The sequence below is a fragment of the Ichthyophthirius multifiliis genome, assembly GCF_000220395.1.
Source record: "Ichthyophthirius multifiliis unplaced genomic scaffold scaff_1120509251340, whole genome shotgun sequence".
NCBI classification, from domain to species: Eukaryota; Ciliophora; class Oligohymenophorea; order Hymenostomatida; genus Ichthyophthirius; species Ichthyophthirius multifiliis.
This window is the reverse complement of record NW_004085969.1, coordinates 1-51,588: the sequence shown is the minus strand read 5'-3', so window position 1 is coordinate 51,588 and position 51,588 is coordinate 1. Positions and strand designations below refer to the sequence as shown.

Below are 51,588 nucleotides of genomic sequence, written 5' to 3'. Positions count from 1 at the left end.
AATTTTTAATTAAAATATATTTCCTTTTTTGAAAATTTATATTTATTTTTATTAAGTTTAGATTTTATTTTATTTTTTAAAAAATATAGTTTATAAAAATATTAAACTTAATTTGTTTCGCTTTCATTTATAGTTTAAGTTTATATTATCTTTTTTTATTAATATTCATTTATTTTAAAAAAAATATTATTAGTTTATATTAACTAATAATTTAATAAAATCCTATTTTACTATTTAATAACTAATTAAATTAATTTAACATTCTCAAAAAGATATTATTATATTCTTAATTATAAATACATATAAATTTTACTATTTTAATTTTTTAAATCAGCTTAATAATTATATTATTTATATTCTATAAAAGTAATACTAAAATTTTAAATTGGATTAAATAAATAATATTGTGAAATAAACTTAGCAACCATTTATTAAAAAATAATATTTAAATGCTATAAAAATCATTATATTAAAAATTAAGAAAATTTATAAAAATTCATATTAGAAATATCTTAAACTTTTTATTGGAATTAATACTTCTTATATATTAAAATTTTATTTAATAAAAATGAGTATAAAATTTGTTAATTTTCTATTTAACTTATAATTTTTAATTATTTTATGCCATTTATTGCTTTAATAATATCAAAAATTATATTTCATTTATTTAAACTGATTTATATTTTTAAAAAATAAAATATAATTATTAATTTTTAATGTGTTTTTATTTCTGAATTTATTATAATTAAATATAAAATACTAAATAAATATAATATTGATATTAGTTTTAGATATTTTTAAATATTTTTTATTTTCTTGCAAACTAATATAGATTTTCTATTTAAATAATAAATTTTTTGATTGCTATAATGTATTAAGATTGCTTTATATTGTGTAATATTTAAAGTTTAAGTATCCTTGTAGTTTTTATAAGAAAAAATAATAAATTCTAATCTTAAAAAGCAGTATTAAAAAATTCCATATTATTTCTTTGGATTTTATTTCTTTTTTAAATATATAATTTTATATTAAATAAATTTAAATTAATACATAGTAATAAGTCTTTATAAATAAATGAGTCAAAAATTATTAAAGGCTCATACAATTTACATTCTAATTTAAAATATTTTACATTTTTTATATATTTAACATTTAAAAATAAAATAAATATAAATAATTATATTTTATAAAGCATTGTTCTATATTTAAATATATATATAAAATAATAAATATAAATAATTAAGAATAAAAAAAGAAATTATGTGAAATGTTGTTTACAAAATAGAAAGTAATTGAAATATAAATAAATAAAATAATAAGAATAAATGAATTTAAAAAAAAAAAATAAAGAAGAAATTATTTTTTAAATATAAAAAAAAATAAAAAATGTAAATTATTTAATTAAAATATATCTATGTTCAGAGTATTATTCGATAAAAAAGAAAAGGAAATATATTTAATTATATATTTTAAAAAAATAAATTATTTAAAATTCAATCATAGTAATTATTATTGAAAAAAATAATATATAAATATATTTTTTTTTTTATTTAGTAAATAAATGAATATATTTTAAAAATCATATTTATTTATAAAATATTTATATATATATTTAAATTTAAAAATATATATAAAAAAAAAATATTATATATATAATATATAATATATAATATTTATTATTTATTTAAATTTATTTTTTATTCAAAAAATTATTTTATATTTCTAAATTTTATAATCATATAATTTTATCTTATTTTTTATATATTTAATTATTTATCTTTTTTTATATAAAAATTAAATATTATACACACAATTAATTGAAATAATATTATAAAACAATCATTTTTTTTATTTTAAATAATTTATATAAAATATATTTTTTTTCATTTATTATCAACAAAAGACCATCCATTTATGTATAATTATTAATCAAAATTAGATTTTATATTAAAATGATTTTAATCAAAATTAATATTTATCTTTATTTTTCTTTCATGAATAATATGTTTTAATTTTCTTTTTTTTTTTTTTTAATATTATATATTTATTTTTTTCAATTTAAAAATATAAACCTTTATTCAACATCTTTCCAATTAATTTTTTTAAAAAAAGGATGAGCTTTAATTTCTTCAGCATCTCCTTTTCCAGAACCAAGTCTTTTAATAGGATTTCTTTACAAAAGCTTTTTTATTAAATAAAAATAATTATATATATAAATAAACATTTACTGATTTAAGTAATGATCTTGATTCCATTGATAAAAAATCAGGTAATTTAAGTTAAGCATTTTGAATATTATAAAATAATTCATCTCTTTAAAAATATAAAAATAAATATAAAATAATAAAAAAAAAACTATTATACTTATTATGAGAATAATAAGGTGGTATTCCCACAAGTAACTCATAAATAACAACTCCAAGTAAATACCAATCCACAGCTTTTCCATGTCCACATTTTTTGAGCATTTCAGGTGCTAAATAAGCAATTGATCCGCAAAAAGATTTTGCTCCAGTAGCGTTTTCTAGAACACCTTTTAATATAAAATAAATTAAAAACAATATAGGAAATATATATATAAATATATAAATATATAAATATATATATATATATATATATATATATATATTTATTTATATATATTTAAAAAATATTTGAATTATTCCAATTAATAAAATTTTCTTTATAAAAAATAACCTTCTTTAGAAAGACCAAAATCAGTCAAAAGAGCATGTCCTTAATGATCAAGTACTATATTATCAGGTTTAAGGTCTCTAAAAATAATATCTTTTGAATGTAAATGTTCCAAAGCTAATACTATTTCGGCAGAATAATTAAGAACTTGTTATTCGCTTAATTATTTTTCTTTCTAAAGAAGTTCACCTAAATCACCTCCTGGGCAATAATTTAGGATTAAAAAAAGCTTATCTGTATTTTAAAATGCATAAACTAGTTTTACTATGAAAGGATGCTTTATTGAAGATAGTATATTTCGTTCGGTTAATGCATATTTGGTTAAATTATTATTTAATATTTTAGATTTTTATAATACTTTCATGGCATATAATTACATATTATCTCTTTTTTCTACTAAAAAAACTTCACCAAAGCTTCCTTTTCCTATCATTCCAAATATATTAAATGTGTTTATATCAATTTTTTCTTCGGAGAAATTAGAATGAGTAGATATAGACTAAATTTTTTAATTATATAGAATATATATATATATATATATATATATATATATTTATATTTATATTTATATTTATATTACACTTATTTTTTTTTATAAATTTTATATATTCCCTTTTTGAAAAATCTAGTTTAACTTCTTTTATGTTTCTATTATTTTAACTTTTTATTAATTTTCACTTTGGAAGTTCATATATGAAAAAAAATCCTATTTTATATTTTTATTTTCACATAAATCTAATGCTTTTTTTCCCTCATTGTTTACTAAATTATAATTTAAACTAGCTTTTTTTAAAAATATTTGTATTAGTTTTTGATTTCCAGCTATACAAGAGTAATGAAAGGCTGTATTTTATTAAAAATCTTATATGTTTATATCTGCTCCTGCTGTTATTAATATTTGAACTATATCTATGTTTTATTTAATAGTACTTAACATTAAAGGAGTTTAGTTTTGTAAAGATAAAGAGTCTATAATTGCTTCATGAAATAAAAGATGTGAAATTAAGTTTAAATTGTTATTATAAGCTGAATAATGTAAAGCCGTCCAACCATTAAGACTATCTTTGGTGTTTATTTCGGCTTTTTAATCAGCAAGCTTTTTATCTAATAATTATAAACATTTTTCAATATTATTTTGCTTTGAATTTTCGAGAAATTATTAGTTTATTTATCTCTTTTTTTACCACCAATCTACCCAAGCGGTTGTTGTGTATTTTTTTTCTTCTTCTTTTTTTCTTTATATTAACGGATATCGGATATTTATCCTTAATTTTTTATTTTTTTATTCAAATAAATAATTAATACCTGTGTCTTTGTTTTTGATTTAAAACTTAATGTCTGAGTTATAAATTTGAAATGTTTTGTTTAAATTTTAAACTTGTTTTTCTGGATTTATTTAGATTGGTTTACTTGGAAATATTGGAATTTATTGGTTTTTTATTTATGATCCTTCATCTAATATGGAACCGTAAAATGATTCAATTATAGAGTTTTTATCTTTTTTTTTTTTTTTTTAATTTTTTTTTTTTTTTTAACATTTTTATTCGAGAATATTTTGCATTTTTTTTTTTTTTTATTTTTTTTTTTTATAAAAAAATAATAAGTTGATTGAATGATAAAATTGAATCAATATAACAATAAAATATTTAATATATTTTTTGTTTTTTAGTTTGTAACGAATGATTATAAATATTATTTTAAATAATTATAATATAAGAAAAAAAATTATATAAAGTTTTTTAATTAATCCATTTATTTTTGAAATATAATTTTATTATGTTTATAAAAATAAGCGAAAAGCTAATTTGTTTTGTTTTGTTTTTTTTTTTAATTAAGAATTTTATAATAAATAGTAATATTATAGAAAAAAAATTGAAATAATAATAATAATTTTAATTTAAAATAAAAAAATAGACAATTTTAATTAATAAAATAAAATTTCAATATATTTATAAAAAATATTATATATATATATAAATAAAAAAATAAAAATAAAACTTAAAAAAAGAAAAAAACGAGAAAATCTTGTATTTATTTATAATACACACAAAATATTTATTATTATAAAATAAACAGAATTGCTCAAAGAAATATATATAAAATTAATTAAAATTAACAAAAACACAAACTAATTATTATCTTATATTTCGCAATAAAATAATCAATTTTAAAAAATTTATATAAATATTTTTTATAATAATTTAAAATACATGAATAAAAAAATGATATCAATAAACTTTTTAAAATTATAAACTTAATAATAATATTATTTATACTAAAGGGCTGAGAAAGAAAAATTAAAAGTAATAAAATATTATTAATTGAACTTATATAAATATATACTAATACTATAAAGTTAATTAAAAGCTTAAGGATTAAATAAATTTATAAAAACGAGAAATTAAAAATTGAAAAAAATGAAAATTAAAGAAAATAGAAATAATTAAAAACATTTATATTAATGTTATGAAAATAATTATAAGAATATATAAAATACTTAAATTAATAAATATATAAAATACAAAATGCTATAATGTAAAATAATAAACTTAAATTAAAAAATAAAAAAAAATAGTTTATTTAAAAATCACCAAATTATAATTGAAATAAAAATATTTCAATCAAAAAAATAGGCAACTAATAAATTATAATGAAAAAAAATAAAATTAAAAGAAAATTAGTTATATAAAATTATTATATTTATATTATATATATATATATATTTTTTATATATATATATATATATATATATATATATATATATATATATATATTTTTAATTTTTATTTTAAAATTAATTTTTTTTACTCGTATATTAATATTAATATTTTTATTTATATATATTCTTATTTTATTTAAATATATTAATTTTATATATTTATTATAATTTGTACTTATTTATTTATTTTTATTTTTTTAAATGAATTAAAATAAATTCACATTTATAACAAGTATATAAATTTATAATCTGATAATAAAACAAAATGAAATATACATCTAAATCCTAATTTATATAAATAATATAAATTTTTAATTTTTATAAAATTAACAAAAAATTTTTTTAATCTCTATATATTGTAAAAAAGTATTACATAATATTATATTATATTTTCTAATACTATTTATAATTTTATTTTAATACAAAATTTATAATACTTTTTTCTCTGCAAATGTTAAATTATTAGTATTTTATTCATTATTTAAATTAAATATAAAGAGAATAAGATTATCAAATATCTTTTTTGATTTTATTAAAAATCTAAGAAAATAAAAAAGATATATAAAATTTATTATAAAATTATATTTTAATTTTAAAAAATAAACAATTCTTTAATTTTAATGCATTCAGAAGATATTTTTTTTTTTAATATAGTATATAATATGTTTTTATTTTAATATTTATATTTATTTATAAATTAGTTATTTTTATTTGAAATTATAAAAAATTAGTTTATAATAAATATATATATAAAATTATTTAAAATAATAAATAAATGTTATTAATAAAATAAAAATTAATAAATTGTATATATTAAAAAAAAAATCATTTTTTTTCTTTAAATTTATCCATAATTTCTTTCTCTTTATTCCTATTATCATTAACAATTTTTACACTTTTATTTTTTATTTCCAAAAAATCCGGCTACTCCTTTTTTTCCAATAAAACTTAAACAAAAAATTCTCCTAAAATCTCTCTATCTCTAATAACGAATTCTTAATCAAATTTTTTATCTTCAATACAGTCGAAATACCAAGTAAAAGCCGCCAAAGCTTCTGCTCGTGCATATTATTTGAGTGGATGTTCATTATAATCTTAAATTTAAGCTATAAATGAAATAACATTATTACTAACAGTCTAATATGTATTTTATGCCCATTTTAAAAATAATTTGAATTTTCCATCTTTTTCTTCTTATTATTTTTCTTTTTGACTTTATTCTTTAAGGAAATTAGTTATGATTTCTTATTTACTTAATGCTGTTTTTCGAGATACATACATTGTAAAGGCATCAAAAAGTGTAGTATTTGGAAAAACATCGAAAATAACTTTAGCTTTTGTATCATTAATTTTTTAAGTTCTTAAAGAATCCAATGATTTTGTCGCTTGGGATAATATTTTTCCAGCAAAAGGGACAAAAGATAATAAAGACGAAGCTACTGAAGCTGCTGTAGTGGTATTTACTTGAATATTATAGAATTCTTTCTATTTAGAAACTACTGCTATTTATAGTATAGTATTTAACTATTCAATTATTGCATTATAGTATTCTTTTAGGTTTTCATCACGCATTATTATGGCTATTTCGTCCATTTCTTCTCTTTGTCTTTATTGATAAAATTCTGATTTAGCTAATCTTTCGTCTGTTTATTTGGCTCTTTATTACATTTATAGGTTATAGTTTTGCATATTTAGGATTATTTCTTCATATTTTTACATTTTGGATTATATAATTTCCATTTCAAGTTATCTCTTCTCATCGTCTTATTTATTTTCACGGGTTAAGTCCATCATATTGAGAAGTTTTGTTAAAGAATCTACATCGTTTTCTTGTTCGCTTTCGAGAACTTTAAGAATTCCTTATTTAGATTCTAATGATAAATTTTAAGGTATTTTCTTTTACATTTTAGATACTCTTTAAAAACTAGTTATTGCACTCATTGAATTAGCCATCTTTTTTTAATTATATATATATTTATATATTTATTGTCACCTATTTAGAATTCAATTATAGTTCTTCTAGAACCTTTTAAGCTTATTCAAATTTTTCTTAAGCTTCTGTAGGTTAATTAAGTTTAGTTTTCAAAACACCAAAATTACATAATAATTAATGATTATTTTTATCTAAATTACATGCAATCTAGAAATGATTAACTGCATTTTAGAAATCTCCTAATTACGTGAAACAATAACCTAAATCATTATGTACTTTAGCATTGTATACATCATCTTCATTTTCAGTACTTAGACTAGTGTAAAATTTTTCTATAGCTTCTTAGTATTTTTTCTTATCGACTAAAATACAGCCTAGTTAGAAATGTGCGGCTTTTAGAGAAGGGTCTTATTCTAAAGCTTGTAAATATTCGGTTACCGCCTTTTCCATTTCGCCTTTTTAATAAAGGGCCATTCCTTTGTTAAAATAGACTATAGCAAGTTCCTCAAAAACATCCTTATTTTCGCTTTTTAAAACTTATTCATAAAACTAAATGGATTTGTCGAAATTACCTGAATGTAATTCACAGTTTCCTATTGAGAATTTAATCTTTAAATAACTTTAGACTGCATTAGTATTATTTTTCAATAAACTTAAGGCTCTTTCATACTCTTCTTTTGCGTCTTCGTATTGGCCGTTTAGTTCGAACATTTTCGCGTAGTTAAATAAATAATTAGGGTCTCTGTTTAATTCTAAAGCACGCTTATAGTATTCTTTTGCTCCATCGTATTTTCCTAATTTTAAATAACAGTTTCCTATATTAAATAAGATTGCGTCGTCTTATTAATCTGCTTTTAAATAATAGTCTAGAGCCTATTTTGCGTTAGTGGAAATGAAGCCAAGTCTAAATAGAGCTTCTTGCTTTATTTTCTGGTTTGTGGAAGTTTAAGAAACATCCAATAGAAGTTCTTTTGCTTCATTTCTTTTATTTTATTTTATATAAATTAATGCCCTTTCGATTTTTATACGACCTAAATTTTCTATACATTCCCGTTTTGCTTTATCTAACAAATTATGGGCTTCATCATAGTTCTTTTTTTCTGAATATGCACGGGCTAAACCTATATAAGTGTTAGAAAGATCCATTTTTTCATAAGCTTTTAAATCTTATGAAGGCGGATATAATGATATACAAAGCTCGTATACAGGAATTGCTTTAGCATAGCTTCCTTATTCGGAAAGTGTATGGGCTTTTTCACGAACTAAATCGTATTGTTCACCGTCTTGCTTGTCAATTAGGTCTTGGTATATTTATAAGGCTTCATCAAATTTATTTTATAAACGGAGTTCGCGGGCGTACAAATAATTTTCTTCTTGCTATTTTTTATTTATTATAATTTTTTAATTTTGTTATTTTTAATTTTTTTGAAACAGTTAGTTTTTTGTTAACTTTTTAATATATAATTTTTTATTTAAGTGTTTTTTTTTTTTTTTTTTTTTTTTTTAATTCGTTTATATATTTTATTTATTTTTTAAAAAGATTTTTAAGTAAAATAGATTTTAATAAAATTACATTATTTATTATCTATAATTAATTTTTATAAAAAAAAATAATATAAAATAATAAATAAAAAAAAAATACAAAATATATTATAAATTAAATATATAAATAATTAATTAAATAAAATAAAAAATATTTATAACTAATACATAAATATATATATATATATATATTCATATATATTTTTTATTTAAGATTTTTTTTATTTTTATATTTATTAATTTATAATTTTTATGAATTTACAAAAAATATTATATAAATTCGAAATCTCAATATAAATATTATAATAACAATTAATTTATATCTATGTAAATATTTAAATCTTTTAATTTTTTTTTTTTTTTAATTTATTATAAAAAATTTATATTTTAAATAAGATATTATATGTGTTTATTTATTTTTAGTATTTTTTTTTTAAATTAATATTCATATATAAGTTTATAGATTTATTTCAAATTAATTAATCTATTATATATTCCTTATTTAGCTTTTGCTAAATTTATTTGAATATTTAGTATATTTATATCCTATCCTCCTACTATTTTTTGTATATAAATAAATTTAAATGAGATATAAAATTAGAAACGATTTAAATTTAATTAAATAAAAAAATATTTAATTAAAATTACTCTATGTAAAAAATTCGAAATAATTAAGGATTAATCTAATAATTAAAAGATATAGAAAAATGAATTTTTTATTTTTTGTTAAAAAAAAAAAGTATATATTTTTATATTTTTATTCATTATTTTATATCAAACATTAAATAAATTATTTTTTCTATTATTTTTCATTTTTATTTTTAAAATTATTTTCTTAACTCTTTGTCCTAACGATCTATTTTTTCAACTTCAATTTTTAATCTAATAATATATTAGTATGAATAAACATATAATAATTCTTTTACTTTTCTGCTAATTCATATTATCCTTATTCGATTAAATTTCTGTCTTTTCTTATTTAAGCATCAGAAAATAATTCGAATCCATTATATTACCATTAATCTTCCTATTCATCTATTTTCCATAATATTTAATTGTCAAATTAAATATATTCAAGCCAATTTCCATAACCTTCAGAAATAGTTGCTTTCATTACCTCTTAATATTCACCCATTTATTATTATTTATATATTTACACATCGAAATCATCTGGTCTTTTTTTTTACCTGCAGTCCTACTTTTTTCCCATAAATAAATTTCCTATTCTACCTATTCCATTTTAAATCATTTATACTCCTCCTTAGATCTGTTATTATTTTGTTTTATTTTTTTAAATAAAGAATAAATACATATTGAATAGTTTTTTTAATAAATATATATACTTCATATCCAAATTATATTTCTGCATATAATTTTGTTTTCTTATTTATTACTTTGAATGTATCATATAAATATAAAACTCTCTCACCCATTAATATTCCTTCTATTACACTTTTTTATTTATAAATTTAAATATACATTTAATAAATCAAACATTTTGGGATATTCACATTCATATTAATTTCCATTCCCAAAGTCAATTATTTTCTTACCTTATGTTTCTCCGTATAAAGTATTAAGAGATTTAGATAAAGTTACTTTTGTCTAAATAATTTTTATTTAGTTATTTTATATACTTAATATCTATTATATATTACCTAATGTGAACCATATATTTTATATTCATTATTTGGGCCTATTATTTAATAAACAGCTACTGGGGGAGAACTAGATATGCATTCTGCATAGTAATTAGAGCCATTTGGCTTAGATAGCTAAATATATTTATGTATACATAAAAAAAAAATGAAATAATTTATACATGGCATGTTTCTCCTGTTACATTATCTAAAGGAGCTTTTGTATATAACATTGTAGATGCAACATGTTAACTTGCAATCTTTGAAATAATAAATAATTTTAATTATTACTAATAATTGTTTTATTTCTTTACTATGTGTGTAACTACTTATTGCATTTACAAAAGCGGATTGTCTGAATTTTATGCGGCAATTTATAAATGTTTCTAGAAATAGAAATCACTAATAATAATATATATATATATAAATAATATTTATTAACTCTATCTTTATAATTTTTTTTTTTTTTTTAATAATTTATAATATTTTTATCACTTTGATAGAATTTCCATATATGTTAAATGTTTTGATAAAGCTACTGGCTTTGAAATTCCCATTAAGTCTTTTAGCTCTCCTTTCAATAACTTTTAACCCATTTATTTTATAACACTATTGACTATATCTCTTGCTTTTGTGTCTTTTACATAACTCATGTGAAATCCTCCTATTTCATTTTGTTATTTTTTAATAAATTAGCATTAATGATTTTTTTATATTTTAATAATTTTTTTTTAAAAAAAGACTATCTATTGCTTTTTTAAAAATAATACCTTTTGCGTATGCATTTTTATGTCTAGGATATTACTTGTTTATATCAAACTTTTCCATAAAGTATTTAATTTTATTTTTTAAAATAGTTTTACAAAAATAAAAATATATTGTTAAAATTTTTAATTATAAATATTATACAAATAATATTTTATATTTAGTAAATTTAAGAAACAAATTTTGAATAATATTATTTAAAGTTTATTTTAAAAAGATTGTATTTGATATATCTTTTTGACACAAAATATATTATTTAGTTTATTAAAATAATATATGCTTAAAAATATTGTATTATTAAAAAGTAAAACTTGATTGGGTTTTTTAATAGTTTATAAATAAAAAAATAGATTAATTTTTTTATTTTTAACTATTAAAAAAGGAGAAAAAGCTCTACTTTTTCATAATACAATAGCAATAAAATATATATATGCTTGCTTAAATATTAATTACATTTTTATTTATGTATTTTTGTTATTAAAATTTATATTTCTTTATATATATGTTATTAATAATTCTTTATTTAATAAATTAAATATATATTTAATAAATTTGTATCTATAAAAATCATTAATTTTATATTTTTATTTGAAAATATGTAATAAATATATTTATCATTTATTTTTATTTGATGATATTAATATTTAAATTATTAAATTATTTTTTAATCTTTTTATTCTTCTTAAAATTATAAATTATTTTAATTAAATAATTATTTATAAATTAGATAATTGAAAATTAAACAGAAGGCATATTCATTTTAATAAGGAATATAAAAAAGCATTGAGATGTTTCCTATTTTAATTATATTTGAGTTTATAATATATTTAAGATACATTTAAAAAGTTTAAATTATAGTAATAAAAAAAAAAACATAATAATTATTATTATTTAAATTTTTTTTCATAAAAAAATATAATAGCTTGAAATGAACGTATATAATTAGGAGATAAAGTCAAAATATTGGTTAATTATTAATTTTTTTTATTATCAAAATTTCTTTATTTTTTATATTACTTGATTGTTTATAAAAGCGTTAAATCTTTTTAAATTAAAATTTTACTTTTTTTTATCATTTATTTATAAGATATTATTTATTATTATTTTACTAATGTATTATATCTTCTTGATTATTATTTGAGATATTCAAAATAAATCAATTTATTTTAGTTTATTATAAATATTATGTTTATCTATTTTTTCAATTTTTTATTTATAAATTAGCATATATAACTAAAACTATATTTTATATTCTCTTTTTTTGTTTATGAATTAATTTTTATTTTATACTTTTAGATGTACATGATATATTTTTTTATGAGTTATAAAGGAAAATTTTTTTTTCTGAGTTTTAAGTAATAATATATTTTTAATTATAAATATGAGTTAAAAATATTTAAGAAAAATAATAAATAAATTAAATAAATTAAATATATTTATTAATATGATTTGATAATTAAATATTTATAAATATATATATATATATAAATAATAATTTTACTTATTTTATATTTTTAATGTTATATACAATAAAATATAAGTTTTTATAATTCTTTATTAAAATAAAGATTTCTTTATATTTTTCGAAATTATTTTGTTAATTTATTTTTTTATTTTTCAAAAAAGTTAATATTTCTTTCAAATTAAAAAACTTATTAAATGTTTATTCGTATAATCAAATTTATAAATAAATTCATTTAAAATTTCTAATATATTACTATTAAATTCTATTATTAATATTTTAATTCTAATTTCAAAATTTAATAAATAATTAGTTATTTAAATTTTTTTAAATAAGGTTTAATATTTAAATTAAAATTTTACTTTAATTTTTTTAGAAAATTTATATAATATATATTATAAAAAATAGTAATTATTAAAACTTTTTTTTTAAAAATATATTAAAATCAAAAATATATATAATTTAACTTTATAAACTTTTTAACTATATATAAATATATTTCTCAAATTCATATTAATAAACAAACTAATAATCCTAAAACAGTGAAAATTAAATTAAATCCGAAAGAAGATTTTTCATTATCACTTTAAGCACTTACAGTATTTTTTGATTACAATACTTATGTTCTGAACATTGAAGTAATAAGTTCAGTATTAGTACTTTCTACCAATCCTCTTAATCTAGAATCTGGATTAAGAGATATTTTCAATTAAACTTCAACTCTTGCATTTATTTGGGGTTAGAATAATAAAATATTAACATCTACTGATCCAGGTTGCTATCTAATAGTCCAGTATTATGAATTTTTTTCATAATTATAAATACCTCTATCATCAACGAATTTAACTGAAACAACAGTTAAGAATTTTTTATAAGTATTATCTACAAATTAAATTCTTACATACATATGATCACCAACAATATAGGAAGGTATAATATTTTCAGGTAGGAAATCTACGCAACTTTAATCTTTACAAACAGAACCTTTAACATCTAAATCAGCAACAATAATACATTATTATCCTTTATCGCAACCTTCAGTGATTTATTTGGAGACATCTAAATGGAATACTTCTACTTAATCTCTATTTGTAAATACTCTCATTTCAAATTTATGTTATCTAATAGTAGCATTAGAATTAGAAAATTCGATAGCAAAACAAAGTCTTTAATAAATAGTTCTAGTATCAATTTTATATTCAGCATTAAGATCATATAAATCTATGAGAGGAATTTTTATTTTAGTTTAAGTAGAGTTAATAATGGATAAATACTTAAGATCTAAAGGCTTGTAATTTAAGCAATCAGTAGCGATAAAAACTTATGTTTTTAATTCTTTTTAACAGTCAGCACTTAATTCGACTGAAAGTCTTCTGAAATCATAATGAATTGCATCAACTACAAAAGTGTTATTTTATTCGTCTTTTTATAATGAACAGTTAGATACAACAACCATGTTTACGATTTAATTGAATAATTACCAATCACAAACTGGGATTGGTACAGATTATGGAACTGATTTACATTACCATGAGGAATCAGGTTTTAATACAAATTAGGGTGTTTGGCATGCACAGTAATCTTATTATATCATTACAGCCATTGAAGGTTCTCTACATCTAGTACATATGGCACAACTTGCACATTCTTTACTGATTTTATCACAGTGACAACTTGGGTGACATTTAGAGGGTTAGCAAGATTTTCTATCATCTGTTAAGGAATTACCAGGTGGACAATCAACACAAATATTTGAATTAGGTAAGCATTTTTCACATGTTTTACTACAAAGAGTAGGTACATCAGATTTGTCACACGATTCAATTAATCCAGTGAATTCGTTAATTTTTGTAATAGTATCTTGTGGACAGATACATATTGATTTACCTAGAGCATCTTAACCTAAAACGGCACCTACACTAGCACAATCTTAAATATTGGTTTCACATCCAGTTCCATCAGAATTTAATGATTGATCAGGAGGACAATTGCAAGAAGTAGAACCAGGATTAATTTAGAAAGGGTATTTACAAATACATTTCAAGGAATCAGTGGGGTCATTCATTTGTCTTTGGGTACAATTTCTATAGCATTTCATTTCTATTTTATTAAGAGTAGAATCTTCAGGGCATTTGCATTAAGTATCGTCATTAGGATTTGGTATAAGATTATTTAGACATTTTACACAAAAATCATCATTATCTCTGCATGACAAACAACTTTCGTTGCATTTAGGAATTGGTCTACAGACAAGTGTACTAGTAACTCCTTTACGAACTGGTACAAAGTCAGAAATGCAAAAGCATTACCTACCTAAAAGTTATGTATTTGCTCCTGGGCAATTACATCTTCCATTTACTAATTAAGTGTTGTTAGGGCATGAACATAATCCAGTTAAAGTATTTAAAATTTGACCACCAAGGCAAATACATTATTTAGGATTACTTGGGTTTACTATTTATCCTTCAGCACATTAATTACAATTATCTCCGTTTTCATTTAATACTAATCCGGAAGGGCATTTACATATAGTATCATCTTCTGGATCAAATTCAAGATTTCCTTTACATTTGTTACATTTATCATCATCTTTAACACAAGAGAAACAACTTTCATTACACTTAGGAATTGGTCTACAGACTAGTGTTTTAGTAGCTCCTTTACGAACAGGTGCATACTATTATTTGCAGACACATACTTTGTTCTAGAGAAGAGTATTAGCTCCTGGGCATCCGCATATACCATTTACTAATTAGGTATTGTTTGGGCAAACACATTTTCCAGTGTTAGAATCTAAAACTAAATCATTTGAACATATGCATTATTTAGGATTGCTTGGGTTTACTATTTATCCTTCAGCACATTAATTACAATTATCTCCGTTTTCATTTAATACTAATCCGGAAGGGCATTTACATATAGTATCATCTTCTGGATCAAATTCAAGATTTCCTTTACATTTGTTACATTTATCATCATCTTTAACACAAGAGAAACAACTTTCATTACACTTAGGAATTGGTCTACAGACTAGTGTTTTAGTAGCTCCTTTACGAACAGGTACATACTATTATTTGCAGACACATACTTTGTTCTAGAGAAGAGTATTAGCTCCTGGGCATCCGCATATACCATTTACTAATTAGGTATTGTTTGGGCAAACACATTTTCCAGTGTTAGAATCTAAAACTAAATCATTTGGACATATGCATTATTTAGGATTGCTTGGGTTTACTATTTATCCTTCAGCACATTAATTACAATTATCTCCGTTTTCATTTAATACTAATCCGGAAGGGCATTTACATATAGTATCATCTTCTGGATCAAATTCAAGATTTCCTTTACATTTGTTACATTTATCATCATCTTTAACACAAGAGAAACAACTTTCATTACACTTAGGAATTGGTCTACAGACTAGTGTTTTAGTAGCTCCTTTACGAACAGGTACATACTATTATTTGCAGACACATACTTTGTTCTAGAGAAGAGTATTAGCTCCTGGGCATCCGCATATACCATTTACTAATTAGGTATTGTTTGGGCAAACACATTTTCCAGTGTTAGAATCTAAAACTAAATCATTTGGACATATGCATTTTTTAGGATTGCTTGGGTTTACTATTTATCCTTCAGCACATTAATTACAATTATCTCCTTTTTCATTTAATACTAATCCGGAAGGGCATTTACATATAGTATCATCTTCTGAATCAAATTCAAGATTTCCTTTACATTTGTTACATTTATCATCATCTTTAACACAAGAGAAACAACTTTCATTACACTTAGGAATTGGTCTACAGTTTAATATAGTTAAATCACCTTTACGCACTGGTACAAATCCACTCTAGCAAACACAAATTTTTCCTTACATTATAGTATTATTACCTGTGCATCCGCATTAATTAGAACCTATTAACCAGGATAATCCTTGAGGACATATACATTTATTTCTTTCAGTATTCCATATAGAATTAGCATTACATCCTACACAAGTTCTTAAATCGTTTGGTAAAATAATATAATTTTCAGGGCATTTACTACACTAAATTAATTTACCATTTTCATCAAAATTTTAAGCGTAATCTCCTTATGGACAGATACATTCTTATTTTTTAGGATTTCTAATTAAACCGTCAGGACATTCACATTAATCTGCTACAGATAATGAAGCGATCAAGTTTGAAGGACAACTTAAACATTTTTTAGTTAGTGATTAATATTACATATCACTAGGACAGACACAGTCTTTTCTATTTATTAAAATTAAATTATTTTAGCATCCTATACATTTAGTTTAAGTATCGTTAGATGCTGTATTTTTAGGACATTAAGAGCAAGAAATTAATATATTGTTTGTTTTTTGCAAAATAAATTCCCCTGTTAATGAACATACGCATGAATTTTAATCATTATTTAAGACTAAGTTTAAGTCTTTGGAGCATCCACATTTGGTTTTATCTATGAGTTTAGTATTTCCTGGACAAATACATGAAGCAGTTACAGTGTCGGGAATTTGATTTCCAGGGCATTTTTCAGGATAACAGTTCAATTTAAAAGTATTATCTAATGAAGGGTTAGGAACCCATCCAGAACTACATACACATTTTGATTTATCATTATTTAATTCAGTGTGACTTCCTAAGCAATCACATTAGTTTTTACTTGATGACCATTATGTATTATTAGGACAAGCACATGATCCATCAGTTTATCTTGTTTAGCCACCTAGGCAAGGAACTTAATCATAAGTACATGTTATGTCTAAATTTTTAATACCCCAAAATGCTTCATCTCCTAAACTTTTTGCTTTAAATTTACCTTAGAATTAGAGATAATAAGTTGATTTTTTTGGAATATATGTGAAGGGTTTTATAAAAATTTTAAAAGCAGTTAAAGTTCTGAAATATACACTGTCATAGCATTTTCTTGCAGGTGTAACAAGTGCACCTGTAATTGGATCTTTTTATACAGCATTTTTACTTACGTAACTTGCACAATCAAACGAATTAACTTTTTTAATAAATTAATATAAGTATAAATATTTATATATATATATATATATATATTACTTTATTAAAGACCAGAATCTTCATCAAGGTATATATAGAATACATCATTAGTTCTATATCCTTAAAGATATAAATCAAACTAAACAGTACATTTTGAAGGTAAATTATTTCTACTTGAGGTGATTTTTCTTCTTATAATTGTATCTGTGTCAAATCTTTATTAAAGACCAAAAATGTATTCATAATTATCTCTAGTTTTCCATTCATTCTCGTCAAAATCTTCTTAATCTAAATTCATATTATTAGATTATACATAAATTTCCTCTTTACTGCATTAAGAGTAAAATGGAACTTTTGTAACTTCATCATCAAAATCGTTATTATTAATTTTATAATATTAAGGAACATTAAGTTTATTTTTGATTTCCCATGCGTCATTGACTTAACTAATGTTATTTGTTGTGAAATCTTAACATTCTTTTACATCATCAGTAAATGCAAATTATAATAAGGTAATTAAAAATAATGTTTTTATCATATTTTTGTTTATCATTATATTTTATTTTTATTTTTTTATTTTTTGTTTTTTATTTATTGTTTTTATTTATGAATATTATTATAAAAAAAAATATTTGCATATATAATTAAGGTTAACAATTATTATTCCATTAATAAATTAAAATAGCAAAAATATACAAAAAGTTAATTTATAATATAAATATATTTTTACGTTTATTTAGTTTATATAATTATTTCTATTTTATTAAAATATTTTTAATAAATTTTAAATTTATTTTAATTTTTTTTTATTTATTAAAAATAATTATTTTTCTAAAAATTAATTAAAAACAAAATTTAAATTAAGATAATTGTTTAAAATTTTTTAAAATAAATGATTTAATCTATACATTGATTCTTAAACAATGTTTTTGCTTTTTAGAAATTTAAAATAAGATTTTAAATCTAAATAAAAATTATATAATTTATTTATTATGTCTGAAAAAACTTAATAAATTAGATTTTATTCTAAAAAAACGTATTTTTACAAAATATTAAATAATTATTAATTAAATATCAAAAATTATAAAAAAAAAAAAAAACTAAAAAATATAATAATTATAAAATTATTTGCGTTTTTAAATATAATAATAAAATATAATATTAAATATATATATTTATATAATTAATAATTTATAAAATATAATAAATAAAAAAAAAATTAAAAACTAATTATATATAAAAAAAAAAATATATAATTTATATTTATTATTATTTATAATGTATTAATATAATTTTTTATTTATATAATATATTCCTTATTATTTTACAAAAACAATAAAAATTAATTTTTATTATTTTAAATATAAAATTGTAATAAAGTATAAAAATCTTATAAAAACAAAAGGCTAAATATTTTTTTTTTATTAAATTATTTATATAAAATATTTATTGATAAAAATAAGTGAATTAATATAAAATTATATAAATTATAAATTAATATAAATTTAAAATAAATCATTTTATATATTATATAATTAATTGTTTAAAATATTTATTAATTTTTTTTTTTTTTTTTTATATTAATAATAATAATAATAATCAAAAATAATAATAAAAATAAATTATATTTTTTTTTGTATAAAAACTTATTTTTTATGTAATTTATTTTTTAATTGATTAATTACTCAAGATAATAATATAGCAAAATATTAAATTATATTTTTTAATATTTATTTCTTATTTTACATAATAAAGAAATAACATATACATAGTTATTAAATGACATTAATCTTTTAATATTTTTATTTATTATCATTTTGTATAATTAATTGTTATTATGATTAATTAGAGTATTAAGGCAATTTAGCAATACTTAATGATTTTAATTTCGATAAAAATGTTCTATAAAGCGAAAAACCTTGGATTATAAATATTTTTAGAAGATGTGACAATTGTAAGAAGCTTTAAAGCGAATGGGATATCATTTAAAAAAATATAGATATTAATTAAATAAATATCGGATAATTTGATTCGGCAATAAATAAAAATATTCCATAATAATTTGGTTTTACAAAATATCCTAATATAATTTATTTTAGATAAAATTCTAAAAGCTATTAATAAGGTAAATTTTTAATAAAAAAATTAAGGAACTAATTATAATTATATAATTAAAAAAGGAGTTATTTATTAAGGAGAAAAAACATCGAAAAGTATACAAGATTGGGTCCTAAATTAAATAAAAAATGAATTATGAATATAATTAAATTATAAGAAAAATAATAGAAAATATTTTTATTACATATAAACAAAAAAAAATATCTTTAATTTTTATTACGATAAATTTCAAAATAAATATTTAAAAAAATTAAACTTATTAATATTATTATTTTTAATTTTATATTAATTTAGAAATTGTTTATATTTTTTTTTATTATAAATCAAAAAATATAATAAAATTTTTCATTATTTAAAAGTATATCATAACATAAAATGAAATTTAGATAAAACATTAAATAAAAAATATTTTATTTTTATATTTAAATTTTTTACATAAATATAAAAGTTGTTAACCTGATTTTATTAATATTAATATTAATATTAAATTATATATATATATTATATATATATATTTATATATATATATATTTGTTTTCATTTTTATATTGTATTATAAATTATAATAGTATTGTATAATTAATAAATTAAAAACTTTTTGAATATTAACTATTTGTATATTTTTTTTTTTTCGAATTAGTTAAACGGAAACATATAAATAGTGAATATAGAAAATAATGAAAAATGAGTGCTCATAAATGAAATTAGGAAGAATAGATTAAATTATAACTTTATAGTAATCTAAGATATTAATTATAATTAAGGAAAATAAATAAAATAAAAATATTCAATGTGTAATTTTCTTGTTTATAATCGTTTATTTTATAATATGTTGAACAGGTTAAAAATTATAAGATCAAACTATATTTAATGTAAATTATTTAGTAAATTTTTATTAGTTTTCTTAATTAAAGAAGATAAAATAAAAATAGTTTATAATTATTTTATATAATATTTTCATTTTGTTATAAAAATTATTAAATATCAATCATAAAATTATAAATAAATCTAAATTTTATAAATATTTTAAAATATATGTGATTAACATACCTTCCAAACTCTTTTTATTCACTATATATTTCAATTGTTAATAAAAACAAGTAATAAATATTATTTTTAACAAAATAACATAATGAATTTAATATAAATTAATAAAAAATGAATTAAATTTTAAAAATAAAGATATTTTCTTATTATAAAAAAGAAAAAATATAATTATAAACTTTCAAAAAAACCAAAAAAATAATAATATGAATAAAAAATATAAATAAGGAAAAATTAAAATAAAATATTTTTTGTTTGATAAATGTTTATTTATATTTTAAAATATTAATTTTTAAAGATATATATTTTTTAATTTTTACAATTAATAACAAAACTTTAAAAAATTATGTGTGATTGATGTGAAATTGTTAATACAAAAATATATTAAAAATAAATTAATAGATATTTTTTATAAAGATATTTAAAAAAAAAATTAATTAAAATGTTTAGAACCTAAAAAGAAATATTTTTATTTTTTAAGGTTTTATTGAAAAAAAATTATAAAAACTATAATAAAATATTTCAAATAAAGTTCAAATAAATTATTAAATTAATAATAAATTTATTAATATAAAATTTAAGATTTTTTTATTTAATAAAAATAAATTTATTTAAATTATAAAACAAAAAAATATTTTCAATAAATAAATTAATAAAAGATTGAATTATATTTATTTTATTTCAGATATTGATAAATTGATTTAGTCGTATTTAAAAATAATATACGTATTTAATTTTTTTATTTTTATTATTATATATATAGATATTTTTTTTTATTTTTATTTTTATTTGTAATATGTTCTTTTTAATTATTTATCACGTTTTATTTTATATTATATATAATTATATGTTATGTTTATATTATTAAATCATGGTTTATTATTTTTAATATTTTATATTATAAATATGTGTTTGTAAATTAAGAAAATCAATATTTTATATTTTTTCTAATTATCTCACATTAATAACAAATTAAGAATAATTAGAAAAATACTATTTATTATTTAAATTAATAATAAAAAAATGTATTAAAGCCAAAAAATTTATTTATGCAAAATAAAATCATTAAAATTTTTAAATCGTATAGATTTAACTTATATAATTTTTTTTATCATAGATGGTTTTTAAATAAAATAAATCTAAATTAATTTATAAGAATTTTAATAAGACAATGTTTTGTCCAAAAACTAATTAAAATGTATTAAAGAATAATAATTTTTTGGAATTAATTTATTTTTAGTAATAGTTTATATTGATTTAATTTTAAATATATTGAGATTAGTATTCTTTTTTTAAAAAAATAGTAAATTTTGCAAAGAAATAATATATAGTTAGCAATTTTAAAGTTTTTTAAATATTATAGATAATTTTATACATTTTTATCAACTTCTGTAAAGCAATATTTGCTTCATATTTTTTTGTATATTAACAATTTTTAGTAAAAATATTCTTTTTGTAAAAGATGCAAATATAAAATAAGTTTTTTTATAAATTTCAACAATTTTTTTCTGTTTATTATTTTACATAGTGATTGATGAATGGTAATATTTAAATGTTTGCATTTTAATTTTGGAGACTGTTTGTATTATATATTCAATAAAGAAATTATTAAAAAAAAAATAAGAAAAAAACTTTAAAATAAAAATACATAAAACAATAATTACCTAAGAAAAAATCTAAAAAGAAGTTTAATTCGAAAATACAGCCTAATAAATCATTAAAGATTTTGAAAAATTTATTAATATTACAAACTAGAAAGTGGATTTATAAAACATAAATAATAAAAAAAAATATAGATAAAGAAACATAAAATCAAATACAGAAGGAAAATTAAAAAAATCAATATCAGACAGTGATATTTATTTTAGAAAGAAATTCCTTTCCTATTAATAAAGTATGCACTAGAAGTTATTTAATATAAACACTTTTACAGAATAAGAGCACGAAAATATACATGACATAAATAATGTTTGTACGATTTTATTCGAAATAATTAATGAAGGAATAATTATTTTTAACTTCGAAACTCAAAATTTCTAATTAAATCGTGCTTTGAAGAATTTTTTTAAAGCCCAAAATGATTAGGACTGTTTAAATAAGATTTTATCTTTAAAAAATGCTTTAAAATAATTAAATAAAAAATAAATGCCTTAATCAAATGATTCCTATAAAGAAATGCCCACTCGAAGTGATAGTAATATGTTCTGTTTGAGTAATATTCAAAACGATAGTTTTCAGAGTCGAAAAGACACTAATGGAAAATTTAAAAGCTCTACTTTTTAAAGAACAAAAACTGACTAAGTAAACTGTGTTATTAACATAGAGGAGAATAAAAAAAAAAAAATTAACAAGGCAAAGTCTTTAATAAGTATTAAAAATAAAACTAATATATAATAAGATAATAACGAAACTTTAAATGAGAAAAAAAAAATGAAAATGACCTTTAATTTATCTAAATGTGATGATGTTGAAAAATAATTCGAAGAAATACATAAATAAATTAAAAATATTTAATTAGATTAGTCTAATTAGAAAATAGGATTATAAGGCATTTAATATAAAATGCTATGTAAATTACCTAAAGATACAGTCAATAATAATGAAAAAAAAATTGTTGAAATCGCCTTTATACCTTTCGTTTCAAAGAACTAAACTTATCTTACTTTGATTGTAAAAGACGTTACTCATTTTAATTATATAAAAATGCTTAAACATAATAATAATAATTAATCGAAAATGTTAAATTATGTAGTACATGATATTAGATCTCCACTAAATAGTACTATAAATTATCTTTATTTGGCAAAAGAATTGGTCAATTAGAAAATACTTGAGTAGTTTATTCAACCGGCTTTAAATAGTGCTTAAATGTTGAATATTTTAGTATAGGATTTATTAGATTTGGCATAAATGAATTCGGGGAAATTTAAAATTAATATATAGAAGTTTTTAGTCAAAGATTTAATATAGGATATAATTTAAGCAATGGAAATTTAAATCTAAGCAAAGTTTTAGAATATGGTTTAGCTAAAATTTGAGATTGATTTACAAATTCCGAAATTAATTTATTCTGATTATTTCAGGGTTAAATAAATTCTGATTAATTTGATAGGAAATTCAATCAAATTTACTTAAAAAGGATTTATTATTTTAGAAATGAAACTATACTCAAAAAATCTAATAAAAATATCTGTAAAAGACACTGGAATAGGAATAAATGAAAAAGATTAAAAAAGACTTTTTTAAGAATTTTCTAAAATAGAAAATATATAAACAGAATAATTAAACCCGAAAGGTATTGGATTAGGTCTTGTAATTAGTAATATGCTTGCAGCTAGTCTTTCTGGAATTAATAAAGGAATATAAGTAGTTTCAGAAGAAGGAAAAGGAAGCGAATTTTTTTTTTTTTTGTAAAACTAAATAATTTTTAGTGAAGACTAAAAACATTTTAAATAAATAGAATTTTCTAAATTGACATAAAAAAAATATTTTTTAAAAAAATAAACATAGTATGTTATAGAAAAATAATAATAAATAGAGAATGCCAATATACCTATAACTTCATTTGATGAAGCTTCATTCTTTAATTATAATAATAATAATAATAATAATAATAATAATAATAATAATAATAATAATAATAATGCTATTAATTATCTAAATAATTATAACGCTTTATCTGATAAAATTCTTATGAATTAAGAAAATAGTATACATATATTAATTGCTGATGACGATTATGGGTCAGTAAATTCTCTTGCTTTACTTTTTAAATGTAAATTTGGTATACTTGTAGATTAAGTTTTTAACGGATAAGAATGCATTATGAAATTGGTTGATAAAGTAATTTTAAAATAATAAATATATTAGTTTGTTTTAATTGATCTTAATATGCCTGATTATGATGGGTTTTAAACTTTAGAAAGTGCTTAAAAGATTGTTCAAAATTGTTAAAACAAACCTAGTTTCGTAGCCTGTTCAGGTGAAAGCGATGAATGTACTAAATAATAATGTTTAAAAGCTGGTTTTTGTTATTATTTAGAAAAACCTGTTAATTTTTAATAATTAACTAAATTAATATAAAAAATATGAAAAATATATTATATATAAAAAAATAATTTTTTCTAGTTATTGTTATAATTTATAATTATTACATAATTAATGAATATAGTTTAAAGTAAATATATTAATATAAAATAAATTATTGATATATATATATATATATTTATATTTTTTTTTCTAATAAATAATAAAAATTCTATATTACATATTTTTTTATTTTATTTTTTTCATAATTTTCTAGCTCCTTCCCATTTAGGAGGTGGTTGAAAATTAAAATCTGAAATATATTAATATAAATACAGTGAAGGGTAATCTATATAATTAAATTCTTAGAAAAAATTTATAGTTTAAAGGAAAAAATACTTCGCCTCAATCCATTTTCCTTAAAAATATAATTAAATAGCCTAATTCCATAAAGAATAAAAATAAGGATTTTATATAAATAAAAGTCTTATTTTTTATATATTTTTATCTTTTAGAAAGATATCTAAAGATGAAACTTTCCTTTATTAAATATTTTCTTTGAATTGTTTCCGTTGTATTTTGTGCAAAACCTTACTTTTTTTTATTAAACTAGAACTTAAATGTGATTTATCGAATTTATCAAATCCATAGTAATTATATAAGTACAAATCTATGGTATATATATTCACTTTATATTTATTTAAATATATTCTGTCCACTATCCTCATCATTTTTTGGCATTCTTTTGAAAGATGTGTATACATATTTGCACTAAGTAATATCTAAGTCCCATATTAAGAATTATATTAAGCCAAATTTTTAGAAATATTGACTGTTTTTCCTAAATAAAGTGCATCTATTTTATAATTAGAGCCTATAGTACATTAAATAGCCCATCCAACATGTAACCCGTAATAAATTTAGAGTTTAAACTTATTATAATGCTACCTTATTTTCTTGGAATCTTTAATAGCCATCAAAGTCTTGATTACAGAATAAATTGGAAGTTCATAAAGGCTTTAATTTAATTAATTTTTAGAGGAGATTTTCCATACTAAAAGAAAAGAATTCCCTAAATTTTAATTAGATTCCCCGGATAAAGAATCAGTGACTGTATGTACAATTTAGGCTATATTATTTATAAAAAAAAGGACATCTTATTGTAAAATATTGATTATTTTTTCGAAATTATAGATTTAGCATTAAACGAATACTCCAATGAATTTTTTTCCGGGAAAAAAAAGATTAATATCACCTGTTTTTGATATATTTTTTGATATTATATTAGAGCCAGTTTCACCAAAACTCATTACAAGTAATTTTCCTATTTTTATTATTAGATTTTCTAAAATTGCTGTTTCAAATTTTTAAATTTCCTGGCTTTTTTTATAATCGCTTTTATCTTTTTTATTCTTTAATTGTTCCAATATTAAAGTTTCTGTTTCTTCTATTTCTATCGCCTATAGGGGATTTTGGGAAATTCGGTATAATTTTTTCATAATATTAGAAATCGGTTATAATACGTATTTTTCTACATCAACTGAAAAAGAATTAGCTGCATAACCTAAAATTAAAGATACAAAAATAGTCCTAACAATTCCTAAAATAGCATTTAGCTCACTGTCAATTGTTTTATCAATTATTATAAAACCGGCTAGAATACCTTAATTGTCGTAAAATGTATAGTAGTAAATGTCTTCGTGACGGAATTTCTCAAGTTCTTAATCAGTTTCAGCTTCATTAGAATTTATAGGATATTTTTTACAACATTAATCTTATATTCCCTTTATTATTTTAAATATATTTTAGTCTTGTTATTTTTTATATTTATATTTACTTAAATTTCTAAAAAAATTATTGGATAACGAGTACTTTAGTGAAATGAAATATATTTATCGAATAAAATTTTAGTTTTATCTATTTAACTTTTTTAATAAAAATCATAAATACAAGCTAATGAATTATCGTAGCTAGTAATTTCTTCTTTATATGTTTCAATTGAAAAAATGGGAACAGTCATAATTATTGAAAGTACTAATAAAATAACTCTTTTGTAAGTCAATTCTTAAAGTTTGATCCCTATTTTTGATTATGCAGAGACTGTAAGTTTTTCAGTAATTTATTTTTATGTTTCATCTTAATTGTCATATTGTAAATTATTGCTTCTTAAATCATCAGTTACTTAATTATTTTTATAATTAAATAAATCTTTAGAATCTTATTTATTTATTTGGACTTTTCTATTTCCATGTTATTCTTATATTTTATTATTTATATTAAATTCATTATTATCAATATTTTTTATTTCATTATTATTGTTTTCATTTTTTTAAAACTTATTTGAATTAATTTTATTCTTTTCACTATTCTCATTTTTATTTTCATTATAATTATTCTTTTCGCTTTTATTATTTTCATTTATTTCACTATAATCATTTCTTTCATTATTATCATTTTCTTTATATTAAATAGTTTATTTATTATGAATTTCTTCCGTATTTAATGACTGCAGTTTAAGTGAAATATAATTCATATTTTTTTATTTACATACATAGGAATTTTGGAAATATATATATCTAAAATTAGTATCGATTTTTTCCATTTATTTTTTCTATTTTATAAGTTTTTAAATCCTATTTTTTAATATTAATTTATGCACCTTCGCTTAAAATTATGTTTTAGGTTTTTAAAGTTTAATTATTTATTAATTCTTTCCAATATTCTATTATTCTTCCTCCAGTTTTTTTAAATTCTAGCTTTAAATTTATAATGCCTATTATGCGTGTTTATATAATTTAACTAACCGAACTAAACGGACTATTCTAACTATCCTTCCCGCTTTAGTACCTACCCTTGATGCTTTTCCAGCTTTAGAAAGTTAGCTAGAAGATGATGTTGAAGTAGCACTATGATTATCGAAGAAATACTCGACTACCCATCCAATATCTAATAAAAGAGAAATTGTAGCTACAGTATCTAAATAAAAGAAAAAACTATTAAAATAATTTTTTTAACAGATTGATGCTAATATTATTTCAGTACTAAAAATTATAATGGATATTATATATAGTATCCAAAAAATTTCATCTTTTTCTTTATCAGTTATAAAAACTCGAATGTCATCACCAAATAAGGCATATATAGTAAATGTAGTAACTAATATTAATACATAAAATGATTCTAATATTTCATCCATTTTATGTTTAATTTTTTAAATTAAATAGTCTTTTTTTTAATTTTTTAGATTTGAAAATGCACTTAAGTTTTAACTAGGAAGTTATACAATTTTTTTTTTTTGGGTAAATAAATTTGAAATTTATTTACGAAAATTATTTATATTTTAGGCAGAATATGTTTACATTTTATTATATATATATATTTATATATATATATATATATATATATATATATATATATATTTATTTTAATTTTACTTACTTATTTTTATTATTTTTTATTTATTAGTTTTTTTTTATTTTTATTTAATTTTAAAGGCTTATTTTTTCATAATATTAGTTTTTTTAAAAAAAATATATATAAAAATAAAAAACTAGTATTAAAGTATTTTTAAAATTTTTTTATTTATTATTTTTTCTAAGTATTTTATTATTTTAACTGATTATTTTTTAATTATATTAATAAATTACTAAGAGTTATTTTCAATACCCTTAACTTATGATTTTAAATTTAATATGTTATTTTTATATTATATAAAAAAATTATAAATTTATTAAATATAAAATAAAATATATAAAATAAATATAAAAATATTTATATATTTTACTTTAATTTTATTTTATATATTTAATTTTTAAAACTTAATATAATTTATAAAATTATTTTATAATTTATTTAAAAGCGAACATTAATATTTATTAAAAATATTTTATAATATAATTTTATTGTCTACTTTCATAAAAATATATATTTTGAAAATAGCAAAAATATTAATCTTTTATTTTATAAATTTTTATAAATTTTGGATTAAATAAAATATATTCTATTTAAAATAAAAATACTTAAAATATTTATTTTTTATTTAGTATATGCTTTAATACTTTTTTTTCTCTATAACAAAAAACAAAACAAAATTCAATTATTAATAAATAAATTATTATCATATAAACTTTTTCTATAAACTATATTTTAAAACTTAACTTTATTTATATTTCGAGTGATTAATATTTGATAATCAAATATATTAACTTTATTTTTTTAATTAATAAAATAAATTAATACAAGTAATTATATATATTTTTGTTATAAATTTAAATAATAAAAATATTTATTGTTTTATTTTATTTAAAGAAAATATTTATTTATTTTATACTCATATTTATTTTATCATATTATTTAAATATTTAAATTTTCAAACTATGATTTTTTATATTTTATTTTTTTATAAATAAAATTTATTTCTTTTAATATAATTAAGGAAAAAAAAAAAAATCCAATAAATATAAATTTATTAAATTAAATATAAAAATTAAGAATCAAATTTATTTTTATTAAAATAAATATTTAAAAATAAAATAAATAAGTTAACATTACATAAAAAATTCAAAACAAAAACAAAAATTTCTTAAAAAAAAATAAATAAAAATAATAAAAAATGTCAAAATTACCTTCATATTAATCTAAAAAAGCTGCTTATAATTCTGTTTTCGGTGGATTTTTAATCCATATAATGATTGGGACTTTTTACTTATGGGGCAACATAAATACTTATATAACAAGTTACTTACGTTAATACAATCCTGACCTAACAATCGACACTTTGAATTCTAATTTTCCTTTTATGGGTTTAACATTAACTATATTTACCCCTTTTGGTTTATCCATAAGTTTTAAATTTGGTATCAAAAAAACATTATGGATTTGTACATTTTTATTTAGTTTTTCTGCTTTTTTATCTTCTTTTTAATAAAATTATATTAATTTTATAATTTCCTATGGAATTTTGTCCGGTGTATTTGCTGGTACTATTTATATGATCCCTTACTATATTGCTTATTCACATTTTCCTAAAAATAAGGGACTTGCAAGTGGCAGTATAAGTGCCGGATTTGGCCTTTCGACATTTATTTTTAGCTGGATAGTCTATTTTATTGTAAATCCAGATAATTAATAACCTATATACAATAATGAAACCAAAGAGAGTTATTTTTAAGAAGAAGTAGCTTCTAATGTACCTTTTTTGATGCGATTTTTGTCTCTTATTTTGTTAATAATAGGCTCTATTGGATGTTTTTTGATTGAAATTCCTGAAGAAAACGAGGGTGAAATTGACGAACTTTTAGACGAAAATGATTAAATGGAATCCTTAGTTGTCGAAGAATGTAAAGATATAAAAATGGGTTTAAAACCAAAACTTATTTATTATACATTGGGTTTAATGGTTTTTTATGCAGCCTAGGGTTAATTAACAATTGATAATTTTAAACCCATAGGTTAATAAATGGGTGGTTTTTCGGATATTTATTTAACTTTGGTTGGTAGTATAGCTAGTCTTTTTAATGGATTTGTGAGGATTGTTTGGGGGAAATTTTTGGATGTATATGGTTTTAAAAAGCTTGCGATTTTCAACTTAATTCTGGAGTTTATTTTTATGTTTTTTTTGATCTTCTTTTGTAGTTCAGAGATAGTTTTTATAATCTGTATATTAGGAATAATGGGCTGTTTTGGAGGCTGGAGTGCCAAAATGCCGGCTTTATTGGCTTAAATATACGGAAAATAAATCGGATCAAGTTTTTACGGAATTACAATTTAAGGGTAAATGATTGCATGTTGGTTTTAATTTTTTATTGTGAAATATTTTAGAATTGAATTCGGATGGGAATTTATTTTTTGTATATATTTAGGTATTATTTTATGTGGAATTTGGCTTACTTAGTAAGTTGATTTTAATGTTAATTGGAAATAGTATTATGAGGAAAAAGCTAAGAGTTTATATAGTATTAGAAGTATGCATTCGGCATCTAATTATAGTGATAAATAGAAGGCTTTAAGATAAATTAACGCAAATTTTGCGGAATCAGATAGGATTATGTGATTATTATTAAATGAATTATTATTTATTAATATATAATTTTTATATTTTATTTTTTTTGGAAATTATAGAAAAAATAAAATAAAAAAATTGTTATTAATAAATTTTTTTATATATCTTTTTATTTAATTTTAATAATTCTTTTTATTAAAAGAAAGTTAAAAATTTAATTATATTTTTCTTTTTTTATTTATTATTTATAAATATATATAATATAATTTTTATAATAAAAATTATTAATTCTTAACAAAAGAAAACGGCTAGTTTTATTAAAATATATCGTTATCTATAAACAAAAAACATCAAAATTATTTATTATCAATAAAAAAATATACATATAATAAAAAAATATAAAATGCTTAAAATATTAACATTGATAATAATTTTTTAATCATATATATTAAACATATAAATAAAAAAAGATTTCTAATAACTAATATAAGAATAAAGGCAAAAAATCAAAAATCAAAATTATGAAAACATTCAATTATAAAAAATTAATTAAATCAAAAAAAAAAAAATTCATATATTATAATAAACACAAATGAACAGTTTATTAGAAAATATAAATATATTGAACACAAATTTAAAAAATATAGACTTAGATAATCCGTTTGAGTAGATAAATAACAAGAAAAAAAAAAATTAAGTAAATATAGAAGATTCTTCAGATTAATAATTATAAAAAAAATAATAAATAAAAGAAATAATAAAAAATTAATAAAAATAATAAAATAAAAATAATAATAATAATAATAATAATAATAATAATAATAATAATAGTTAAGAATATATTAATAATTATCCTTACTATTAAGAAACTGATGATATAATTTTAGAAAATTAAAAAAATGAGAATTCTGTATAAGACATAATTAGTGTAATTCCATTTAATGATGATATAAATTTATAAAATTGTAATTCATAAAAAGAAGATTTTAATTTAGAAATAATGAACTGTTAAAATGACGAAGATAAAAATAATATAAGAATCGAATAAATAAATGACAAACCAATAATTAAATAAAATAAATACTTAGTGGCTTTATATTATGCTTTATTTTTGATTTTTGTTATATTTTTATTATTATTTTTATCTAAAATAAGTGATAAATGCATTATTTTTTAGAGAAATATTATATAAAGGCTATAAAGATTATTATTGTAGATGTTATAATTTTAATTACATTAAATATTTTAGTCTAGATATTATTTTATAATAAGTATTTAGATATTATTTAATCTAATTTTTTAACGTTTTCGCTTTTACAATTACTTTTGATATATTTGTATTTTTTTGGATTTTTTATGTCATTTTTATAGCTTTATTTTTGTAATAATTTACTAATGAATATAAAAAATATGAATTAAACTGGAGCAAAAGATACGAAATTTTAAACTAATTAAAAAAAGGGAATTTCTAAGATGAAAAAGAGCACTCTTTTCTCCTAAAAACCGTCTAATATTTTACCATAAAGGAAGATTTTATAATCCCAGTGTCCCATTTGCCTTATCTAGAGCCTATTATGTTACGAAATGATTTTAATTTTGAAGAATATATAGGTAGATGTCAGGCTAAATGTCTTATACAGTTATTTAGTATAAATTAAGGGAGTTTTTTAGGTGTATTAGTTTTCCTATTGGTATTTTATTTAATAAATTTAATCAATATATGGTATATAAAAATGATTTTATTCTTTTTGATTAGTTTAGGAAATTTTATTTTAAGCTTAATATTAAATATATAGTAATTAAGAATAATCGAGAATTTGATATTGAACTTAAACAGTACATAAGAATTAGAGGATTTGCATTTTTTGGGAAAAAAAAGCTTGATTTTTGTAAAAAAGTAATGTATCCTGAATATTTATTAAATATACATAAATACTAAAAAAAATATATAAGTAGACAAGAAAATATGTTTATTTTTAACGCAGTTTAATTTACAATAAGATTAATTCATTTATTGATTTTAAATTAATTTATTTGGATTATTGTTTTTGTGTTTATTTTTAGAATTTAGATTAAAAATAATATTTTTTGTTAGATTTTTTTCTCTTTGGAAGTTTTTTTGATATTTTTTTAATGTTTTATTATTTTACCCTTTTTTCTAAAAAAATATGCGATAAATTCCAATATTTAATAGTTAAAAAATGTCGAAATTATCGAAAAAATCATTTCAAATTAAAAAATTAAATTACGATTTCTTTCAGTAAATTTTACCGGTTTTTAAAGCATTTTGCTAGAATTAATTTCTTTTAGAAAAAAATAGTATTATTAAATATAGAGAATTTATAGTTTCTTAATTAAAGGAAATTTTCATTAAATAATAATCAGATATTATATGTTTGGCACATAAATTAGGATATAATGAAATTGAAGATGATGAACTTTATTATTTAGAATATGCTTGTACGGAATTATTAGATAAAAATATGAAAAGTCATATAAAAAATGAAGAGGAAAATTAAATAAATGTTTAAAATAATAATATAATTTAGAGTAAATAATTATTATTATTATTATTTTTATAAAAAAAAAAGAAAATAAGAAAAAGGATGATGAAAATGAAATCGAAAATAAAAATGATTAGGAAAAAATAAAAAATTTATAAAATTTTATTAATTATGAAAATTTACTTAATGCATGTTAGATTTTTAGTGAAGAGGTTAAATTAGATTCATATTATTATTCAAAAATCATTTTATAAAATATTTTCTCTTCTTAAAATTATATAAGCGTAAGCGAGTTCATTTCAACAATAAAATATATTTAAAAAAGTCTAAATAAAAAAGATCTTGATATTATTTTTAATGAGATAGAAAATATTTCTAATAAAAATTAAGAAGTAAGCATTAATTAAATATCATCTTATATAAGAGATTCTATAGAAGGACTTCCAAGATGATATATTTATATAAAATTTAAATATAAAAAATATATATTAATATATATATATTTATAAATATTAATATATTTATTTATAATTTTTCTTTTTTTATTTTTTTATCTGTATTTTTTTTATAAAATTTTTATATTTTTTTTATTTTTTATTAAAATACAAATTTTAAAAAACTACTTCATATAATGTTTTTTTTTTATTTTAAATTATTTAATGTTATTTTTTTTAAATAAACATAGTTATAAACTATTAATACAAATCAAATATTTATTTAATTAGTAATTTTTTTATTTTTTTATCATTAATCTTAAAATATTTAATTATATACATTTAATAAAGTATTTAAATCAATTTTACTCATATATTTTGATCTATTTTTTTTTTTTTTTTTTTTTTTTTTAATAAAATAAATCTATTTTTTACTTTTCAAAAATAAAAGCACTTTCTTTAATATCTCCGTATTATTTTTACCATTAAAAATATTATTTCCACATATCAATATCTTCAGAATACCATTAAGCTAATAAAATCCAATTTTTTTTAATTTCTTATTATTTATTTAACTATTTTATTGTTTATGTTTTTAAATAAAGACATAAAAATATATATATATATATATATATATATTATTATTACTTTTTATAATTCCTTTATATATAAAATATGTATATTTAAAGGACATTATTACTTTAATTTAATAGACTTTTCAATAAAATACAATTATTATTTTTAGCTTGAATTTTCTTTTAAAAACTCAAAAAACTAAGTGAGAATTTTTTCTAAGACATTTTTATTTAAAAGTAGAAATTAGTTTATTAAATTAAAAAATTTATTTTATTTTTATTCATCAAAGTTATTTTTTATTTAAATATTTAAATATTTTTCTAATAAAGTAAATTTAGCTTCTGCATTTAAGTTTTTTTATTTATTTAATTTTTCAGTTATTAATTCTATAGCTTTTTCTTAATTTTATAACAAAACAATTATATCAATTCTTTAATTAAATAATTAAATTTCATTTTAAATATCTTTTTAATTCTATTCGAAACTATAAAGTTAATTACTTATTTATTATAATACTTATTTAGTACAATCTATATTAAATAATTTAATATATTTAATCAAAATTTAAACATATTCATAACTTTCCAATAAAGATTCTTAAAAAAAATATTCGTTTATTAATTAAGAATTCTTTATTTATTGTTTTACTTCTTTAGATATTAAATTTTCTTATTATAATAGATAATTTAACAAAAATAAACTTAATTATTATTAATTAAAATGTTTTTAATTTTTAACATTTTATAAAAGTATTTCGAAATTGGAAACTTATGCAAAAGATTATTTAGCATTAAAATTGTTTTCTAATAAAATATATTGACCAATATAATTAATTTTATTATGATTATTATTTTCATTTTAAATAAAATTAAAAATATCTTATTTTATTCTTTTTTTTAATCCAATTAAATAATCAGAATCAATTTAATATAAAATATCTGAAAGTTAAAACGCAAATTCACAAATTTAAAAATTCTCACAAGCGATTTCATATAGAGTAGTTAATAATTATAAATCTTAAAAATATAATTATAAAAATATATAAATGTATATATATATATATATATATATATTATTTAAATTTATATGTATTTATATTTATATATATAATTGTATATATTTATAAATGTATATTTATTACTTTATTCCATATCTTCTGGATTCATATTTTCTAATTCTTACATTAATTTTTTTTCTTCTATTTCTTCATCAAATCCTATAAAATCTGATTCTTCAATTATTTTAGAATCTTTAGGAGTTTTATGTTTTTCTTTTAAAATTATTTATCTACTAATTACTTTTTTTATAAAAGTTATTTCATATTAGAAATATTCTAACCAAAACATAATGTTTTTATTATTTATTTTTAATGCTTTATAAAAAATTTTTCTTCCTTTAAATGGATTTCCATTTATTTCACTTTCATAATATACTGCTAATAACCATAAATCAAGAGAAAAAGGATTATACCTTAATGCAGTAGAAACTGCTTTAAAATAAGCTTTTTTAGATTAAATAAAATAACAAAAAGACAAATATTATTTCCACAAATCAATTCTATATTTATATTTATAAGTAGTTTTGTCCCATAATTAAATTATTCTTTTGACAACTATAAAAATATTATGTATATATATAATATATATATTTATTTAAATATATATATTTAGTTTTATTTTTATTATTACTTGAAAAATCTTTAGGTTATTATTTTTTTATTTTTAATTATATGAATTTTTTTTTCTAATTCTTTCTAAATCATATTCATATTCTATTACTTTAAGGAAATCTTTTATTTATATATTTCTTCTTTCTAATTAATATTCATTGTTTTCCCTATCTTTCATTATTTATCCAATTTATTCCTTTGTAAAGATATTCCTTTTTACAAAATTAAGCATTTCGGGTAACATAGATTCTAAATTAATTCTTATTTTGTCAGCCATTTTTAAATTTTATGTATTATAAGATAATGTATTTATAAATAAAAAATAATATTTAATTTAATAAAATTTTTTAATAATATAAAAATTAAAAATATAAGTCATTTCATTTTTAACCTTAATATATTTAATATATTTTTGTTCTATAAAAAAAAAAAAATAGAAATTAAAATAATAAAAATAATATATTTAAAAAAAAAAATATAAATATATAAAAATATAAATATTTATATATATATATATGTATATATATATATATACCTTAATATATATTTATTTATTATTAAAAACTTAATCTATTTATTTAATATATAATCAATAAAAATGATAATTTTAATTTTTTTTTTTTAAAAAAAATTAATTTTTATAAAAATAAAAATATATTTATATATAATATTAACCTTAAAATAAATTATTATTAAATTAATTTTAAACATTTAATCAAATATCATCACTATTATTATCACTACTTTCACTATCTTTATTATTATAATCTCTTCTTAATAATTATCTTCTTTCCTAAATCATTTTCGACAAATAATTAGATAAGTTTTCTTCTTATTATTAATTCATTTTTGGAATATCAAATTTAGTTTATTTATTATTAGAAACATTAGTTTTTTTTAAATTAAATTATCCATTTTTAATTTAATTAAACATTTCCTCCCTATTGTCTTATTTTTTATTTTTATCTAATTTTTCTTCCACTATCTTATTACTTAAAACTGGCGCATTGGGTATATTTAAAGTAGGTGCTTTAGGAATATTTAAAATAGAAGTTTAATTAACTGATTTTTTTTTTTCGAATTGAATAAGATTTTCTTAGAAACTTATTACACTTTAAAAAATAATATTAGAAATTTCCTTATTATCCAAATCTTTTGCAGTTATTCCTGCTTTTTCGAAAATCCTTTAAATTTCTGGTGACATTTATGAATATATAAATTCTTTCTTTTCCATATCAAAAACAAATGAAGATTCATGGTTTAAATTTTTCGGACGAGAAATTTCGGAATTTTTTTCATCATTATTAATTATATTACTAAAAATCTTTTTTAATTTTACTCTTATACCTTTCTATTTCTTTTATTTTTTTAATAATCATTCTATATACTATAGGTTATCAATTTTTAACTAAATTATAATCCTTCATCTTAACTAGCGAATAATATGCCAATAAATCCACTATAGTACTCAAAATAATAAAATACAGGAGTCTCTGGTGACCAATATTTATGAAAATCTATATATAATTCACAATCAAATAATAATTCGAATGTTTCAATATCGAATAATTTCAAAAATGGAGTACCTTGCATTTCACGGTCCCATATTAAACATAATATTCCTTACAAATTCGAATTTAACCATTATTATTCAGAGCTCGCAGTATATATACAGGCTAATGTTGATATTATTATTGATTATTTATTACCGATAATTTCTGTTAGTACTTTCTATATATCATCTGATATATAATTCATTTTTTAAAATATATTATTATTATTATAGACTATTTAAAATAAAAGGTTATTTTTATTCAATTAAAAATAGAATAATATATGTATATATATATAAATATATATATATATATATTTATATATATATTTATATATATACTTTATTTTTTTTTTATTTTAAATAATTCTTATATTAAATGTCTAATATCATTAATAATTTTTTTTTTTTAAATATAAATTTAGTTTATTAATTTTAAATGCAAATTTTGATTGTCTAATTTAAAATTTAATCTAAGTAATATTCATTCTTCAATATTATTGATAAATTTTTTATTTATATTTAATATTTTATTTGTAAAATTAATTTTTTATTATTATATAAATGTTTAATAATTTCTATATTTTTTGAATTTTAGTTATAAATAATTTATTTATTTTTTTTTCTTGAAAATTTGTATGTTAAAATCTTGTTAATACTATAATAAAATGAATAATTAATTTAACTTAATAAATATATGAAAATATACATCATGATAAATATATATTGTATGTATATTAAAATATGTATATATATTATTTATTTTTAGATACTAATTATTTATTAATATATAAATTATATATTTTATTATATCTTTAAATATTTATTTAATTTATTTTTTAAGAAAAAATTATGCGAAAATTATTTAATATTAAATTGTAATATTTGTTTTATTTAGAAATTTTTAATTTTAAAGCAAAAAAAACTTAAATTATAAAAAATTTTATATTAAATTTTGTAAATAAATATTTCCATATTTTTTTTGTTTTTTAATTTTTAGTTCAGATTGTATTTTATTTAGTGAAAATGGTAAAAGTATTCTTTGATTTTAAAAATCAAAGTCTTTAAATAATAATTGATATACAAAATTCATAAATTAATTCTAATTAAAATATAAATAATGCTTATAGAATATATTTATTTAAAAGTTTATGATAAGAAATAAGATGTAAAAATTAAAAATATCAAAGAATTTTTTTTTTTTTTCATAATATTATAAACATAATTAATAATTTATTAATATTAATTTTATAAAAAGTAAAAAAATATATGTTTTAGTTTAAATTTATTAAATTAAGAAATTAAAAAAATGTTAAGAAAATTATTATTTAATTTTAAAATTTTTGAAAAATGAAATACATAAAATTTTTGCACTTTAATAAATTTTTATTTATAAAATAAAAAAAAGTTTAAAGTTTAAAAAAATATTTTATCAATAAAAAATATAAAATATATATAAATTTATCTATATATAGTTTTTTATTATTATATACAAATACTATATTGATTATATCATTTTATTTAGTTTTCTTCTTGCATATAAATTTTATATAAAAATATTGAATTTATATAATTTTTTAATATATAATAGATAATTTTTATAAAAAAATTGATAAAAAAAAGTGACTTTTAAAGGTTTAAATATTTAATATAATTTAAAGATGAATTAAATATTTAAAAAAATTAATATTTAATAATGTTTTTTAAATTAAAATTACTAAATACAATATATAATATTTATTTTATAATAATTATAATATAAATAATTTTCTAATTTATTAATAAAAAATATAAAATTAATTATATATATATAAGAATATAAATTAATATATATTAAATATATATTTCTTTTGACAAAATTAAATAATTATGTTTTAGACAAATAATTATATAAAATTATATTATATTAAATTTAAAAAAAAATTAACTTAAAAAATAAAAAAATTATAAATTAAAAAATTAATAAAAATATAATTTTACTTTTTTAAAAAAAAAAAAAAAAAATTAAAAAAAATATTTTATTTTATTTTCTCAAAAAACCATTTTTTATTATTCAATTTTAATTCCAGCATTCCTTAATGATTTAATGACTATATTTTCATATTCTTCTAATGAAATTCTACCATCAGTATTTGAATCGGCCATTAAAAGCCAAACTCTTAAATCTTCTTAAGTAGGTTAATAATTTGTAAGTTTCATTTCATTATAAGTATCTTTAATTAATAAAATAATTTCATTTTATTCTAAAAAACCACCTTTATCAATATCATATTTATTAAATAATCTTCTTGCCTTTATTTTATTTTTATTTTTTTTAAAACAAAAAACAAAAAAAGATGTAAAAATTATTATTTACCACATCTAATTTTTATTAAACTTCTTAAGTGTATTTATTTTTAGCATTTTTTTTACTTTTTCTTCTTAATCATGTTCTATTCCACATAAATATTTAAGACAAAGATTTTCAATATCCTAATATGTTACTCTTCCGTCATTATTAGTATCTAAAACCGATTTATAAGTTTCTATATGGTTATTTTATCCATAATAATCTATATGAAAAGATTAATAAGCATCCTTAACCATAGGATCTAAGTCCTATAATTCTAAATACCCTTTTTTTCCTTTATCGTAATTTTCAAAAATTCTTCTGGCAACAAATTTAGCATTTTCGATTTCAGAATTTATAACTTTATTTTATTAAAATGATTATTTTTTACTTTTTAATCTTCTTCTTCTTCATTATTTTCTATTTTTTAACTTAAAGATATTAATTATTGAGAATATACTTAATTTACAATTTAGGATTGTTTATTTTTAAATACTTAAGAATTATAATTATTTCCTGAACGTTTGACTACTTCTTGACTACTGGGAAAACTTTAAAGTATTATATTTTCGCTTTAGAACATTTTATGTTAATTTTCTTATTCTATAAATTATGATTATATTAGTTTTGGTTATAATTATGATAGATTTTGCTAAGAAAAATATGATGATGAGTACATTATTTTTTATATTTGCTACTTTTTTCTTTTTTATATTAAAAGCGTTTTTTTTTATTAAAATAACAAATTTTTTTTTCTATTTATTTAAATTTTTGTTTTTTTTATTAAATTAAAAATTTTAATTTTAATTTTTATTTGAATTGGATTATATTATAATATTATATTGTTTATTATAAAAAATATTATAATATAATAATTTATTTTATATATATATTAAAGATTTATCATTTTATTTTATGATTATTAGTAAATAAAAGCTCGAAATAATAAAATTTCAATTTGTAATAAAATTAGATCAAAGTTATCTATATAATAATATTACTAATCGATATAAATATTTATTTAACTATATAAAAAAATAATTTATTTTGTGAAAATATCTAACTATTTATTATTCTAACAAATATAACCTAAAAATATATATAAAATTAATTTAAGAAAAAAAAAAAAAAAAAACATAAATATTGAACAAAAAAAAAAATACTTATCCAATAATTAATTATTAAAAAACACGATAAATATATATTTAATATAAAAATATAATAATTATTTAATAGAGTTAATAATTTTTAGTATAATATTTATTTATTTTTCTTATAAATAAAAAAAATAATTCTTAAATATTTCAAAAAAACTAAAATTATTTTTAGAAAAAACCAAAATCAAAAATTGATATTTTCTTTAAAAAAAAAAAAAAAAACATTTAATAAAAAGTCCATTGAAATAAATAAGTGTTATAAGTATTAACTTTCAATAATATTCAAATATATATATTTCAAATATACTAAAAAAGTAAATATCTATATAATATATATAATATTTTTGTGACAATAAAATAAACATTCAAAGAATTTAAATATATATTTAAAAATAGCCTATAATAAAAAATACTATTAGTCTTAATTTACATATTTATATGCTTTTAAATAAAATTAAAAAAAACATTTACATTAGAATCTTAAATTAAAAATTTTGAAACTATAGTATGTAAACAATTTAAATGGAGAATTAATATTAAAATACTAAACTTGAATTATAATTATCATATTTAATGGCTAGATATCATTTATATTTTATATTTATAATTTTAATTTAATCTATAATAAATTTTAAATGCGATAGCAATAGTTTATAAAAAAATACAATTTCAGTTTAAGAAAAAAAGCAGGGATATTATTATTGATTTTTAGAATAAATATACATAATAAATCTAATATGAATGATAAAAATATTACTTATAAACATTAATTAAATAACATAATGATACTATTTTAAATATTAATTTCAAATAAATTAGTAATCTTTTATATATATAAAAGTCATTCTTTAAATCAAATATATTACAATCTGAAAACATAGGAAACTATTAATTTTATTTTATATAAAAAAATAAGATATTTAAATGAAATTAATTATATTATTAAAATTATATAAAATACTAATATGCTTTTTAAAAAAAACACATTTATATTTATAAAAATAAAAATAATAAAAAAAAAATATATAAAATCATATAGCACAGAAATTTAATTAGTTTACAAGAAAAATAATATAAAAAATAATAATTATATTATAAAAATAAATTCAATATAAAATTTAACTATTAAAATTTTTAAAAAATAAAAATTTAAAGATTAAATTTTAAATATAAAATTATTTAATAATTAATATATGAATATAACTTTAAATTGAAATTATCTTTAAAAATATAAAAATAATTTGATTTTTAATATATATTTAATTACGTGTTAAATTTAATTATACAAAAATTTTTAAAAAAATTTTAATTTAAAATAAAATAAAAATATAAAACATTAAAAAATAAAAATAATATTATTAATTATTTGTATATATATATATATATATATATATATATATATATATATATATAATTATATAAATATAGATATATGTAAATATATTTATTATTGTATATTATATATAGGTTTTTTTATATAAAAATATTTTATTTCAATTATTAAATTTTATAATATTTATTTTTTTATTTTTATAAATAATCATTTATAAATTATATTTTTGATATTATTATATTATAAAATTAAAAATACTTAATAATTAATAAAATATTATAATAATATAAGTTTTTGTTTTTTATTTAAATTTAATATATATATGTAATAAATAATAATTTTTTATTAAAATTGATATATTATTTGTATTATTTTTATAGTAAAATAAATTAAAAACATTATAAATTTTTTTTTTATTTATATAAAAAATATTTCGTTAAATATAATATATTATTTATATATTTAATTACTAATATACTAAATAAATTAATTTCGATTATATTTTTTAAATAAAATAATAAAAAAATTAAATGTTTTTTAATATTAATTATTTATTTAAATTTAATGTTAATATTATTTATTTTTAAAGATAAAATATATATATATTATAATTATATAAATATAATAATATATAATTAATTTATATAATAAAATATTAAATTATTTATTATATATATAAAAAACAAATTACGTATTGAAATTTTAGTTATTTTTAGTTGAAAAAATATATAACTTATATTTTTTATTTAATGTATTCAATAGAAATTATTAGAAAAACTTAAAAATTTTTAAATATTTGATGATAATTTATTAATAAACTGATTAAAATTTATAAAGTATAAATTTGTATTATATATGTAATATGAGAATTTTTTTTAATTAAATAAATAATAAAAAAAATTTAATTAAAAAAAAAATAAAAAAATATTAAATTAATTTAATATGATAAATAATAAGACTAATATATAAATTGTATCCGATATAGATGTAATGGATAATATCCTCGAGAGAAAAATTGGTTTCGGAAAATACTAAAAATATGTCTTGAGTATAATGGGTTTACAAGATTTTAATGATGGAATTGAATTATTATTAATATCAATAACATTACCAATAATAAAATTAGATTTTAATACTATGTATTAAGAAGAAATAATATCAAATAAAGAAATTTAGTTATTAGGTTCTTTATATTTTTTTGGGATGTTTATGGGAGCATTATTAACTGGAACATTATCCGATAAATATGGAAGGAGGAATGTAATTTTATATTCTTCATTAATTTATGGAATTACAGCTATTATTTTTTTATTTGCATATAATTTATATTAGCTTTTTATTTTAAGATTTTTATATGGTTTTGTTTATGGGATTACACTTCCGCTCTCCACAACTTTATTCACGGAAATTTCTCCTTTAAAATATAGAGGAAAAGGAACTATTATTATTAATTTTTGTATTGCTTTAGGTTAATTTTGGGGAATTTTAATGTGTATATTAGTTCTATAGGATATGTAGCATGGTAATTGGCGACTTTTGCTATCTTTGAGTAGTATTCCTGCATTTGTATTATTTTATGGAACATATAATAATGTTTTAGAGTCTCCTCGGTATTTAGTTTCTTAAAATAGAATTGACGAAGCTGTAGAAATAATGAATTAAATGATTATTATAAATAAAGGGGATGGAGGGGAGATAATAACAGAAGACGAAAAAAAATAACTAGACTAATGGAGAATATAAAAATTCGGTTAAGAAATCAAACAAAAGAATATTTATTAAAAATAAACTGAGTTATTTAATCCAGAATATTTTCTGATTACTGTCAGTTTGGCTATTTAATGGTTTTTTATACATTTTAATAGTATTGGGTAGTTGTTTTATTTCCCTTTAGTTAGTTAAATTAAATAAAAAAAAGTTTTTTGAATATGTTTTTAATGGTATCTGGAGAAATTCCATCTTTTTTAGTAGCTATATATGTAATTGATAAACCTTTTTTTGGAAGGAAAAATACTTTGATATTTTTCTTTTTATTAACTGGAGTTATTAATTTGGCACTTTTAGAAGATAATAATGTGGGGATACTTCAGGGCTTTGCCAGGTTTTGTTATAGGATTATTCATTCAATGTTATATACGTATACTAATGAAATATATAATACAAAAATGAGATGTACGGCTATTGGATTACATAGTGCGGCTGGTAGGTTGGCAGCTATTGTCATGCCTTTTGTTATTATGTAAGTTTATTCTTATAATTATGTTTATCCGCTTTTGATTTTTAGCTTTTTCTCGTTTATTAGTGCTTTTGCGGCTTTTAAGATGCCTTTTGATACTGTTAAATTAAGATTGGATTACGAGGATTTGGTAAAATATGATGACAATAATAATAATAATATTTAAATGTAAAAAGTTCTTCTTTGACTTATTTTTTTTTTTTAATCTGAAATAAAAATTTCTTAAGTTTTTAGTTTTATTTAATTAATTATTTATCGTTTTAATTAAATTTATTATATATAAATTATGAAAAAAATAAAATATATAATTGGTTTGTAAATTTATTTATAAATAAGTTTTTTGAAATTATTAAAATATAAATAAAAATTTAAATTAATTTATAATATTTTAATAATTTTATAATTAAATTAAATCAATATTCATTATGTTTTTTTCTTTATGGACATTTTTTAATTATATAAATGTTTGTTATATAAATAATTTCAAATAATATTTTTAAAATAATTAAAAAATGTATGTCTAAATAAAATTAATTTATTATATTAACATATATTAATTATTTAATTAATTTTATATGTATTATTTAATATACTTATTAATATTTTATTTAATATTTATTTTTAATTTATATTATTAAAATAAATATTAAATATAAAATCATTATAATTAATTAATTAAAAATTAATAATTTATTATTAAACAATTTTATTCATTTAAAAAGTTAACATATTAAAAAAATATTAATACATAAGATTAAATGTATATAATCTAATAATTAAAATTATTTTTTTTTTACATATAAATATATTAATAAAATTAATTTAATTAAAATTATTATATTTTAATATATTTATAATAAATTAAAATTTTTTATGATTAAATTATTTTTATATTTTAAAATAAAATTAAAATATAATAAATATAATAAATATATAAAATAAATATAATAGAAAACTTTATTTAGTTTATTTTAACTAATAATTAATATAAATACATAAATAATATGAAAATTAATTTTGATAAATTAAATATATAATTTAATATATTATAATTTATATAGATTTTATAATTATTGTTATAATTTGAATGTTTAATTCAGATATTTTAATTGTGAAAATAATAATAATAATATAAATATATATATATATATATATATATATATATATATATATTTATATGAATATTTTTTTTATATTATATAATATTCATATAATTTATTAGATATTTTCATTTATTTAAATTATTTTAATAAATAAATAAAAAATTTTTATTATTTAATAAAATAATTATATATAAATTTATATAAAAATTCATTCAATTTTAGATTATTGTAAATATAAATATTAATAAAAATTTATTTATTTTTTAAAAATATATAAGAATTAATAATATAAATAATAATTAAATTTTTTATTTTCTTTTCATTTTTTATATTACAATAACCTTTTTAAATATTTAAATACAATTCCTAATACTTTCTTACGTATTTGTAAATTTAAAGCTAAATAAAACTTAAAAATAATAGAATTTTTTAATATCTTTTTATTGTTTTATGACAAAAATAGCTTGTAATTCTTTTTAATCTTTTCTTTTTTAATAGTAAAAAATATTTAGATCTAATATTTATTAAGCTAATTCATCATAGCTTATTAGGGATAATAATTTTAAAGAACTATACTACATTAATACATATAAATTTTTAAATTATTTTAATAGATATCAAATGAGATGTAAAAAGCAATTTATTTAATATTTTAGAATATTTAAATAAAATTATATATAAAAAAATATATTAAGAATACACTTATTTTATAAATATTAATAATATTTTTTTTTTTAAAAAAAAATTGTTTATAGCCTTAAAACTTATTTACATCACAAAAAAATAAAATAAATATTTAAAAAATAAAAATACAACAAATAAATTATAATATTTAAAAATATAAATTTATATAAATTTATATTAATATTTTTATATAATTTAAAAATTCTTTAATATTAAATCTATATTAATAAATATTTATTATATAAAAAATAATTATTATATTTTTTTTTTTTTTTTTTCATTATATATCGATATTGTCATTTAATTTATTTTATTTTTGAATGTGTATTATATATCATTTTTTCGTAATATTTAATAATAAATTTCAAGTATTAATTAACAATTTTCCTTAAGTTTATTATAATTTTAAAAATAAATTAAAATATATAGATATAATAAACTAAAAAAAATAAAATTATTATATAATATTTATAAATAAAAATAATAATTTAATTATATTTAAATATTAATAAAATTTATATACATAAGAATAATTTATATATATATAATTGTAAAAAAAATTAAATAATGAATAATTTTTATATAAGATATTTTATATTTCTATTTTTTAATTTCTTTTAAAATCTACACTAAAATAATATATAATCTAAATATTATGATTTTTTTTATTTTAAAAAGTTTAAACTAGTTTTTATTTAATTTAAAAAAATTATTATTTTAACTTTTTTTTTTATAATTTATTTAAATTACAGTTTTAATTTTTATTAGTTTAATGTTTAATAATGAGTAGTTTTAATTTTTATCAAGAATTTTAGATATTTTTAGGCTAAGAAAAATATTATGAAAATTTTATAAATATAAAATGATTTGATTAAATACTTTTTACCAAATATTTTTAAATTATTAATATATAAAAAGTTATAAAAAAGTAATATAAATAAACAAAATTAATATTTATGTATTATATAATTAGTATGTGAAATATTAATTGATTAAATCTATTTTAAACAATATAATATAAAATTATAAATTATTAATAAATATAAATTTTAGAAAAATATTTTATTTACTAAAAAATATTAATAATCTAATTTTTTTACATATTTAACGATACTGTGTTTAAAAAGTTTTATATTTAATTAATTTATTTTTGATTATTATTCCATTTTGTTTATTATTATTCGGCTTTTTTAAAAACTATATATTTATTTAATATATATAATTTTATAAAATTTATTTAAAAATAAAGTTTAAATATAAATAAATAAAAAATATTATAATTTATATTAAAATTAATAAAATAATATTGTATTTTATATATAATAAAAAAATCAATAGTTTATAAAAAAGATAATTTAGCCAATAAAAATTGATAAACTTATATATATCTAGTTTAACAAAATAATAATAATATTCGGAAATTTATAATTGATTAATTTTCTTTTCTTATAGAATTTAGAAGTTTAATAAAAAATATAATAATAATATATATGATTATTAATTTATTATAAAGTTAAATAAGTTATTAAAATATTAAACCTCAATATTTATTAATATTTCTTAATTCTTATAAAAAAATATTATTAATTTAAATGTTGAAAAATGCTTTAAATATAATATAGACAAAAGTAAATTTGTAAAAAATAATAATAAAAAATAATTTATTAAAAGAATAATTCGGAATGGAATAGACTATTCATATCATATCATATTATTTTATTAAAAAAAAAAAAAAAAAACATTTAAATTTTTAACTTTAATATCATTCAATTAAATATATATATAAAAAAAATATAATTTTAGTAATTTATTTTTATTTTTAAATTAATTATTGAAAAAAAAATTTTAAAATAATAATTGCCAAAAAAAAAAAAAAAAAAAAAAAAATTTAAAATATAAAATATAAAATATAAAAAAATGTTTTTGGGGTAACTTAATAAAAATTAATTCTAATATTAAAAATTAATTCTAATATAAAAGTTAATACAGCTCTTTTTGGAATGCATTTGGTTATTTTACAAATTAATCTAATCTAGACACTATACTAAAATAAGAAAACTTAACAGTAGAATCCTTATTAGATGTAGAAAATATAGTTACGGAAATAAGATAAAATACAAAGAAATTTATAAAATTGTAAAATTTAATAACAAATTTTTATTTTTTTTTTGGATAAATTTTATTATTTTTAGTTTACGAAAAAATTAATATTTTTTATAATAAATAATAAATTATTCAATAAAAATGCCTAATCCTGAAGAAAATGATGAAAAAAAACTTTATAAATATCCTTTTATAGCAAGTGAAATTTTAGGAATATAAATAAAAGGTCTACAAGAAATATATTTTGATACAAAATTAAGCGAAGAAGATTAAAAAGTTCAATATTTTTATAGTTTTTATATTTTAAAAAAATAATAGGATGATTCTTAATCAGATGAAAATGATACTAAATAAGAAGAAAATAATGAAGAAGAAAATATAGAAAAATAAAATAATTAAATAAAAATAACAGGATAATAATATACAAATTAATTATTGTAATTTATAAATACAAATGAAATTTTAGATGATACTTTAGCAGGTTATTTTTAAAAAGCAATGAATAATTTATTAATAACAAATGGACAAGTAAAAAAAAACATTAAAAATTTATAATAAAATTATTTAAATAAATAAAAATTCAGTTTTATATTTTAGTAAAAAATTAATAATAAATACTTGATAATTTATTAAATCATTTAAGAAATAAAAGTATAACGGAAGTTATTTAAAAACTAATTTTATAAGTAGGATATGAATTTTAATCAGACTTATTTAGAGTAAATATATAAATATATAAATATATAAATATATAAATATATAAATATATATATATATATTATATATATTGCGATTTTTTATAATTATTTTTAAATTTAAGGAGTAAAGAACTTATTTATTAGAAAAACTTCATTAAAAAATAATTTAAATAAATTTTATTGATATAGATGAAAAAGATAATATATTTTTAATTTTAAATGAAGTTTTTATTTAGATAAATACTTAAAATTTTAATGCATGTATTTAAACTGCACTCGATTATATTTTATATAGGAAAATCAAATATAAATTTATTTTAATGCAATTAAATTGTCTAAATATCTTACAAGTGAATCTAGCATTTTGTCTTAAATTGTTTAATATTATATTAATAAAAGTAAAGAAAATAAAACAAAAACAGAAGAAGATGAAATGGTAGTAATAGAAGAAGAATAAATATCTTTTCCCTTCGAAAATATTTTCAAAGATAATATTAATATATTAATTGAAGCTTTATAAAAATCTTAAGGAATTTAACATAATACTTCTTTTGGAGAAATTTTAATAGGATTTAGTACTGGAAAAATGAAAATTATTGAACTCATTTCATATTTTATGAATCTATAAAGTATTAATATAATCGAAACAATTGCTCATAATAATATATTTGAAATTGTTTTAGTATTTTTTATTTTATTTATTATTATAAGTTTTTATTTCAATTAAAATAAAATATAAAATATAGAAATTAGTTATATAATATCCATGGAATAATTTATTACATATATAAATAGAAAAAATAATAATTTAAGGATTAATTTCTAGTTAAAAATCAGATATTGTTTTTAAATATCTATTTGAAAAGGAAGACTTTAATTTATTATCATTTATTAGTAAAAATACATAAGAAAATGAATTCTTTTAAATATAAGGAATGAAGAAAAATAAGAATAGGTTATTATGGATACCTTATTAATTTGGCAAAAAATATAAGAAATTTAAAATTAGAAATGCTTGATTTAAATAATTGAAATGAATAATGGAAATATTATTTAAATGGAAAATTCAAAGAAATCACTTAAGTTGAAAATTCTTAATTGGCAGGAGAAGATCCAAGAGTAAAAAGGAAAAGAAGATATAAATGACAAAAGTAATTATAAGAAGCTGATTTAAAGAAAATATACGAGGTTTTAAATTTTTTATTTAATTATCTTTATTCTTTTCATTTTTTTTTTTTTAGAAATTTAATGCTTATATTTAGAATTTAAAGAAAAATGATTAGTTAAATAAAGATAATATATAAAATAAAAATGAAGACGATTCTAAATAAAATCATAATTTAGATAAAGAATAAAACTAATAATAAATTGAAAATTAAAACCAAATTAAGTAATTTATATATATAAATTTATATATATATATATATATATATATATATATATATATTTTTATTTATTTATATTATCTTTTTAAGTAGAAATATTGATTTAACCGAAAAGGAAGAAATCGAAAGTGAATATTTAGTTCATAATTTCTGGAAAGTAGATTATAGACAGTCTGTTGATTAGATTATGGAAGAATTATTATGAGATTCTATAATTATTTAAAAAATTGATATCATTATTTTAATTTTTATATAAAAATAATTATTAATATTTTTATTTTGAAAATAATTAATTAAATTGTTTTTATTTTAATTTTTTTCATAATTAGATATAGAAATATATTTTTAAATGACTTTTGTTCATATTAATTCATTTTTTATTTCTTTTTGTTATAAATTATTTTATAATTATTTAAACTTTTTTTATTTAAATAATATTATTTTTTTCAATTATTTTTAAATATTTTAAAAAATTTAATTTATTTTAATTTTAAATTAATTATTTATCTTAATCAAATTATAATATAAAGAAATTTAATCTTTAATTTATTTTTCTATTATAAAAAAAACATTAAATATAAATTAATTTAAGTTTTTAAAAATAAAATATATAAAGATCAATTTTATAATTATTATATAAAATTATAAATATTTCGTTTTTAAATTTTTTTTTTTGTGTTTTTATATATAATAAAAATTTTTAGCTAAATTTTTTAAGATATATATTTTATAAACAAAAAAAAATATTTTTTTAATAATAGAAATTTGTTATATTTTTTGTTTTTATTTATTTTTTAATTTTTTCATTATATTGATTATTTTGTTATATAAAAAAAGTTAAAAAGGATTAAAGTAAAAAAAAT

At 16.3% G+C, this 51,588-nt stretch overlaps 7 protein-coding genes across 7 annotated transcripts, besides 97 other annotated features; 1 reads left to right on the top strand and 6 right to left on the bottom strand. All coding sequences in view use genetic code 6, as the record gives it.

The window, feature by feature from the left end:
- Window positions 1-1,640: 1,640 nt before the first annotated feature.
- Window positions 1,641-1,674: a microsatellite.
- Window positions 1,649-1,673: a microsatellite.
- A 53-nt stretch (window positions 1,675-1,727) lies between the features above and the next one.
- Window positions 1,728-1,791: a microsatellite.
- A 29-nt stretch (window positions 1,792-1,820) lies between these two features.
- Window positions 1,821-1,889: a microsatellite.
- Window positions 1,890-2,053: 164 nt separating this feature from the next.
- Window positions 2,054-4,255, bottom strand: IMG5_185080 (protein kinase domain protein; the record flags this gene model as incomplete). The annotated part of the gene is made up of 4 exons (XM_004027302.1): window positions 2,054-2,182; window positions 2,229-2,313; window positions 2,365-2,533; window positions 2,698-4,255. The coding sequence occupies 4 exons, from the start codon at window positions 4,253-4,255 to the stop codon at window positions 2,054-2,056; spliced, it is 1,941 nt and encodes a 646-aa protein (XP_004027351.1).
- Window positions 2,570-2,643: a microsatellite.
- Window positions 2,570-2,646: a microsatellite.
- Window positions 3,216-3,271: a microsatellite.
- Window positions 4,185-4,227: a microsatellite.
- Window positions 4,193-4,227: a microsatellite.
- Window positions 4,194-4,229: a microsatellite.
- A 2-nt stretch (window positions 4,256-4,257) lies between the features above and the next one.
- Window positions 4,258-4,284: a microsatellite.
- A 292-nt stretch (window positions 4,285-4,576) lies between these two features.
- Window positions 4,577-4,632: a microsatellite.
- Window positions 4,633-5,075: 443 nt separating this feature from the next.
- Window positions 5,076-5,123: a microsatellite.
- Window positions 5,124-5,389: 266 nt separating this feature from the next.
- Window positions 5,390-5,468: a microsatellite.
- A 319-nt stretch (window positions 5,469-5,787) lies between these two features.
- Window positions 5,788-5,826: a microsatellite.
- A 220-nt stretch (window positions 5,827-6,046) lies between these two features.
- Window positions 6,047-6,099: a microsatellite.
- Window positions 6,079-6,133: a microsatellite.
- A 622-nt stretch (window positions 6,134-6,755) lies between these two features.
- IMG5_185070 (hypothetical protein) lies at window positions 6,756-11,356 on the bottom strand (the record flags this gene model as incomplete). The annotated part of the gene is made up of 13 exons (XM_004027301.1): window positions 6,756-6,876; window positions 6,939-7,284; window positions 7,547-8,723; window positions 8,920-8,931; window positions 9,729-9,744; window positions 9,815-10,155; window positions 10,232-10,340; window positions 10,384-10,493; window positions 10,547-10,663; window positions 10,711-10,788; window positions 10,843-10,930; window positions 11,024-11,192; window positions 11,299-11,356. The coding sequence occupies 13 exons, from the start codon at window positions 11,354-11,356 to the stop codon at window positions 6,756-6,758; spliced, it is 2,742 nt and encodes a 913-aa protein (XP_004027350.1).
- Window positions 8,826-8,851: a microsatellite.
- Window positions 8,880-8,916: a microsatellite.
- Window positions 8,959-9,042: a microsatellite.
- Window positions 8,983-9,071: a microsatellite.
- Window positions 11,357-11,736: 380 nt separating the features above from the next.
- Window positions 11,737-11,819: a microsatellite.
- A 167-nt stretch (window positions 11,820-11,986) lies between these two features.
- Window positions 11,987-12,026: a microsatellite.
- A 971-nt stretch (window positions 12,027-12,997) lies between these two features.
- Window positions 12,998-13,046: a microsatellite.
- Window positions 13,047-13,135: 89 nt separating this feature from the next.
- On the bottom strand, window positions 13,136-18,374 carry IMG5_185060 (hypothetical protein). Its single transcript, XM_004027300.1, has 2 exons — window positions 17,834-18,374; window positions 13,136-17,774 (listed from the first exon to the last, which is right to left on the bottom strand). The coding sequence occupies exons 1-2, from the start codon at window positions 18,324-18,326 to the stop codon at window positions 13,264-13,266; spliced, it is 5,004 nt and encodes a 1,667-aa protein (XP_004027349.1). The 5' UTR covers window positions 18,327-18,374; the 3' UTR covers window positions 13,136-13,263.
- Window positions 15,185-16,564: a microsatellite.
- Window positions 18,331-18,379: a microsatellite.
- Window positions 18,338-18,381: a microsatellite.
- Window positions 18,382-18,911: 530 nt separating this feature from the next.
- Window positions 18,912-18,949: a microsatellite.
- Window positions 18,938-18,980: a microsatellite.
- A 264-nt stretch (window positions 18,981-19,244) lies between these two features.
- Window positions 19,245-19,285: a microsatellite.
- Window positions 19,249-19,283: a microsatellite.
- A 69-nt stretch (window positions 19,286-19,354) lies between the features above and the next one.
- Window positions 19,355-19,394: a microsatellite.
- Window positions 19,395-19,750: 356 nt separating this feature from the next.
- Window positions 19,751-19,791: a microsatellite.
- A 563-nt stretch (window positions 19,792-20,354) lies between these two features.
- Window positions 20,355-20,400: a microsatellite.
- Window positions 20,381-20,422: a microsatellite.
- A 439-nt stretch (window positions 20,423-20,861) lies between these two features.
- Window positions 20,862-20,916: a microsatellite.
- Window positions 20,917-21,202: 286 nt separating this feature from the next.
- Window positions 21,203-21,245: a microsatellite.
- Window positions 21,211-21,248: a microsatellite.
- A 214-nt stretch (window positions 21,249-21,462) lies between these two features.
- Window positions 21,463-21,504: a microsatellite.
- Window positions 21,505-21,669: 165 nt separating this feature from the next.
- Window positions 21,670-21,752: a microsatellite.
- Window positions 21,753-24,519: 2,767 nt separating this feature from the next.
- Window positions 24,520-24,580: a microsatellite.
- Window positions 24,581-25,108: 528 nt separating this feature from the next.
- Window positions 25,109-25,147: a microsatellite.
- Window positions 25,148-25,224: 77 nt separating this feature from the next.
- Window positions 25,225-28,322, bottom strand: IMG5_185050 (hypothetical protein; the record flags this gene model as incomplete). The annotated part of the gene is made up of 3 exons (XM_004027299.1): window positions 25,225-26,735; window positions 26,828-27,061; window positions 27,389-28,322. The coding sequence occupies 3 exons, from the start codon at window positions 28,320-28,322 to the stop codon at window positions 25,225-25,227; spliced, it is 2,679 nt and encodes an 892-aa protein (XP_004027348.1).
- Window positions 27,364-27,422: a microsatellite.
- Window positions 28,323-28,327: 5 nt separating the features above from the next.
- Window positions 28,328-28,380: a microsatellite.
- Window positions 28,380-28,446: a microsatellite.
- Window positions 28,403-28,438: a microsatellite.
- A 96-nt stretch (window positions 28,447-28,542) lies between the features above and the next one.
- Window positions 28,543-28,587: a microsatellite.
- Window positions 28,588-28,668: 81 nt separating this feature from the next.
- Window positions 28,669-28,732: a microsatellite.
- Window positions 28,693-28,731: a microsatellite.
- Window positions 28,696-28,731: a microsatellite.
- An 841-nt stretch (window positions 28,733-29,573) lies between the features above and the next one.
- IMG5_185040 (major facilitator superfamily protein, putative) lies at window positions 29,574-31,628 on the top strand (the record flags this gene model as incomplete). The annotated part of the gene is made up of 3 exons (XM_004027298.1): window positions 29,574-29,841; window positions 30,196-30,733; window positions 31,610-31,628. 3 exons carry the CDS (start codon window positions 29,574-29,576, stop codon window positions 31,626-31,628), a joined length of 825 nt encoding a protein of 274 aa, XP_004027347.1.
- Window positions 31,629-31,683: 55 nt separating this feature from the next.
- Window positions 31,684-31,792: a microsatellite.
- Window positions 31,692-31,724: a microsatellite.
- Window positions 31,793-32,213: 421 nt separating the features above from the next.
- Window positions 32,214-32,264: a microsatellite.
- A 1,683-nt stretch (window positions 32,265-33,947) lies between these two features.
- Window positions 33,948-33,987: a microsatellite.
- A 299-nt stretch (window positions 33,988-34,286) lies between these two features.
- Window positions 34,287-34,312: a microsatellite.
- Window positions 34,313-34,513: 201 nt separating this feature from the next.
- Window positions 34,514-34,539: a microsatellite.
- Window positions 34,540-35,513: 974 nt separating this feature from the next.
- Window positions 35,514-35,585: a microsatellite.
- Window positions 35,514-35,610: a microsatellite.
- Window positions 35,515-35,584: a microsatellite.
- Window positions 35,525-35,601: a microsatellite.
- Window positions 35,611-36,620: 1,010 nt separating the features above from the next.
- Window positions 36,621-36,679: a microsatellite.
- Window positions 36,680-37,977: 1,298 nt separating this feature from the next.
- Window positions 37,978-38,038: a microsatellite.
- Window positions 37,985-38,044: a microsatellite.
- A 1,441-nt stretch (window positions 38,045-39,485) lies between these two features.
- Window positions 39,486-39,539: a microsatellite.
- A 74-nt stretch (window positions 39,540-39,613) lies between these two features.
- Window positions 39,614-39,671: a microsatellite.
- Window positions 39,626-39,664: a microsatellite.
- Window positions 39,672-39,728: 57 nt separating the features above from the next.
- IMG5_185030 (hypothetical protein) lies at window positions 39,729-41,615 on the bottom strand (the record flags this gene model as incomplete). The annotated part of the gene is made up of 3 exons (XM_004027297.1): window positions 39,729-39,989; window positions 40,110-40,387; window positions 41,597-41,615. The coding sequence occupies 3 exons, from the start codon at window positions 41,613-41,615 to the stop codon at window positions 39,729-39,731; spliced, it is 558 nt and encodes a 185-aa protein (XP_004027346.1).
- Window positions 40,725-40,825: a microsatellite.
- Window positions 40,750-40,819: a microsatellite.
- Window positions 40,770-40,816: a microsatellite.
- A 562-nt stretch (window positions 41,616-42,177) lies between the features above and the next one.
- Window positions 42,178-42,214: a microsatellite.
- A 338-nt stretch (window positions 42,215-42,552) lies between these two features.
- Window positions 42,553-42,649: a microsatellite.
- A 459-nt stretch (window positions 42,650-43,108) lies between these two features.
- Window positions 43,109-43,183: a microsatellite.
- Window positions 43,136-43,195: a microsatellite.
- A 195-nt stretch (window positions 43,196-43,390) lies between these two features.
- Window positions 43,391-43,452: a microsatellite.
- Window positions 43,453-43,791: 339 nt separating this feature from the next.
- On the bottom strand, window positions 43,792-44,475 carry IMG5_185020 (hypothetical protein; the record flags this gene model as incomplete). The annotated part of the gene is made up of 1 exon (XM_004027296.1): window positions 43,792-44,475. One exon carries the CDS (start codon window positions 44,473-44,475, stop codon window positions 43,792-43,794), a length of 684 nt encoding a protein of 227 aa, XP_004027345.1.
- An 857-nt stretch (window positions 44,476-45,332) lies between these two features.
- Window positions 45,333-45,373: a microsatellite.
- A 42-nt stretch (window positions 45,374-45,415) lies between these two features.
- Window positions 45,416-45,458: a microsatellite.
- A 190-nt stretch (window positions 45,459-45,648) lies between these two features.
- Window positions 45,649-45,699: a microsatellite.
- Window positions 45,653-45,695: a microsatellite.
- Window positions 45,660-45,702: a microsatellite.
- Window positions 45,662-45,694: a microsatellite.
- Window positions 45,703-45,875: 173 nt separating the features above from the next.
- Window positions 45,876-45,937: a microsatellite.
- Window positions 45,876-45,971: a microsatellite.
- Window positions 45,882-45,931: a microsatellite.
- A 701-nt stretch (window positions 45,972-46,672) lies between the features above and the next one.
- Window positions 46,673-46,712: a microsatellite.
- Window positions 46,694-46,737: a microsatellite.
- Window positions 46,738-47,558: 821 nt separating this feature from the next.
- Window positions 47,559-47,600: a microsatellite.
- Window positions 47,601-47,797: 197 nt separating this feature from the next.
- Window positions 47,798-47,858: a microsatellite.
- Window positions 47,859-48,354: 496 nt separating this feature from the next.
- Window positions 48,355-48,410: a microsatellite.
- Window positions 48,357-48,409: a microsatellite.
- Window positions 48,402-48,426: a microsatellite.
- Window positions 48,423-48,454: a microsatellite.
- A 22-nt stretch (window positions 48,455-48,476) lies between these two features.
- Window positions 48,477-48,524: a microsatellite.
- An 838-nt stretch (window positions 48,525-49,362) lies between these two features.
- Window positions 49,363-49,420: a microsatellite.
- Window positions 49,366-49,430: a microsatellite.
- Window positions 49,431-50,733: 1,303 nt separating this feature from the next.
- Window positions 50,734-50,804: a microsatellite.
- Window positions 50,737-50,787: a microsatellite.
- Window positions 50,805-50,980: 176 nt separating the features above from the next.
- Window positions 50,981-51,036: a microsatellite.
- Window positions 51,037-51,588: the final 552 nt, after the last annotated feature.